We start from the raw sequence: 60,948 nt of genomic DNA, 5'->3' as shown, positions 1-60,948 counted from the left end.
GGGCCCTAACAGTTGGGATTTCGAAACTTATTAGCAGGTTTTATTTAACTCGTTTTTAGTAGTAGTAGTTAGGCCATATATGTGTTCTAATAAGCAAGGGCGTATACACCTTGAGCATAGGTGGGTCACATGACCTAAACGTGGACTAAAGCCCACCACAGGCTTCTTTCTCTAAAACAAATTGTTCTCGCCCAAATCACTGAACAACGGAAAAACTCATCAAATCCTCTTCAACCCTTGTCATTCAACCCTTGTCATTTCGATCAGTCTTCAACCCTCGTAATCTCATTTGAGTCTGGAAATTCGGTTTAGTCAGGTACGCAAAACATGTCTTTTACTGGTTTGAATCTTGATCCTCCTGACGCCCTCAACCCTCGTCATCTCGATCTTGCCCAAATCCCAATCCTCTCGTCATCTCATTGACTCGTTCTTGATCAATTCATTGACCACAAACAGGTAACAATCTCGTTCATTAATTATATGCATAACTTTTGCCTCTTTATACTAAATTAGTTTAGTTTAGTTTTGTAACGTCCCGATTTTTCAAGAAATTTCGGAAATATTAACTCTAAAATACACTGAATTTTACAAACTAGTAGGCCCCTATTTATCCTTATACAAAAATTACAATTTCAAAATAATACTAAAAATCTATGTACATTTATTTAACAAAAGCAACTCCAGAGCAACTCTAGTTTTGACACGAATTTCAAGCAACGTTGGCCCAGACTCCGTTTCAGGGGTCCCACCTGTATCAACTGCTCCACTGTGGAATCCTGCACACTCTGACAAATTAAACGCCGAAGCAAACGATTTGCCAGGATACAAACGTATCATGAGTGATAATTCACAAAGTAGAAATCTTAAAACCCAATACCACAATATGCAGATCAACAATATAACAATTCATAATACACAGAAGGTATAAAATAATAACACATCGTCTTTTTCTTTATTATCCATCATCTTACATGTAATCTAAGGATCATCTCCACGAGATCATTTCCTCCCACATTCACTAACTACAACCGTCTCATGGGTCCACCCTTCCTCTTGCTTATTTTGTACCAGGGTCCTAGGTGAGTGCACCTAAGTTATGTACCGAGCATGTTCTCACTTAAGACCATGACAAGAGGATCGAGTCATCCCATGACGTATTGTACATTAGGGCCGGGCATCCACTATCCCACGCTAACTATAACCGTCTCATGGGACCCATTCTCTTTCCCAAAGAGAAACTTCCCATGACGTATCATACATTAACGTCTCACTAACTATAACCGTCTCATGGGACCCATTCTCTTCCTCGAAGAGAAAATTTTCATGACGTATCATACGTTAGCGTCTCATTAACTATAACAATCTCATAAGACTCATTCTCTTCCTCAAAGAGAAACTTCCCATGACGTATCATACATTAGTGTCACAACATATTTCATCACTGGGCCCCGCAGGTAACCCATTTTAACACAAGGCCCCATAGGTTACTCTTGCCATCACCTTGGCTCAATTCACAATCCACACAGTACTCACACTTTCAACACTTTACCATTTTTCATTTATTTATCACCATCTATATAATTCACTACTCGTAACCACCTCGGAAACCTATTTGTCCAATCTACAACCACAACAAAATATCACACGATTCAACATTTCAACTAAAAGTACTAACATGCTAACAACACATAATCATGCGATAAAATTAATCCTGTCATAGAATTAATCATGCGAGTAACAAAATAATATTCAGTCAAACAATTAATTACAATACATAAAATTAAGTTTATTCCTCTCGTTTAGAAATTTTATAAAGCATTTCTACTATTTAAACATTATCTTTAACTCTTATATTATTCATAGATTTTACAAACTAATTTTTATTGAAAAATATTTATTGCTAAATTTAGTATTTACTAACTATATTAAATATTAATATGAGATTTTCAAAAGAACAAAATTATGCAAGGCTATTCTAGTCAATATTTATTAGAGTTAAAGTTTAACTAATATATAATCTAAAATATTTCTTGCTTACAATCTAAATAAATTTTTACTAGTAAAATATTCTTGTTAATATTTTATAAACATTTATTTACCCTAATAATTTATTAAACACGTAACGTCCACTCAAATACAATTCAACAATACATCATCAATAGTAATTTTGCAATCAAACACTTGTTAAACTATCATAAATTTTCACAGGGTATAACACTAATCATTCCAGCACAATCGGATTGAATTTTAATATAAACAGTACTAAAAATAAATTAACAATTTAATAGTAGGTCATCATCTTCAATAAACTTTAAATCTAAGTCTTAACTCCATTAAAATGCAGATTAAAGTTTCGGGTTTTCGGAAAACTACCTCAAACGCGATTCTAAGTCCGAATAAGTGTTGTACGGTGTTCGTAGATTGCCGTGGTGGTTTTGAAATCTCGAGATAGCGTTTGGCAGCACTGCGACAAGGCCCGCAGCGGCGGTGTGCCCACGAAACTCACTGTGTGTACACACATACGACCACAACTCTCTCTCTCTCTCTAGACTCAACAATAGAATTGGGAGTGAAATAATATACTAGTGTTCAATTTTTGAATTTATGTGGGTATGTATAATGAGAGAGAATAAGGTAGTAAAAAGGTGAGAGGATAAGTGTAGAAGTGGTGGAATGAGGAAGAAGAGTAAATGAGAGGGATATTGATAATGATAAAAGAATAGAGGACAAGTGCCACATTTGGGGGGGGGGGGGGGGGGGGGGTTTCAATTCTAATGTATGTGGACGCATGTATGTACAGAGTGAGAATGTATCTGGACGCGTGTATGTATAGGATGAGGGAGAGAAGTGGAGAGTTAGTTTGAATAGAGTTCTACCTAAGGTTTAGATAGGAAAGATAAGAGATGAATATGAATCCCTGATTCCCTGTATATCTAAAGTTTAAATACATATTTTATACAATAGTGCAAATAATATCAATTGTACACATAATAATATATTTTAATTATTCAATCTAATTAATTATTGAATTAGGAATTAACAATATAAATTTGTATCAAAAAAATTGGGTCAAAAAATCCGGGTCGTTACAAGTTTAATATAGTAGTTTAATTCATTCATTCTCTCGTTCATAAATTAGTTTAATCTAGGCAAAATAGTCTACTGATTAGTTTAATAAGGCTTAAAATTCTTTTTTGTTCTCTTAACAGTTAGTCATGAAGAGATTCAACAAACCTGTAGTTGTAGAGGTGCCTAATTTGCCGATAGAGGTGCCCAATTTGCCAATAGAGGTGCCTAATTTGGAAAAGGATGATGATAATTCTCGACCACCAAAATAAAGACGTATAGAAATTAACTTGGCAAATCTTCCCGCTGATCCTGAACTTCGACTCCAAATTGGTGATTATAATCTTAATGAGCAAGACCAAATTCCCGAATTGGTGTTTTTATATTGCTGCTATCTATCTTTATGATGTTTCTGCTGCTAGTTGCTTTACAAAGTTATTTAATACTGTTTCTAGTGTCTCCTGTATTCTATGGTGTCGGTGAGACAATCTCTTCTCACCATGGATTACCTATGACTCTAGACAAAAAAATTTGCCAATCAAAAAAAGTAATGCTTGAAAGGTGATCCATTTGTATAGAAATCCTGGATCCGCCACAGCTAATAAGTATTATACGTGTCCCATGTTTAGCTTCTTGCTAAACTTGAGAAATCGGGTCTCGGAGGGGCATGCGATTATTCTTAGCATTGTATACTTGATTGGGTCTCGGGTTGGGAATATGATGCCGTCACTCTTTATTCCTATTAATCTTTGTAACAATTTTAGAGATTGATAAAAAAAAATGGATAAATTTCACTTATCTCCCCTGAGGTTTCTGACAATGACAGACACCTCCCCTCACGTTTCAAAAATTGCACTTACCTCCCTTCTGCTTTACTTGTCGGCTGCAGATTCCCCCAGCCGTTAGTCAACTGTCACTAAAGGTGACGGAAAATGGTGAGGTCAGCCAAAAGTGAAGATTCATTTCCCATTTTGCCCTCATCTCTTGTCTTTAGCCTTTTATACCCTCTTTTTCATTCCAAAAAATGCAATAAACATATACCAAAACACCATATGTTGATGATATATGTTCAATGAATATCAACAATAGAAAATACATGTTCAACATTTTGGGCTAGCCAAAAGTGATTTTTTTTTTTTTTTTTTGTCTTTTCTAATTTTTTTAATTTTAATTTTGGGAAAAAAATTATTACTTCTTTTAGTTTCTCTACATAAGAGGAATCTATGAAGTAGAAAAATATGGACCAATTTAAAAATTTTAATTTAATACCAAATAAATAAAATAAACAAGATAAATCAACTTGTTTTAATTATTTTGGGTTTTTTTTCTAAAGTTTGAAAAATATGGTCCATGGTGTTTTCATTTTTTTATTCTACTCATTGAGACGAACCTAAAAATTAGAATGGGTGGTTCTAAGATACATGGTGGTTGTTAAGTATTCTACTCAAAGTTTAAAAAGGTTCACTAATGATGAGAAAAAAACCAAGAAAAATAGGATTTATAGATTTGTAATAAGTGAATGGGTGGTTTTAAGATACGGGGTGGTTGTTTATTATTATTCAACTACTTATTTGATTTTTTAGTTTCAGGCTACACATAAACATGTATAAATCTTTGGCATTTAAGTGAAATTAAGCTTAGTTTGGCATGAACGAACATTTATTTCTTTGTGTTTTAAGGAAAAAAACTTCCTTGTATTCTCAACTTGTATAAATATAAATAAGTCTCCAAAAATAACCCAACATAACTCTTTTAAACCCACCTTAAAAGCTCTGCGTAAGTATGTTAATTTTTTTGAGCCAACGAAAAAACAAAAAGAATATTTGGCATGTCAAATTAATTTTTACTACAAAGACAAAAAAAAACTACTAAACAAGTTTTTTAACTCTATAACTTCTTTTCTTTTCTTTTTTGATTTTTTAGTTGTTAGGGAACTTTTACTATCTTTGGTTCAATTTTATACTTGTCCCTCGAATGATTAAAGAAATTGGTAAAGAATTAGACAAGAATAAATGAAAATAAAAAGTTTCAAAATTTTAATTTTTGAGATCCCATATAGAGTAGAGGTGACTAATCAAATGTTGAGGTGATTAGGTTTATTTTTTTGAGTTATTTATTTAGTCAAATAGACAAAAGTATAAGAAAATTTGAGAAGGGGTAAAAAAGTAAAAGCCCAACTTCTGTTAGGAAAAGTTACCCGACAACTCTGACAGGGGAGGTAAATGCAATTTCAGAAACGTGAGGGGAGGTGTCTGTCATTATCAGAAACCTCAGGGGAGGTAAGTGAAATTTACCCAAAAAAAATTGGTCTTTCAAAAAAACTAAAAGTATTTTACCTGACATTAAATTTTCTAGTCCAGATAATATGTATATTCATTCCCCGCAGTTTACCTTACCAGAGTCTTTCTTTTATATTCTTTGTTGACTGACTTTCATTGCATTTTCCCCGAGTCTTCCTTTTCCTTTTTTTTGCTTTGTTTTGTACTCCAGTACTCACTGGGATTGTCCCCATTCTTTAATGGGCTTAGAGTGACTAATCAGTGTCCCAAAGAAATTGCCAGACGATGCCCCCACACATTTCCCACCGCAATTTTTATCGACTTAACAGACTTTGTGATGGGAACCGCACAAATGTGTGAAGGCCGGAAGAGGAGGGTTGAGATGTCACGTGATAATTCCAATTTTTTCCCTTGATACGAGTATTTGATAAGATAAAAATTCCAACCATTAAAAAATAACAACAACAAGGTCTCTCAAACGCTTCGGAAACTATATGGACCCCCGGTCCCTTTTGAGGTTTGATAGGATCCATGACAATTATCCATGAAAGTATTCATAAAAAGGTTACGGACGGTCCGGATTCATTTGAAGTCTATGACGACTATCCATGAAAGTACCCATAAAAAAGTGACGGACGATCTAGATTCACTTGTCTAACATTTTCGGTCCTTTTTTCCTCCACCGAGTCTACCGACAGTTTCTTCTTTGGGGTTCTTCCTTTCTTCTGTAATGATGAAGTCTTTTATAAACCAATAAAATATAAAAACTTACTTGCAGGATTCTTCTAATGAAATAAACAACGTGAGGAAATAATGAGCGGACAAAATTGGACTCATCAGACAAATCAATTGTAAATAATAATAATAATTCAAGAATAAATTAATCATGCACATATTTCGTCCTCTATCTTCAAATTTTATTCTTAATGCTTGACTGCTGCACAGTTATTCTTTATAAGTTCACATATTTTAGATTTCTTATTAATACTACATGCTAATCAGAAAATTATATCTCACAGCTGGTTAAGTTCACTTATTATTTATATTTATACAACAAAAAGCAAATAAGCTTATCTAGTGACGATGATTTTACTTATTTAATACTCCTACCAATATAATGTTTTCTCTTCATAACCAGCAAATAAGCATTGCCTTTTCTAGATCGTGTTGCTCGTTCTTATTTTGTTTATTGTTTTTTTTACAAGTGAAGTACAGAAAGAAGCAATTGAATAAAAGTACCCCCTACCTACAATTGGTGCCTTTTAAGATTCTTTAAATTATTTGGATTGAATATGTATTGACATATGGGGACAGAACTTATCTGATTCATACTGTAGTTCCATATTTGTGCACCTCATATCATCCTGTCCAACTCGTGTTTATCGGCCGATTTTAAATACATTTGCCTCCAAATATTTAGCATCTCTTTCTTTAAAAATATATCAAGATTATGATTGTAAACGAGTTGAGCCGAGCTTCGTAGTGTTCGAGCTCGAGCCTAACTAATTTACTTAATGAGTCATTTTAATTAAATGAACCGAGCTTATGCAAATGAGCTGAACTCGCGAGTTTTTGAGTGTCAAGCTCGGCTCATTTATTCAAGTTTGAGCTCGACTCGACTTCTCGATTAAAAAATGAGTTGAGTTGAGCTTAGCTTAATCTTAACGAACCGAGCCACAAACTACTCTCCAGCAGCTCAGTCCGTTTCCAATCATGATTCAGGACCCCGCCATGGGGTAATTTTTCCCCCACCCTGGTCACCCACCAAAAATTGAACTTTACATGGCTGCCTTCCACTATATAAACACCACCACATCATACTACTTCAACATCCATCAACACCACAAGTTCACAACAACCAATCACCCCCAACCGATGGAAACTCCTTCGTGGACTACCTACGCAGCCGCATGGCTAGCAACAGCGACCCTCCTCCTCCTCTCCACCACCCTCCGCCGCCGCCGTAAGCTCAACCTCCCGCCGGGCCCCAACCCCTGGCCCATAATCGGCAACCTCAACCTCATCGGATCCCTCCCCCACCGCTCCCTCGACTCCCTCTCCCAAAAATACGGCCCCATCATGCACCTCCGGTTCGGGTCCTTCCCCGTCGTCGTCGGGTCCTCCGTCGACATGGCCAAAATGTTCCTCAAAACCATGGACGTCACCTTCGCTTCGCGGCCGAAAACCGCCGCCGGGAAGTACACAACGTACAATTACTCCGACATCACGTGGTCCCCGTACGGGGCGTACTGGCGCCAAGCGCGGCGGATGTGCCTGATGGAGCTGTTCAGCGCGAAGCGGCTCGAGTCGTATGAGTATATTCGGGTTGAGGAGATGAAGGCTCTGCTTAAAGAGCTGCACGGTTCGGCCGGCGAGCCGGTCATGTTGAAGAATCATTTGTCTACTGTCAGTCTAAACGTCATAAGCCGAATGGTGTTGGGGAAAAGGTACTTTTTCTCTTTTCATATATATATAAATCGGTTCGAAAAAACCTTTTTAACGGTATGGTTGTTGATGAAGTCAATCGCGATTGTTAAAAAGTATTTTGGATGGTCCGAATGTTAATAAAACTTTTTCAGGAAAAAGTTAAACGTTTCTTTGAAAAATTCCATTAAAATCCTAACCATCCAAAACATTTTTAGATGGTCGTGATAAATTTCTCTTCTACAATACATATATTGGATGGCATTTTCTGCCCGGATGTTAGTAAATTGGAATTTTCTTCACAAATTTTTAAAATACTTTTTGCGAAACGGCTTGTTGTGAGCGCGATCGTAGCTGTCTAACACGATTGTAGTCGTCCATCAATGTAAGAAAGCGTCCGACTATCCTTCAACAGTTAAGATACATGGAGGACACTTTAAAAAGACAAAAACCTGGAACGTACTTGCAACAAATTTGGTTCATTGATTCTCGAGATGAATATATGTGATTGAACTGCAGAAGTCGGGTCCTACTTTTCGGACTTTTAGTGGTAACAGCAATTAGACTCAAACTGATAGGCTAATCTCTTTATTTTCCCTGTATTTTATTGACTTCTGGTTGTAAACATAGCTACTAATTAATGATTAGTTGATTCAGAATCCTAAAAGACTGAGGGGCCGTGCTGTGCGGGGCATGCTCCGGTCTCGCTCCAATGATCGGAAACATTTACTTCGTAGAGATTGTTGAGTAAAACAACCACATAAAAAATCAGCTCGATCGGATATAATTAAGTGCCTGATTGAAACATTTTTATTTTAAAAAGAATGGATCTGAAACATTGGATCAAATCCCCTTGATTCCATTATCAGCAAGTTGTACTCTGTTTGAATCAGGCACTTAATTATATCCGATCGAGCTGATATTTTGTATAATTGTTTTACTCGATGAGCTCTACAATGTGAACGTTTCCAATCATCGGGACGAGACCTAAGCGGGCCTCACAAAGCCGGGAAAGCACCGTGCTGTCCCTTGGAGGGCACAACGCGGCCCCTGGTTCCGTTTTTCTTCAAGAAAGACTATAAATTAGGGGCCTTTCAGAAAATTATTTTCAGAGCATTGCAAAACGGAAAAATGAAGTACGATAATTTGGAGAAAAAAGAAGTAATAGGTAATCTATTTCACTATTACTTGAATATTGACATCAGATGCAGGTAAGGGTCGATTCATTATTATGCTTTGTTTGGTTTGTGTTTTGAAATTTTTTTTGAAAAATAGTAGGGGTAATAAGTGGAGAGAAATAGTGAGAGAAATGTTGGAAGTAGGGAGAATCTAAAGGGTATTTTTTGAAATTTTTTTTTTGAAAATGGAAGAGAACAAGGCAATTAATTTCCATTTCAAGAATATGAGACAAGTCGAAATTGTCAAAGTCATCAATGCATAATTTTTATTTTCTAACTTCAATGTTGTTTACAACTTACAAGGTTCTTTTTGAACCAAGAAAATCCTGATCTATACTATATCCTAGCGGAAATCGGAGTGGGCGTCGGGGGAGAACCCTCACCAAATGAAAAGCCCATTACCTACTCTACCAACTCGGCTAGGAGACATCTTCAATGTCGTTTACAAGTGTTAGCACTTCTCCATCCATGTAATGGGAGGCATTAACCCGTATAATGCTACTATGTAAGCTTCCTTGGCCTTCCGGCACTAGCCAGGCATCAGCCCCTGAACCAATTTTACAACAACGCTATAGCTACTAGCCTAGTAACAAGGATTAGAAAGTTGAACATTTCACTTTGGTTTCTCGGGACGTTCCAATGCTAACAATGTTGATCCTCGGTTTTTCCTTTTCTTTATTTGCATCTTCAAATTTCCTGCAAATAATGGGGGGTTTTTTCCTTTCATTTGGGGGAAAAGGTATTTGGACGAGGCGGAGAATTCGATTGTGGAACCGGAGGAGTTCAAGAAGATGTTGGACGAGTTGTTCCTGTTGAACGGCGTCTTCAACATCGGCGATTCAATTCCGTGGATCGATTTCATGGATTTGCAGGGGTATATAAAGAGGATGAAGATCGTGGCCAAGAAATTCGATAGGTTTTTGGAGCATGTGCTTGATGAGCATAATGCAAGGAAGAAGGAAGAAGCAGGGAATTTTGTGGCCAAGGATATGGTGGATGTTCTGTTGCAGCTTGCAGAGGACCCCAATCTTGAGATCAAGCTTGAAAGACATGGGGTCAAGGCTTTCACCCAGGTACATTTTCTTAACTATGATCACAATTCGGATAGGAAATGCATATTCACTAGTAATTAACACCTTCTTATACTATTATCCTTGGTACCGAAATAGATGTCCGAGTTATGATAGATTATCATGACCGATATGGAATAGATCGAGTAATCTGTTTCTTTATCCAAGAAAAAATATTTCTGTCTGCATGGTCCAACCACTGATCCCGATGACTATATCTACATTTGCTTCTTTTCCAAGCACGCACAATGACTTCCATGCCTATTTGATCCTCAGGACTTGCTTGCTGGTGGAACCGAGAGTTCTGCCGTGACCGTGGAATGGGCAATCTCAGAGCTATTGAGGAAGCCTGAGATGTTTGAAAAGGCAAGGGAAGAGCTCGATCGAGTTATAGGGAGGGATAGATGGGTGGATGAAAAGGACGTTTCAAACCTACCTTTCATTGACGCAATTGTCAAAGAGACAATGCGATTGCACCCTGTCGCCCCAATGCTTGTACCCCGACTCGCACGTGAAGATTGCAAGGTAGCCGGCTACGACATCGAGAAAGGGACCCGTGTGCTCGTGAATGTGTGGACTATTGGGCGGGACCCTACTTTGTGGGACCAACCGAACGAATTTTTCCCTGACAGGTTTATCGGGAAGACGATTGATGTCAAAGGGCAGGATTTCGAGCTGCTACCGTTTGGTTCAGGGCGCAGAATGTGCCCCGGTTACATGCTTGGACTGAAGGTGATTCAGTCGAGTTTGGCTAATCTTTTGCATGGATTTACCTGGAATTTGCCTGATGGAATGAAGAAAGAAGATCTGGATATGGAGGAACTTTTCGGGCTTTCGATGCCGAAGAAGTTCCCGCTAGCCGTTGTGGCAAAGCCTCGACTTCCACTTCCTCTGTATACTACTGCTATGTGAGAATGGCCTGTTTTTCAGGGTTCTCTATAATTGTTAGATTGTACGTGAACCGATGTTGTTATCGTGTTTTGTGTTCGGGGTTTTCTTGTCATGATTTGCAAGGCATTTCGAAAGAATAATGAATTATATTGTATGTGTCTCATCCAAATCACATAGTTCTAGCATATGTTGCAATTGTTATACTTTGTGAACAAAGGTTTGTCCGTCCCCTAGAAAACTACTGTTGGGTATTGGGGTTCTTGTGTTGGATTTGAATATCTCTTACCTCTGCTGAAAAAAAAAGGGACCGGCTCCAAATTTAGATCCAGCAACTAATTTTCTGAAGTCAAAAAAAGCATGCCTGAGTTTTTATTGGCACCAAAACAATACATTCTTCTTGAGAGTTCAAGCCTGTATTCTTAAAGAAGAGCCCTCCCTTCACAAATCTAAATCGTTATTAATAGTTCTATACAGAGCAGTGTCAGAGAAAACAGCTTGCGAACAAGATGAGCTTAGTCGATGTCTGTGCCTATGACCTTTTGGCGGCCTGGGGAGACCTTGCGCTTTCTTTTCTCTCTTCATTTCTTTGCCTTTATTCTCATTCTTATTCTTTTCAGCCTTCTTTCCTTCTCCTTTTTCATTTTCACCTTCGGTGAAGACAATGTACACAAAGGGCCCAGCTGGGATGTCATCCATGTCCAAAAGAGGTTCCAAGGTATTGACCACATTACTCATTGTGGGTCTGAACTTTGAGCGGTGGTTCAAGCATTGATATGCCAAGGCTGCAGCCTTCTTTGCCCCTTCTCTTGAGTACTGCCCGTCTAGTCTTGGGTCAATTATTCGGTCAAGCTTCTGAGGATCCCTCAGAAGGGGTTGCGCCCATTCTACTAGCATCTGCTCTCTATTGGGACGGCTCTTGTCCACAACTCGCCTCCCTGTTAGTAATTCCAGCAGAACTACGCCAAAGCTGTATACGTCGCTCAACGTTGTCAAATGACCTGAAATTTAGGATAACAAGTGGGTACACCCCTTAGGGTTCGCATATTTCATTGCAATTCAAATATAAGCTTTTGAAAGATTAAAATTTAGTATCTTGCCCGTCATGATATACTCAGGAGCGGCATAGCCTTGCGTGCCCATGACACGTGCAGTGATATGTGTCTTGTCTCCTTCAGGGCCATCCATTGCTAGACCAAAATCAGACAGCTTGGCAGTGAAATCCTGAGAAAATGATAGTAATCAACAGATCATAATCTTTCCAGTGGGCTGAATAATGAAGTTGCACATTAGGAGTTTAGTGAAGGCGAAGGGAAGTACAGAGTCTAGTAAGATGTTGGAAGATTTAAAATCCCTATATATGACTGGTTTCTCTTCGCCGTGGAGGAAAGCAAGGCCTTTTGCAGCCTCAACCGCAATTTTAATCCTAGTTGACCACGGCAATGGAATAGAATGCCCTGCATTCATTTGAATGAATGTTACAACAATATCTACAATCTTTTTCCATTGATATACAAACATACATGCAAGATTATTAATTAGTGAGATGAGTGCAGGAAGTACTTCTGTACAGTTGGTTTTCTAGGTTGCCTCGCGCCATGTATTCGTAAACAAGAAGCCTGTGCTTGTCCTCGCAGCAATATCCGATTAACTTTACCAGATGGGGATGCTTCAATTGCCCGAGGAAGATGACTTCAGCCTAGAAATGGTGACATATATTCGCACAAATTTTCAGGAAAAAGGAAGAAAAGAATGCGAAGAAAACAGGGTTGTGTTGCATACCAGCCATTCCATGTGGCCTTGAGTGCCATCCAAATCTAGTAACTTGACAGCAACAGGCTGAGCCTCCAAGCCAGGTCTAATGTTGTCATGGATGAACCCTTTATGAACCGGGCCAAACCCGCCTTCACCCAGGTAGTTGCTTGATGAAAAGTTCTGAGTGATCAACTTCAGCTCTTGGAGAGTGAATACATGAAGGTTTGTTCCAATCACAGAATTGGAGATGTCACTGATGGAAAGCGATGAATCGGGGTTGCTCAAATCCGAAAGTGATAGCCTCTTAGACGAATATTGCTCAGAAACTCGGCTTTTCAGCTCACGGGGTGTTTCTTTAGCCTTGAAGCAACTGGGTAAGATGGTTCTCAATGTAGTCTTCAAACCCATGATGTGTGGGTCTGAAAGACAACTTGTAGCTTAAGTTGGTGAGAAGCACGAGTGGAGTTTTGGGTGTTCGGATAATGAGAAAGGAAAGAGAGGATGATGATATGGGAACTATGGTGGTAATTATGCCTCTGGTGTAGATCAGACTTGGGGGAAAGAAATCAGAGAGCAACTCTCAATTTTTAGTTACATGCATATCTATATATTCTTGGGATTTGGTGGATGGAAATCTTGGAAGTTCTAGAAGGATGATATGGCATGGGTTTGGTAATTGAGGTTGACTTGTTCGCGGAGCTGCTGTAAACATCGTTTTTAAGGAGGTGGACGATCTCATCCGTCTGTTTCCGCAATCAACGGTCCAGATTTTAATAAAAATTTTATGGGAAAGAGTTTAACTCTTTTCCGAAAAAGTTTGTTTAAAATCCGAATTTGTTTAAAATTTGGACCATCCAAAAAAAACACTTTGGACGTGTGAGATTCACATCCGTAAAGTCCGTGAAGAAGATATTCTCTTGGAAATTAATTTCTAAGCGACCATTATATAGAGTCTAAAGTCTTGGGTTTCAGTATGGGTTAGAGAGTGAAGTGACACAAGGGATAAGGCCATTGGCCCATGGCTTGACTTCGAAAAGATTAACAACAAAATTTCCTTGTGGTTGGTGTTACTTTATTGGGGTATATACTAGTATTAAATTGGGGACTGATGATTTTTACTTTTCTTATGGTAAGATCAATTTCTCTGTATTTACATAATTTGGGGGGAAATACCTTTATGTATAGTGTACACAAATAGCATTGGGAGACTTGATGAGAAATATAAGTGCGGAGAGCCCATTCAGTTCCGTGGTATCCAGAGGCATATCCCTGTGTTTCATTTTCACGAATTCAAAACTTCCCCATTGTTGTGCTGTGCCACCCCTACGCAAATGCAAAAAGCCATTTCTTTGAACGCGTAAAATCAGAAGCGGCCCATAAGCAACAAACGGGAAAACAAAAGTGATTTAGCGAAGTTGATTATATATAACTTTAGCAATTTCAGCTATTATCCGCTTTGAAACTCAAAAAATAGCAAGAGGAAACTCAGCCTAATTAAGATTAGCCAATTATCCTACTATTTTCTAGAAAGAATTAAATCTTCAAGTTGGGAAAAGAAAATTGACGGTAAAAAGAATTAAAACTCGAACCCATTTCTAGAAAGTCGGAATAAAAATACTACTCCATTACAGTAATAATTAAGATTAGCCAATTATCCTACTATTTTCCGTAAAAAAAAGATCACCCCGTTTGGATATATATATATATACAGTTCTGCTCTTATCGAACGGTTCAAACAAAAATTGCTAGGATGAAGCCCTTTCCGGTCATTTTTTTTGCCGATTTCTAGCGGATACTCTTAAAATCACGTTCTGAGCACATTGAGTGGCTCGGATCATCAAAATTCGATGGGAAAATGGGAGAAATGACAAGGTCCGCATTTTAACTCCCTCATTTGAGATTGACACACACACACACACACACACACACACACATATATATATATATATATATATTTTATTTTTTTTTATTTTATTTTTTTTTGAACAGCACTTTTTGCTCAAATTTGCCTGTCGCACCAAATAACCTCTTCAATTGAATCCTTCCTAGTCGACTTGTATGTTAGAAAAATTCTCACTATTATTAAGACCCAAGTGTTCCATATTTTCTCCCAGTTCTGGACTCAGGTTATCGAGTTGGAACTGGATTCTCTCCTCCATTTGATGGACATGGTCCAGTTCCTATAGTTTTCGGGACTTTCCCGAGCTCATATCGATAATCGGGACCGTTCCCTATGTATACATCGTTGAGAATATCGATAATCCGGACCGTTCCCTTAGTAGACATCGTTGAGAATACTAACCACGCTCCAGAATCATTTGATGCATGTGGATACCTGTACATGTTTAGCGGCAAACTATTGCGCCAATATTTCTGAACTGTAGGGAAATTCAATGGTGGTACAAAGCTCCTAAAGAGCACACAATATAACCTTAAAACACTCAACAATAGTATAATATTTATAACTTTAATTGGGGTGTTGCGTACAAATGACCAATGACCCTGTATATATAAAACGGTCTTACATGTTTTAACAACGGCTCACACTTTTTTTAATTCTCTTTCTTATGGTTATGCGGGCGATGATAGACTTTTAGACTCCTACTATGAACGACACTCCTATTAATTAACGATACGGATGAACCTCAACACACACCAAGATGCGTAATACATGTACCTTGAAATACATCAAACATATAGCTTAGATCTTTATGTACATATGACATAATAACATGAATCTGTGTTAACAAGGAAATTAACATGAGTAATTCTAAATCAACGCCAACCGACACCTATGAGATGAGCGATTTGGATCCCTTTTATTGAAGGTTTGATATGCATCTCGCAATTTAATTTACTGTGTCATTTTTTTAGAACTTCAGAAGCGAATGAAAAAAGAGATTGTGATAGAAATCACAATCAAGGAGTAGATCTGTACATAAATGAAACGTACCAAAACGACGTAGTTTAGGTGCCCTATGTGCGGAAGCACACTATAGGATCCCCGGTTCCCATTCTCATTGTCCTCTATCTGATTCTGGCACCGCCGATTGTCACCGTGGGGTGATTCAACTTCGTCCACAAAATTCAATTTATGTTGGGAAGGATAATGCACTGTCATTTATGAAATTGGCATTGGGTATATCTTTGATTTGCGAGAGATTCTCGCTGCCCGTTTTGAAGAATTAACTTTACCTTCCTACTAGTTCTACAACTCCCCGTGCACGCACGGAGTCTTGTGCTGTTTATCATGCCCATAGTATTTCTTTTCTGTATTCATTTAGGCAATTTAGGCAAGGGTTCTCTGCGGTTCACGCTTGGTGATTTGAATTATTTGAAAACCAAGGCTTATAATCATGGATTGTACAAATACTTCAGAATAAGTCCTAATTCCAGGTTTGTAACATCACCCTGAATACTGGGAAGATGCCAAATTCTGAATTTGTGCACATCCTAGTGCGAATATGAAACCACAAGACTAAATAGTTCAGCTATATGTCTACCAAATTACACAGTGCTCTCAACACGGCCTGTAAATTTTGTTCGCCAGAGCATTCATGAGCATTCCCGCAGTGCATAGTATAGCAAGCGAAGCGAATGAGAATAAAAAGTCACCAATTATCATAAATGATCAAAGGAAATACCAATCATTCATGCAACCATGTAGAAGCCATAGAACTTTATCAGCATAGCAGGAGACAAAATTGTCCCGTAACAAAAACAAATTTACAGAACCAAGATATGCAAAAATAAACAAATAAATACTAAGCCATCTGCTTGATTGTCCTTCATATATGTGTCGGTGCTGCATGTCCTCCATATTTGTGGATTTGATGCTCAGTTTACTTTTTTTTGAGAAAAATCATTTCGTAACATTATTAAAAACTAGATGCAGAAATAAGTAGATTGAGGAAAATAAGTACACAAAACGTGACCTCCATACAATAGTCCGTAAATTTTTTAGGGGACTTGAATGATAGGCTAAGTGACTGAATGGTCGACTCACCTCAGATACCTCTATGCAATCGCATCATAATTCAAAAATCAAGAAGCATAACCAGCTTAACAGTAACTAAATCAACCTCATCACCACACCCAGCCCATGCAATATACATGACTTACTCCTCATTCCACAAGTAGTCTGAACTGAGACAGAATCACAAAAAGTCCGAAGTTATGGACAAGTTTTTACATTTGCAGTAACATGAGCGGCAGCACCATACTAAGAACACAGATTAACAGGAAAGAAAATTACTGTGATTCATAGTTCGTAGTACCTGCACAGCTTTGATCCATGAATCGATGTAGCATGGTTACTGGGATTCTCATGGTGGAGGATAGCATCATCACCAACAACAATCTCAGGGATGCTCCTCTCTCCCTAGCACGTCACCAATAGAATTAACCACCTTTAGTTTTCGCAAACAACAAACTACTTCTTTCATGGTTGGCCGCTGCTCTGGCCACCGATCCACACAACGCATCGCCAGCTTCGTGATTTCTACTCCATCATGAGCATCAAAGAATGGATCACTCTTAAGGCTTTCATCCACAAGTGACACAGACTTGCGCTCTTTGTAATCTCCCAAAAATAAAGGGATTCTCGCTTTTTTGTGAAATGGCCAACACTTTGGCGGGGTTCTTTTACTGTACTCTACCCAGGCCCAGAAATCAACGTTGGCGAACTGTCCCAGACGCTGATGGTCCTTTTTGTCATATACTCTTTTGGCAATAAACCCAAGAAGTACAACTCCATATGCAAAAACATCTGTTTTGTCTGACCAACCACCTGTCCATACATTTCACAGAAATATCTTCAACACCTTGAATACATTATCTAAATTGATCTACAGATACGTAAATTTTTAAATATGAAACCCTTGTGCCATCTCACCGCAACCTATTTATGACAATCTTGTCCCCGTTCCCGAACGCCAAATAAGTATTAATTTTTAAAGAAGGCAATTTCAAGCTCAAAAATGATGGGTTTATTGAAATCTAAAAATATGCAATATGGATCTTGTTTGGAAGATCTCATTGAGATATTTAATATGGTGCAAAAAAATATCGAAAAATTATTTTTCATTTACATTATTTTTGAGTTTGAAAATGTGAAATAAGTAGTTATTTTTTAAGGAGGTGTTCTGGAACGGACTCGCCTGAATATTGTATTCTAGCACAAGTTCCACTTGAAAGGTACAAGTTAACCAGCCAAATGGTGAATGAGAAACTTTACAGGATAACTTCATATACTAGTTTTTATAAGTGGTCAATTAATAATTTTGAAGAATAAAATAGAAAAGCAATTCATTACACAGCAACCCATTCAACAACAATTACAAAATGACTGTTAGCAACTTAGCCGGAACCAGTAACAGCTTTTTGAGGATAATAGCACTAACCAGGTATCTAGAACATAAAGGGGGCAACTCCTACTCATTAGAAGCCACAAATTGGGGATTCCTAAAGAACATATGAAGAGTGATGAAAAAACTCTAAGAATATCGTGATCAAGATAAAAGTGAGGTTTTGACGCTTAAATTTCTTTTAGCCAGCACAAGAGTTATTAGTGTGCTTGAGGGACAAAAACTAGCTGGGTTATAGGGTACGAGGTAAGATGAGGCCCATATATGTGCTTGTTGTACTACAGGATTAGTGCTCTCAAAGGTGAATAAACTTTAAGGAGACAAGTTGAAGAGTTTTGAGCTTTCCTCTATCCTATCTGCCTCTATTACATTGACAAAGAATAACAAGAAGCCACTCATTTTCTCGTTACACAATAGCAGGAAGGCATATGGCCGTCTTCTATGTTCTGTCTTTACTCATAACTGTAATGTTAAGGGGTGTTACAACCATCATGTTAAATGGGTGTTTCAGCTTGCCCACATCCGTAGTATATGCCTCTCCACTCAATGCCGATTGGTTTTAAGCTGGATGCTTTTATATGGTATCATTTTGGTCTCGAAGAATTTTGAGCAAGACTTGGTATTTTGTTATTATTTATTGCCTCTTTGTACCATAAGTGCACCTTAGTTCGTTGTGATACCTACGTAGTGGATTGTTTGTCGTGATACATACCATAAGTGCACCTTAGTTCGTTGTGATACCTTCGTTGTAGATACCTACGTTGTGATAACCCCGACTCGTTCGGGTTGCGGTGGTGGCAGGCATGATCACCACAGCGGTGAGGTTGAGGCCGACGGGTGCTGCTGTTTGGGTGGTTTTGGGTTTGTTTCAAACTTTAGTGGTAGTTTGGGCGTGGCCATTGGGAGTCTTCGTCTTGCTAACAGGGCGTTTTGTACTTAAAAATCGAGAGGTGAAGAAGTAAGTTAAGATTTCGCGAGAAGAAGTTGCTCAATGCATTTCTTTTCCTGTCGTATCGTTCTGATTTCATTTTGTATCCTGATTTTGTCGTGATGAATGAAATTATTTTTGTCTATCAAAAAAACAAAAACAAAAAACTCTACACATACGAGTCGGGGGTCGCAAGCTCAATGAGTGTTAGAGCTTTGTCCAAATTGGTGAATTCTCTCCTCCAAAACTAATATATGAGCCTAGGCGGTCTCTCCACTCATTGCCTAATTGGTTTCGAGTTGGATGCTTTAACAAGGGGAAAAAACAATTTCAAAAGGATTTGGTAGCCAATGAGAAAGCATAACCCAAAGATTTCAAGCACACGAGCATAAGCCATAACGTGCTCAAATGTTACCTTTCTTGGACCTTGATTTCGCTCATCAAGACATTTCACATTCAGAATATATATGTACCAACTCTGAATGTTTTCAAGGGCATTGAGTATTTTAATAAATTTGAAAAGATTAACTAGTGCAAAAACATAATTAGATCGTTTTAGGGAAATACTAGTTGAAGTCCAACGCGTGATGCATGTGAGGATTGTGCAGCTGTGGGTCTTGAAAACTATCAGAGCTGCATATTATATACCACATATGCTCAATGATTTGTGAACAAATTTCCACAAATACAAAAGATCCACAGTTGCTTCAAAAAAGCCACTACCCAACTCATACAAACTAAAAGAGATCTTAAAAGAAGTTGGGACGAACACTGCAAAAAGACTTTTCTATAACTGAAATTCAATAAATACCTCCTAAAAGCCTTTACAAACACACCCTAAGGACAAGCTGCTCCCAAACAATTACAAGTCTACTGACGACCAAACGCTAGGGAAAACCATATTTGGGGAAAATCCATTTACTACTGGCTTCGTGTGCCAAGCTGCATCGTACCATTGCAACACATCACCCACTTCTCTATGACCTCTTTACTCCCAAAACCATGAAAAAAAGAAGAAAGAGATGAAGAAGAAGTTGATCCCCGAACACACCCTTCTGGCTTCTCCTTAAAAGCACCCCACCCAAAACAACAACAAAACCATATCTTTCTCCTCTTCATTTCCAATTCTAATTACCCATTTTTAAACATCATCAACCAAAAAAAAAGGGAAAAGCAAAGAAAGAAAAAAGGGGGAATGTGTTATGGAGGCAAAGCAACCAAGATCTTCTTCTTTAAGGAAAAGGAAAAGTACTCAAATGAACCACGCTTTTGTCAATAATAGATTATTTTGATGTAATGTAACTATTGAGAAACTCCACACACTCGTATTTTTTACCAAGGGGAAAAGTTTTGTCATGACAACACTAACCGAACAAGAACCCAAAATGACTCGACACTATAAGGGGAAAAATTTAACTGGGTATAGGGCTGATGATATTCTGACATGACATGAACACGAGACGACATGACAAGACGCCCATCCCTACCCATTACATAAAAGCTTAAACTTTTGAAACAAGTATGGTAATCTATCAAATAGGTCCTGTTATTTCATCATGTGTAATGACAATAATAAGCTTCCACCAAATTACACTTGCATAATTTACTATTTAATAAGGTCATTCATCTTAACTTCTCTTCGTAGAGAAGTCTCCTAATTTTTGAAGTCATTTACGCCAAATGAAGAAGTGCTAATAGACTAGGACAACTTCAGACCAAAATAAATCATTCAGCAACTTTGACTTTACCCCAAGTGATTTGGATCATTAGCAAATAACCTCCATGACAACCATAGGTAAGCACGTAACTCCCTATGGTATCTGGGGTTAAGTACACCACTAATTCCATTAACAACATATTTTAATTGACCTTAGTTCCCTCGTCTTTTCCCTACTGTCCCTTCTCTAGTACTCTTCGACACTGCAGACCAGCTACATAAATTTCAAAACCTTGTATCAAATTCTCACATGTGAAAGTCAATATCAATCCTTCCTTTTCAAAAAACAATAATAAAAAGAGAAGTCAATATCGATTCTGAACTTAGAGAGAATAGAGGAAAGAAAGCAATTAAAATACGGATGTCGAGGAAGGTGTGTATGGATGTCTATAAGTATATATGTGAATTGTGAGCATACAAGGGTAAATTATGATCACAATGCTGCGTGTTGGGGGCTGGGCGCTACGGTAACAAGTTTAAATGAAGACTTGGGGTTTTTCCAAATAGATGATAGCGCGAACACCGAAAAACCCAGAGATCTCTCCAACATGTAATGTTGTATTTACCTATCCGTTTGGCAGTTTATCATTTATCAATGAATCAGATTGACAGTTACAACGGTTTCGCATAAGCTAGCAACTTGGGTTATGGAGTTATGGCCACAATCTAATACCTCATGCAGAAATCAACATCAAAGTGGTCAAAAAAAAAAAGGCAATAAAAGCCCTAAAAAATATTGACTTTGTTAAAGCATACATTAACCAATGTGGGACAAACTCCAATAGACTTGATATCTTCTGCCTTGGTCAAATTTGAGAATCAACACATCGTAGTTTTTTTTTTAAGTGATAAATAGCTATTGTATAGTTGTGTCCTGAGTTTCAGGTAATCATATTGAGATTTATCTACAAAAAGGGGTCAACTTGAGACAAACCTCCCTCACAGGCATGGGGATCAACATGGCCTACACTCCCCACTTCATTCCTATGGTGAGTTCCACCAAAAACTCCACCAACCAGCATACTGAAGTCAACTAATCTTGGATTGAAATTCTGCATGACATGTAACATTCAGGATAGAAAACAATTCCTCCACGTTCTAATAAGGACATAGTTATTGAAAAGCAAATTAGTAATTTGGGCGTACCTGTTCAACCATTAAATGAGCAGAACTAATGTTGTGAAGCCAGTGTCCCTGGTCATGCAAAAATTCAAGTAGGCGTGCAAACCCAAGTGCTACCTTGATCCGAGCAATCCATTTAAAATCATCTGGGGAAAAAATTAACTAGTTGGTAGTTACCATTCATCATAACACAATATTGGCAGAGTTCTCTCTCTTTTTTGTTTCTCCTCCATGTCTATATGCCCTTTTCAAAATGCTTTTTACCTAAAATCTTAGGTAAAAATCTTTTGATCAAGGGTCTCAGTTCATCAAATGTATAAGTAAAAATGGCATGACAATAATTAATATAAACTACTAAGTAATGATATAAGGTAATTAGATCACCTTTACGAATTAGGTTCCGTAGAGAGTCAATTGCTTGTAACTCATAGACAACACCAAGCTTGCCATTGTCACTACAGAATCCAATCAACTTTGCCACGTTTGGATGACTTTTCACATCTGATTCTGTCAATAGCTTGATTTCATTCTATCACATGAATCAATCATGTTATTATTAGGAAACAAAAACCAGTCTAAATAAAAGCCAACTAAAATCAAGTAAAGAAGTCCATTGAGCCACATACCTGCCATCTAGATAGTTGATGTTCTGCAGTTGTTGGATATGGAGCGGAATCATCAACCCAAATTTTCACAATAACCCCCAGTGTCTCCAAACCTTTCTGGATTTGTCCCCGGTACAGTTTTCCGTATTGGGTATTCCCAACATAGTTTTCTGGGCTGAATCCGTCAGTGAAAGACTCCAAAGATTCATAGGTGTACGCAACCAAATCACGACCTGGTTCCAAATCACTAACCGGTTCCATTCCTTCAAAGAAAGTTAAATCAGGTTAAGGATAAGACAAAACTATCACAAGAACAACATACAACAGATGGAGAGGGGAGGGGGGTTACCTGTATTATCGCTGCCGATCGGTGCTTGATTTCAGATTTTGGTTTGGTGATTGATCGATTAGTATCCTAATATACACCCCCATGCACGCGTACGCGTTCAATGTTGACACCGACACGTAAAGTACATATCTACAAATTCTACCCTATAGTATTAGAATATCACAACATCACCCCAAATCGAACACAGGCAAGTCTAGCAGAAAAACTTTTAGAGCAATGTTAGGTGCAAAGAAAATTGGCAAAGAAAATACTTTTAAAGTGTACATGAACGGCTCAGATGTACTACACAGTGAATCTAACCCGTTCATGTTCACTTTAAGAGTATTTTCTTTGCCAATTTTTTTTGTCTCTAGCACTCTTCAAAATTTTATTAGTAATAAATTAAAAGTAAGTAATTGAACACGTCACGCAGCCAGGCACATATGTATTTTTTGGAAAAATCCAATCAAAAATCGGAAAAGTCATTTTTTTAATTTTTCTGTGATATTTTCAAAAAAGAATTAATGTGTCACAAAACTACAAAAATTTGTCGCAAAATTAATACAAACGCTAATATTTTTTGAATAATGACAAAATAAAAAAGTAAAGTACTAAATTTTTTAAATTAGTAGAAACAAGGCCATAGTCATCTTTCTAAATCCGCTCTTGAAAGAATTTGGAAGGACTATTGAAGTATGAGCATCTCCAATCAAACATCATCTTAACCTTATTTTGACTCTATTTCAGAACATCAAAATACTCCATCCATTTAATTTGTTTGCTCATTATGAGAATTTTCCCATTTTAATGACTAATAGCTTTATTATGGGTTTTTTTCCCTTTTTAATCACAGTATTATGGTTGACAAGTGTTTAATTTTCTACGATACCCTTTCGCTTAGTATTTCCTTCACCTCAAACTAAAAGGGTAAAATTGAAACTTTGGCTTAATTCATCAGTAGTCGCACAATAAACTTGTACTCATTTGTGATTCTTTACAAGGCCATTAGAAAGATTTCAACTTAACAAAAATACAATCGCCGACGGCATCACCAAATTACTCAGTAATGCATATAGAACGACAAAATCAGTAAATGACACTATGTTCTTTACAGCCAGAGACAATTCTGACTTCTCATCTGAAAAAATGGAGACAACAATGACTTCAAAATATAATATGAAAAGGTTAAATCAAATTTGGGTATCATAAGTTTTCCTAGATAATAGGAGTACATGTTTACTTAACTAATACTACAACTTCTTCAGCTGCAAGGTAGCGAAGTTTCTGGGCACGACTCACTATCAACACTTCCGTCGCACAAATCTGCATGTGTTAAAGATCATAACGACAATTAACACATCAAAATTAGGAGGAAATGAACCTAAAATTTGGTCTCAAGAGAACAAGAGGAGAAACTAAGCAACGAAAACCAAGATATACCAGTGATTCCAATTCCTTGGTTTTGATATTCCAATGAGCAGACATTTCATCTCTCAATTTGGCTATTTCTTCATCTTTTACGGTCAAAAGCTTAATCACTTTTCAAAGTTTCTCAGATAAATCTCATCTGGTATTCTCCTTAGTTGGCAATCTTTGCTTGCTCCAGCTTTGGCGTCTATTCACACGAACTTCATTGTCTTTAAGAGAAGTGTTTCTCTCGTCTAATTCCTTAAACAGTGCTACACACAGAGTTGGGCAAATTGAGCTGATGCAGCACTTGCATCTGCAGTTGCTTTGGTGGCTGAAAACTGTGATCCCAGATCATCCAGCTCCTTCAGATGCTGCATTGAATTATTTCAAATGCATTATTAGCAATGATTCTAAGTAAACTAATTGATAATCGAAATGTCTTAAGTACACTAATATATCGTTTTAACCAGATACAGTATCACACAACTCCATGTCACTCGCTAACATTCAAGTGCTTGGCTATTCATAGGCTTAAGGAATTTTTTAGACAAAATTAGATGTGTTAGGATCGAAAAGAGCGAAAGATATAGCTGAAACATACCTCTTGATCTTGCCTGCTGGGACAATACATGGCAACTTAATAAAATGAAGTAACAAGATTATGCTGAATTCAGATCAGATGGAATCATGGAAGAACTAAGAGTGGGGTCATTGACGTGTAACCAAAACACAACACAAGTAAAAGAAAAAGGGAAAATCCCCACACAAGATTGTGCACTACAAGTTCATGTAAACAAACTAAGAGTTTGTATCTTGTATGTGCCAACACTGCTAATTCTTAATTCAGGAACAGGCAGAGTTAGGTTTCAGCTTGAGAAATACAGTACGAATGTTATGCAACCATGGTATGGATCATTACAGCAACACATATTGGAACCAATGGCAGTCATGCATCGAAAGTTAATTAAACGGAAGGGAAGTGCCCCTTGGTTACAATAGTGGGTCTCCATTATCGCTATCCTAACGCATTCCCAGAACTAAAAATACAAGAGTAGTCATACTTTGAGAGGCTCGTCTTGAAAATTCAGAGAAGAAAATTCCGGTTTGTAACAAGCATTATTCGAATTGCAGCCTCATCAATATCTTACTTTGAGGAGGTAAACCTTCTACTACATCTAAAGCCCATACGTGTTCCACAAATTTCTCTCTTTTCTTTCCATCTGGCTTTACTCCAGTGAGTTGTTCCAAGTTTCCAACACTTATTGTCATCTTGAAGTTTCTGTGGTATTTCTCATCAAATCATAAATAAACGGCTCCCCCATGAGAAAGTACTTTTTACTAAAAGATCAAACACACTTCTACAATCTGAGGACGTGACAAAGTTTTAAAGCTTATGATTCTCTGCCTGTATGACACCTAATCAATTATATGCTACTCTGCAAGGGAAACACACTTGTTTTGTAACCTTGAAAAGACTTGCTATGACTGATGTGATAGCAATGCTAGTTGCTAGGCAGAAAAAACCAGAATTGTTTTCTTTTGTTGTCAACGAGAATAAGGTAAATGATTTTCATTGTATAATAGAACTCAAGAATCAGATAAATTTGCTAGCAGTGAACATTAGCATATGCATATAGAAGGCCGAGTACCAGACAGACGAGAGAGAGAGAGAGAGAGAGAGAGAGAGAGAGAGAGGTACTGCATAAAGCCGATCATCATAACAAAAAACAGGGGATGTATAATAAGTATAAACAAACAAGTATGCTCCTTTCTCCTTTACCCTGAAGGAGGGACTGCCTCTCCTTTGCATATTCTGATTTCTGTCCTCTGGTCCATAATCTGTATTCTTGGGACACAAATGGATGGACTTCCTCCCCACTTAAGAAACAAGTTCTACAAACTTGTGGCTTTACAACAGAGGTTTGACAGGGAGATCACCAGAGTAAGGGGTTAAGATTTGATAGACAGGTATCAAAAGACTTGGATAGGGAGCTCCCATTGCGCTCATTTCTATGGCCAGGGAATCACTTTCTTTTGCAGGGAAATCAATATATGACAATCACTTTAGTTTCCTTTACTCGTTTCATTTTTTGCTCTTCCTTGTTGGTACAGTCCATTTACTTGTAGAGCTGTTTATTGTCATTGTGCTTATAGCTTAATTACCAATGCATTTCTTAACCGTCAAAAGTTTAAGCTGGCATCTATCCAATTCAAATCACCACTAAAAGAACTAATTTCAAACATTAACTGTACATTTATTGTTCAGAAAGCATCAAACTGCACTTTAGTGAAAAGAGAGTACTATTGGCTGTTCAAATGCATGTCTTGGACTGGTTTGATCCTTTGAAAACGGAATTCCCAACAACTTTTGTGAGTTAAAAATGAGAACGAAGCAGAAATAATACCCGAAAAATAATTTCCGTCATGACTTCTGCATGAATGTGGTACAATCCATCTCCCACTGGTGATACTGCCCACAAAATGGAGCATATCAATCAAACGACACATTCTGATGAGGGAATGGAAAAAGGGATTCTTAGTATGATAGGGTGGATGAAAGAGTGAAAGAGTCGAACGAGTGAAGAAAAAAGTTGTTCAAGCATGGTTTGAAAACTTAATGAGCTTCAAAACTATTATCAAGCTTGGTTTCTTAATGAGGTGAGCCAATTTGGTTTGAGTTTTAATCAAGCCGATTTCGAGCAACTTAATTTTTTTAATATTAGAAGTCGAATGAACCAAGTAGTGGTAGATGTTTGATCAGTCCGTTTCAAAGGAGGACATCCTCATTTTAGTTAAAATGTGGATCTCCCCATTTTTCCCATTTCCCGATCGAATTTCAATGATCCGAGCCGTTCAATGTGATCAGAACGTGATTTTAAGGGTACCCATGAAAAATCAGCAAAAAAAAAAGACCGGAAAGGGCTTCATCCGAACAGTTTTTTATTGAATGGTTTAATAAAAAAACTGCTCAAAATAAGTCCTTCCCAGTCATTTTTTTTCCCCGATTTTTCACGGGTATCCTTAAAATTACGTTCTAAATACATTGAACGACTCGGATCATTGAAATTTGATCGGGAAAAGGGTTAATCACTTTAAGAGGTCCTCATATATATATATATATATATATAGTATAGTATAGGCAACCAAATGCATGGTAGTAAGGAAGTGAATATATCCATTAATTTCCTTTGTCCTCGCTGCAACAATGGGGGAAAAAAGAATTCCATTAAGCCTCGTGAAGGATTATGTACAAGCAACTTAAAACAAGCTAAAAATTCCATTCGTCTCAAATTTCCCTTCTCTTATTGGGTGTTCTGTAGAAACAAGAAATTGCAAGAAAAGACTACTCGTTTGACAATTCTATAATGTCTACTACGTAATCAAAGACAATGAGTTCGTGAACGAGTCGACTCAGCAAAAGCAGTGAATGCACTTACTTTGACGCACGTACTTAACCTTCTCAAGGCAACCGCGAGGGTTCTGGTATAGTAGTCGTGCACAATGTGGTCTCATCATAGTCAGAGTATCGGCTTCACGACAACAAGCCAGTGGTGGCATCGCCCCGTCCACCGGCGTCGCTGATCAAATCGGAGCACTGAAGTTGGTGGTGGCAGCTGAATCGTCAATGGTGTGGAAAAGAAGGAAAAAAAATTCAAGGTAAAAGAACCGCCTGGTTCGATTTTTGGGTCGCCACTTTTGGACCTCAATTTTCCAATGATTATTATTATTGCTTTTATGTTTTTATCCCTTATCTGCCCTTTCCGAGAAATTTTTCAATGCAGAGTGGACACGGCCACGTGGTGCCCGTGCTCATATCTCAACCATCCAAACATGTTTTGGACGGCTCAAATTTATTTGGATTTGAGGAGCTATTTTGGTAATTTTGTACTAAAAAATTATTCAAACAAATCTAAACCGTCAAAAACACATCTGGATGACCGAGATACGCGTACGGGCACCACGCGATGTGGCCGTGCCCATCCGGCACTGAAAAATTTCTCGCCATTTCCTGACTTTTCACATTTTCCTTTTGGGTCTTCTTTTTTGTGCTTGCTTTTGTCCGGTTCAGTGGGGTTTTTGACGGAAAATTCAATTTGTTCTCACAAAATACTTATTACGTCAGCAGTCCTTCATGCACGAAACCCTTTCTCCTCTTCGTCTGTCACTTTGCTCTTTCTTCATCTCTCTCTCACTCTCTCCCTCTCTTCCCCCTTCTTCTATTCAGGCATTATGGTTAACTTTGAGTGTAAGAATGCTTTGGCTCCTCACAATCAAGTTTTAATTTAGCCTTTGAATGTTTGTATACGTTATATACGCTTCAAATGTTAATTTTGAGATTCATTTTGTGTAATGTCCGTATGCAAAATTATATACTATCTAGTGTCGGAAATTGTCTTTTGTGCTTCTTTGTGATTGAGCTTGAGATTCCGTCGTAGAGCAATGCAGGTGGAGTACTACCCTACTCCGATCAAACAGAGAAAAGTTTCAGCCTTGTTTTCCAATTGATTAGGGTATAAATGAATCATTTTTCACCGGTTCGCTTTATTAGATTATTAATCACAAACATTATTATTTATATTCCCAACACTTCCCCTCACGTGTAGCTAAGCTCTCCATTTTAAACGGGCTAAACACGTGCAAATATTTAATCAATTAGAAAGGCGGTGATATTCGAATACTTGCCTGTTCTGATACTATATTAGGTTGTTAACCACCAATTTATAAAAGGCTTAAGCTATTAGAGGGTGGCAACTATTTTTACTATCAACACGCATTGTCAATGGATATAGGTTCAGTTGAATATACAGAGTAGCATTTACTTGTAATGGAAATGCTAAGGTAGCCAAGCAGGTTATGTACGTCACATGCTTGATATTAGTTCTCAGAATATGGGATTTTGTTTTTTTGTTTTTTGAACAGCCAGAATATGGGATTTTGGTGCTGAATATGGGAGCATGTTATTCTCTATTGCGCTGAATATGCTGAATATGGAATTTGCTTTGCTGAATATGGGATTTTGTTGCTGAAACATGACGGTTATAACACCCCTTAACATTACAGTTATGAGTAAAGAAAGAACATAGAAGATGGCCATATGCCTTCCTGCTATTGTGTAACGAGAAAATGAGCGGCTTCTTGTTATTCTTTGTCAATGTGACAGAGGCAGATAGGAGAGAGGAAAGCTCAAACTCTTCAACTTGTCTCCTTAAAGTTTATCCTGTAGTATAACAAGCATATATATGGGCCTCATCTTACCTCATACCGTATAACCCAGCTAGTTTTTGTCCCCCGAGCACACTAATAACTCTTGTGCTGGCTAAAACAAATTTAAGTGTCAAAACCTCACTCTTATCTTGATCACGATATTCTCGTAGTTTTTCCATCACTCTTCATATCTTCCTTAGGAATCCCCAATTATTGGCTTCTAATGAGTAGGAGTTGTCCCCTTTACGTTCTAGATACCTGGTTAGTGCTATTATATCCTCATAAAGCTGTTACTGAATACCTGGTAAGTGCTATAACCCTCATAAAGCTGTTACTGATTCCGGCTAAGTTGCTAACAGTCATTTTGTAATTGTTTTTGAATGGGTTGCTGTGTAATGAATTTGCTTTTCTATTCTATATATTCTTCAAAATTATTAATCGACCACTTGTGGGATTTTGTTGCTGAATATGGGTTGCTGTGTAATTTAAGGGCCAGAGGGCCAACATTATTATTTATATTCCCAACACTTCTCCTCATGTATAGCTAGGCTCTCCTTTATAAGCGGGCTAAACACATGCAAATATTTAATCAATTAGAAAGGAGGTGATATTCGAACACTTGCCTGCTCTAATACTATATTAGACTGTTAACCACCAATTTATCTAAAGGCTTAAGCTATTAGAGAGCGGCAACCTTTTTTATATACTATCAACACGCTTTCTTCTTCAGCTGCCAATTTCTCAATATCTTGTTTGATGATGCTCAGTGTTTTGCAAAAAAAGAAAGGCTTTGGTGACATTGGCGTCCATTACAATAGATGATCATAATGGTTTTCTTAGAATTGATGACAGGTTTCAAAAAAATGTGGCGTTGTATTCTTCATGTGATTTGACCACATTTTACACCCAGAATGGGACATGGCTTAGATTCATTTGCGCTTTATGTGGTGATTTGGAACTTTGGAACCTTGCTGAACTAAGGCAAAAAGACTAAAAATAATAGGTGTTTACTGTTGGTAGTAGTTATATAATTGGTGTACGAAGTTAGAAAGGTGTAAGCTTTAGTCAATTATGTAATATTAAGTGTGTCTGTAAACTAATACTCCCTCCGTCCCTTTATTATAGTTCAGTATTCCATTTTGGCCTGTCCCTTAATAAGTGTCCATTTGGTAAAGTTAGTGGGTAAAAGTTGATACGTTGTCTATTTTGTCCCTAAAAGTTGATTCCATTTTGAAAAGTTAGTGAGTAAAAAGTGTAATGATGATGAGTAAGTAAAGAAAGTGGAGGAAAAAGTTGATGTGAAAGGTATAATGATGATGTTTTTTTAATAAGTTGGAGTTACGAAGTAGGGCATTTAAAAAGGGACGGAGGGAGTAAGTCATAAAGTAGTTGATGTCAAGTAGACTAAAAATAGTACTCCGTAATTCACAATTATGCATAAGTATTAATCCTATGATGTAATCATAGGCAGTGTTTGTATTCCCTCCTTACGCCTATAAAGGGAGGGCTCCGCTTATTGTAATAACCAAGTCAGTTGAAGTTAATGAAAGTCAGTGTTTGCAATAATATTCCAGTCTCTTGTTCTTATAATTCCAAGCAAATTTCCTATTGAACAAGCCACTAATTATTTCCAACATGGTTAATCCATATTATGTGTACTGAACCACTTCTATTTTTCTTTAAATCCTACGAACATCATATGTTTGATCATTTGTTTCTGTTTGTAAAGAACAACTAATTTTTTTGCAGATCAAGAACTGAGGGACTTCACCAACAGCTTTAACGAGCAAGTTGGTACAGGGGCGCAAGGTCGAGTATTCAAAGGGAGGATTGGGCCAAACGCACGGGGCCTCCAACCTCAAGACATCGCAGTGAAAGTGTCCCGAGAACACGGGACACAGGAAAGGCAGTCTTGGGAGGTTAGTATTTTAGTAGTTGCATTAAACAATCTATTCATGTTTTTTTCCCAATCTTAAATTCAATTCATATTGACAGGATGAGGTGCTTTACTTGGGAATGCCCTCTCATCCGAATGTTGTGCAGCTATTAGGTTCTGCCATTGATGCTAATGGCGCACTATACTTAGTTTATCCGTATTACGCAGGAGGCTCACTCGAAGCCAGAGTAGGAGGTAAGTTAATCATTCTAGATATTAATAACATTGTGGCTAATGTCTACCAAGTTAATCATTCTAGATCAATAACATTGTGGCATGGATTTTATACTTGTTCGGACACTCAATGTCATTAACTAGGGCTGTAAACGAGCCAAGCTTTGTTGAGTTCGAGCTCCGCTTGTTTACTAAACGAGTCAAAAACTTGAGCTTGAGCCCTTAACAAACCGAGCCTTAATGAGCTGAGCTTAGACATTTAGAGCCTCTTTAATTACTATTCCGTAAAAACTATTATTTTAAATGTAGCAAGCACTATCATGAACCTAATCTCCTCTTGGTCGTTGTATCGACGTGTCAGGAAATTGGAACATGGGGACACGAAGGGGGACACGGCTCGAGACACAGTTGGGACACGTTTGGGGACACGACGGGGTGCATCTATAATTTTTTTAATTTTTTGGGGGGTTATGTTATTACTCAAAGTTTTGGGGTAAAACGTAATTAAACATATAAAACAACACATATCAACTCGTTCAAACCCTAGCTCTCTCTCCTCGGTCAACATTAACTCAGAGGCCAAAGCTATCTCACGATCGACAGTAGCGCTCTCTCTCATCTAAGAAGCACGGATACGGATACGTGAATACGTGGTGTGTCCTCCTCCGTGTCCGTGTCTCTTTATTTTATTTTTTAATTCCCGTGTCCCCGTGAAAGTGTCCACGTCCGTGTCCGTACTACATAGAGCAAGCATAACAAGCAATATTATTTGTTATTCTTGCGGTTTATGTTTTCAAATTAAGTACACAAATTAGGATGCGAATGACCTTTCAGTTAAAAGTATTGCATGATCTAATGATAACATATTAAATTGAAGCTTATATTGCATAACAAGGTCTAATGCTCCATGCTTTCTAGGGTTGCTGTTATTTTGCCCACCGCTCTTCTTGTTGAATTGAGCTGGATTAAATTGACTTGAAAATTTTACGTGTCGTCCTTAATATGTATTATTAGCAAGAAACAATGCACTCTTAAAGGTATGCAAGGACATCCCTGTTATCTAGCAAACTATCCCTTGGCAAGAATGAAAATAATAAGTGAAATAATCACTGCCAATGAAATTAATGCAAGTACTATATCGTAAGTTCTCAAGGTACATCAGGTTATCCTTTTCATATGCATGAAGTCTAGGCTGATTTTTCAAAAGGGCCGCTACAAAGCCTGTGCATGTACCCTCAGACTTTTCGTATTGACTATTGTGGTGAGTGCCAATGTAGGGATATGTCCAATGGCATGCCATTTGGAACCCCAAATTAATGTGATAACATGAAACTATGACAGAGCTCGACTGGGAACCATTGTTGAAGGTACTAAGGGGGATAGTTATGGCTTTGGACCACATCCACAACCTGCCTAACCCGGTCATCCACGGCGATCTCAAGCCGGCAAACGTGCTGTTAGACGAGGTAAGTCTTAACATTTCTAGCTTAACTTTAAATGAAACAAGCAGAGGAAATACTTCATTGTTTCATATTTGTTTGGATAATAGAACTGAAAAGTGCATTTTCTTTAAAAAAGGAAAAAAAAAAAAAAGAGTTTAATACAAGACGGATATAAGCGAGACAAAAGCAAGCTTTTTGGCTTAACTTTGTACTACCTCCGTCCCATCTTTGTCCACTTTTAGACTTTAAAGTTTTAGTCAGTCCAAAAACAAAATAAGATGTAAAATTGATGTCCCTTCGATTTTGATATTTCTCTGATGTACAGCAAGGCAACCCCATACTGTGTGACTTTGGCCTCGCTACGCAAACTGGAGCTAATGCAAAGATGACGGTGACTGAATATGCCGACTCAAGCACCAACAGTAAGATTTCAGTTCACTTGCACATTTGTTCTATGAAATTTCTAGCACAAAGTAAAGACACCACCTGCAACTACGACACCACTAACACAACTAACGAAGCAATCACAGTCACCAATCATTGCAAACCCGTTAAATTCATATGGCTGTGTAAAGATTAGTTTAAATCACAGTCCATATGCAAAGATCAGTTTAAATACTGTGGTTATGATTAAAAAAAAAAGTTTAAATACTGTGGTTTTGTAAAGATCATTAAGATGATCAAATTCATAAGAATAAAAGTACAGAAGGCTGAGTCTAGCACAGATTGGGTGTGTCGTACCCACGAGGGATACAAGTGAATGTAGGACAACTGACTTAACGGAAGGAATAGATTTAACAATAACATACTCGAGTAAAAGGACTTCTAGAATATCGGAAGTGCTGGCAAGGAGAAGAGATACTTTACTCCTACGAGAGCGAAAAATAGACAAGCAGATGATTATACTATAGGTAACAGATCTACATAGATTTCCTCGCCTGTTGAGTCTTTAGTTTATTTGTAATTGCTCGTTCAAACGTGCCAAAGAAATTTACCTTTGAAACACCGGTTACCCTACTGTCTTTGGTTGGCAGATGAAGGCCCTACTGCTGACATGTTGAACACCTAAAGTGAAGGAAAATGTCAGAATGCATGTACAGTTACTAATTAACCTTGAATTCCAAATAAACTGAGGTTAAGAGGATTGTATTGATGAGTAAGATCATATAAAGATAATGAGGAATTCATCCGCTATCATTGGCTAGTAGAATTTAACTATGTCTAGTTATTGCCTTGCCATTTTATAGAGTGATGAATTTAACTATGTCTACTGATAATAATTTTTACTTTGTATGAATTTTGAATGTTAATGCTGAATTCCTGTTTTAATTCTGATTGTATTCTACAGATTCTGCATGCCCTGAGAGAGACATACATATGCTTGGGGTATTCATAATGAGTGTCATAACAGCCACAAAGGCTCGAGGTGGAGGAGTTAAGTACAAGTTCAACAGGCACCCTCAACCTGAAAAGATGATCCAAAAAAGGTGGCTGAAAACTGGTTTGAAAAACCCAGAAGCCAAGGAGTTGGCATCCTTGGCTAAGGACTGTGTGCAGAGCTCCCATACAAGTCGCCCAACAACAACTGACGTCGCCAGAGTCTTGGACCACCTCGCAGAGAAGATATCATTGAAGAAAAGTTTTATAGAAAGGCTTAGGGCCTTAGTAGGTTGTACGTGAGAGAGAGAGAGAGACGGGGGGGGGGGATGTTGTTGATTTTGTAGTTAGCAATTTATTAGGCTTTCTGACATTCTACAAAACAATTACTGAGAAGTGCAGGGCATGACTCACCTATTTGTTCCAAGCAGGGGAATCTTTGAATCAATTGCCTATTCTGCCAACAAACGCAAATAACATTTTTTTGATAAGTAATCTAAGGCAAATACCACTTGTATAAGAGTGCACTGTGCACATATCATGTAAACACAGAGTCATAGAGGATTTGCACATGAAAGTTCATTGGTCTACGACTCAAAGGTTGGTATGGGCTTGAGTTATGGTCCGTGAAATTTGGTTTGGATCAATTGACGCAGTCAAGTCCTTCCAGCCTAGTGGGGTCTAGATGGATATACAAACCTGGTCATCCTGCATTCCAAATATGATACACAAGAAGTTAGGTTGTTCTACTACAATAATCGTACATATGACAAGGGTGAGGTTCCAGTTATGAATACAACATGAATCCAATTACTACCAGGGATGGAGGTAAGTGCAATGGTGGCGAGGCCCGGGCCTCCCCCAACCTTGCTAGAATCACACCAGTATAGTATAAAATGTAAAAAAATATTTAAAATGTACTATATCGGCCCTCTAAACTTTGAAGAAATAAACTAAAAGTGGTTACGTAGTGGAAAATAACTACTCCCCTTATTTGTACATGTATGTTTTGCTAATTATTATAAGTAGAAAATAACTACTCCCTCTTATTTGTATATGTATGTTTTGCTAATTATTATAAGTAGAAAGTGGCTATATTTTTCTTGAAAAACATTATTTCTTAGATTGCATGCCTGAATTACAAATGTGAGGAAAACTTAAAAATTCAACAACCATGTGAATATGTGTAATTCTCGATTCTAAGTTTCAGCCTCCCCTCTTTATAAGTCCAAGCTCCGTCTTTGATTAATACTAATCACCAGCAATCCATCCGGGTAAAAGGTGATGCTTTAAAATTAATCTTTACACCGGCCAAATCCGGTTCAGCGAGTGAGATTATGTGAAAAAATAAACAAGAACTCCTGGATTCATACTATGAAGCATGTGTACTATGAAGGTTCTAAAGGTCCTATCAAAAATAGCAATTAGACCGGCAGAATCTCTACCCCAATGCAAACTGCACAAAAACAAAATGACCGTGATATAGTTGTGCCGAACATCATATGACTCACATCTACAAAAGTAAAATCAAGAACATAGCAACTCTTCATTTCATTGGATGGCATAAAATTTGCAATATAAAAATTGCTAGAGTTATACAACCAATGACAAAAAAAAAATCAAAGCATTAGGACGAAAAGAAATCAACAAATCAAAGGACTAGGACTTGCCGTGTATACATATGTATTTTTTGGACGTGCCTGGCGCGTACGGCATGGATACGGCGACTTCCTAGGTGTGTTGGTGCTTCATTGGAGGTAAACAGACTATATTCTTGCTTAGATATATCTAAAATTTGGTAGCAATTTAGCTCAACAAGTTAAACCAAAAGCATTCCCCATCAAAAAAAGAAAAAGAAAAAGAAAAAAGAACAAGTCAATATGGCAATGATCATTTTGATAGTCAATAAAGCAATGATCATTTGGATAAGTCAATATGGCACTCGATTTGAATGGGCCCCAGCTTTCTCATCCACATCTTCAGAAAGTTATGTTCAATGGTGTCCAAAGATTTTTCCATTTTGCATCACTAGATGTATTGCTAATGATGTGAAGCATTAGGAGATTAGGAAAAAAACTGATTCAATTGAAAAATGAAAGTAGGGAACATGCACAAGGCACTCCCGTACTTTTGGGTAATCGGGCCATGTTGTTTTGGTCTAAATAAACTAATAGAGAAATTATTTCGAAAAAAAAAGACACAGTAAATTCCGGTGATAGCACTACAGTAAAAGAAACAAAAGCAAACTAAAAATAATAGAAATAAAACCTCTCAAAGAAATGAATGAAAGACATGTACAAATTAATTACCTCATGATCCCGAAGAGCTTTCTCACGGCCGAGATCTGCACCAGATTAAAAGGAGATACTGAAAGAAAATCAGAAACAGACCTTAGAGCCAAATATTCACTAATTGATCTAATAAGTAGAAAGAGAGAAGAACATAAAACTGAGAAACAACAAAATAGATCTCTAAAGCTGTTGGATAAAACTACTTTAAGAACAAATCAGTTCAATCCTTGTAATTCAATCACACAAACGTAAGAAAGAAGAAAAAGAAACAACTCGAAACCAAAAAACACAGAAGGAAAAAACAGTAAAACATATAGGAGTAACTTATCAATTGAGTGGTAGGGGAGAGCCATCTCAAACTCTATGACCTGACCCTTTGAGCAAAATCCCAATCATTACTTGACAAATCAAACCAAAAGAGCTAGGACTGCAGTTCCTCAATTGCCAGTTCGTCATGTCTAAAGGGCAGGAAAATCATGGGTTAAAACCTTAAATCTTACTCCACGTAAATCAAACTTGAATCACGCCAAAGTGAAGAATATCAGCTCCAGCGATGTAGGGTGTATGCAAAAATCGCAGCTGTATAAACAACTAAAGTCTTACTTACACATAGTAAACAAAACTCAGCTCCTCGAGGATGATCTCAACCACAAATGCAACTTGAATCGGGCAATTTCAAGAAATAGACAAAAGCCATTGACCTTTTTTTCCTGTAACACTGAAAAGCATTATTAAGTGATATTGCTAACTGCTTGGGGGCAATAACAGGAAATTATCCATTCCATTTAAGTAATTTAATAAGGAAAACATGCTTTTGCAACTCTAAATACAAAATGATAACACACACCATCCTCTAAAAATGAATATAATGGAGATACCCATTCCCGAACAATAGAACACGGATCCACAACAATGGCCACAATTGATATAGCTTTACCTGGACTGAGCTCCTGCACATGGCCAAGCCAATATTTAATATAGAGACGGACTATTGATAATAGTTCATAGAAACTTAGAAAGAGAGATCCCTGAGAGCATCTCCAATGCATCCTTCATTCCTCTATTTCTCCATTTGAGAGGATCATTTTTGGAGAAAATATCATTCCAACCCATCCTCTATTTTCTCCTTCATTTGAGAGGATCAAGTTTGGTACTCCAAATATGGAGGATGGAGAAAAAAATGGAGGATGTCCTTCATTTCACTATTCACCCTCACCAAATCCCATTTTGTTCATCAAATTAGTTTTGATATACTAATCCTTTATAAAGTTGGTACCAATCAAAAGATATGTACAATATCTTCAAAATAAGACCCATATTGAGTATTTTTTTAATGAAGTTAGAAAAATGAAAATTTGAGTTTTGGAGGGAAAATGGGGAAGTTTGAGATTTGGGATGAGTTTTTAAAGATATAGAAGTAGAAATAGAGTATTGGGTTGGAGTTAGATTTCCTCCAAAATCACTTTTGCAATAAAATATATTATTTTGATACTCTCAAATGAAGAAATGAAGATAAAAATGGAGTATTGGATTGGAGATGCTCTGATCGTAGCACATCCCTTTAGAATGGGTTTTGAGATCATCTTTTGTTTCCCCGAAAGATTTTTAAAATCATTTTAGACACACACACAACATAATCAAGAACATATTAAATATTCCTTTCAATTAGGATGAGATTGCATAAATATTGCAGTATGATGTTTTGAAATGGGTTTCTCAAATATGACTGGACAAAGACAGTACCGCAGGGGAATCAAATCCAGAAAGCGGGGTCCCATCAAATGAGATGGGTTTCTCAACTTATTGTCTTGATGCAAATGTATTGACTAATCAAAATTAGGATATAACTGCAACTATGATTAAGCCATATACTCCGTGTCTAATTGAATTTTCCTTCCTAATTGAGATCCAGACACAAATTAATCAAAGCAAAAGTTCTCTGTCAACCATCCACACACAAATTGGAAAAACCAAATCAGTAATCAAAACTGAAAAAGTACATTCCAACAATGAAGCTTCTTCTATCCAGTCATATCCAATCTATCAATTTTCTACTACCTTTACTATACTTAGCCAAGGCATTTTCCACTCCATTCCCATTTACAGTACATGTTTGGAATGGAAAAAGAAATTTTCTTTTGCCATAGAAGAACACTACATCTAGTACCCACAAAAAAATCATCAAATAATGATAGTGCGCTTTTGTAAGCCCCTATTTTCATATTTAGTCAACCCTCCCACCATGGTAGTTTTTATCAAAAAACGTACAGCAACCAACAACAACAATAAGCAAAACAATCACTCTAGAATCTCATCCCAATTAAGTTCTTTAGGCTAGGGAATCTATTATAAGAGTTCTTAATTTTTGGGAAACTCAAAAGATCCAAATATCCAAACTTGCAGATTGTACCATGAAGAGAATGAATTGAGTGAAATTACCTTCAGAAGCTCCCGGTAGTGGCTCCGGCAGTCCTTGTGAATCGAACAAATGTTTACAACAGTCTACCCGGGGAAAAAAATCTAAGTAACACACATAAAACAAAAGAGTGATATCAAAACAAACGAGGATCTATGCATTGAAAGAAGAAAACTCTAAAATAAAAGAACGCAAAATAAACTGAAAACAACTAAAATACCCGAAAAACTAGACATAAGTACAAGAACGTGAATACTTCCGTCAACAGCAAGTATCAAAATTCAAAACAAACGAGGATCTATGCTTTGAAAGGAAAAAAACTCTAAAATAAAAGAACGCAGAAAAAACTGAAAACGACTAAAATACCCGAAAAACTTGACATAAGTATTTGCTATTTTTTATGCAATAATCTGTTCCTGCAACATTGAAAAGGACACAGAGGACTTCCCAACCAGAAAGCAAAGTTCCCACTGATGGTATACTTAGTGTATTCGAGTCTTGGGGCTAACGTGAGATCCGGTCAAGGACCTACATGTTTCGGCACATGTCCCAGAAGAGCTTTAACCAAGGTGTGCGACATGGCTTTCAAGTTCTGTTCCAAAGCAATGCGATTTCTGAATAGTTTAGAATTGGCCATTGTCCAAAGAAGGCTCATCCACTACTCCTGCCCTTGTTTGACAAGACCAAAAGAAAACATAATAACTAAAATCATAAGAAAATGAAAGACATAGGTTACTAGTTTTGTGAGGCAATAGTAGGTAAATGTTAAAAGCCATGAGAAGAATATCTTTCTCTGCCTTCCTTTGTGTTTGATTTCTTAGCTTTTTCGATAAGGAGGATGTTTGGCACCTGGCTTTGAGCCAGATTTCTCGGATGCATTTACTTTATTCGTACATTCTTTGTATCTACAGAAGGCCCGAGGTGTTGTTAAGAAAGGCTGCAAGGGCCGACAAAGGGGGGAAATCGAAAGGCACATTTTGGTACCCCTAGGAAGGACAGGGATTCAATGCATAGATCATCAAGCCTTATTTCATATGCCATACTTGTTACTGCTCCCTTCTTGAAACAAAAACTGAACTCCAAAATTTCAGGTTTATAAGAATTCCAAATCATCGATACTTCCTGAATAAACAAGTGATCTATATGGCTCTGAATCATACATGGATTTTCATTCGTCCTTTTTATGTCTACCTATTCATTTGGTTGGAGAAGAAAACAAAAAACTAATTTATTTTTGAAAGAACAAGCTACGGCATTTTCTTTAAATTAGTAAAAGCCATTTTCGTTGTTAAGACTTATTTCTTGCTTTCCCCTTTCTAATTTCCCATAAACCCCATGCCATAAAATCACAATGCTGTCAAAAGAAAAAGAAAATTTCTTTAATTTCTAACATCAACACATTTTTCATGGGCTTCCTATTCCGAGAAAAATCTACACATGTATTGAGAGAAAAAAGTATCAAACGTCAAAATCTTGTAACCCTAGTTTCATACGCACTCACAGGATTAAAAATAATTGTAGCGATAAAAGAACTATTATTCCAAAAATAATCAATAATGCTTATTTGCACAATATGCTTTATTTGCAACGTCAAGATAAATGTTTTACTGCTATTTTGCTTGAACCAAAAAAACAAACTCTTTTATGTTTTGAGACACTAAGGCCCCATTCCGCTTTCTCCCAAAATCTTCTTTTTCAAAAAGAAGGTAATTTCAAATTCAAATATAACGAAAATGAAAAATAATTTTTTAATTTTTTTTGCACCGTTTAAAAGATCTCAATGAGATCTATCAAACAAGATCCATATTGGTAGGAAAATTATTTACGTCAACACATGATTTTTGACCTTGAAATTACCTTCTTTTTCCCAAAACCTTCTTTTTCTAAAAGTGGAACGCCACCAAAGAAGACTTCTTTTCAAATGTGTATGATATTTGTATGCAGAGTTAAATACATAGCACTCCATATTTACCGTACCAGCATCATTAAACAAATGAAATTAGGATTCATCTGAGGCTCATATTTAGGTTCAGCCAGAAACGTAGCTTTACCTTTCTTAATCTTGCACTCAAAACTCACATGACCCACCTCGTGGCCGCAAAAGTTACAAGCAAGATTGTTCATTCCCTCCTACTATTTTTCTAATGAACATAGAGCTTGGGAGCTTCAGGTTCAGCCACAAACGTAGCTTTACCTTTCTTAATCTCGCACTCAAATCTTATATGACCCTCTTGGCCACAAAAGTTACAAGCAAAATTTTCCATAGCTCCATTCTATTTTCTAATGAGCAGAAAGCTTGGGAGCTGGCATGAATTCCGTTTCACAAACAGTGTTATAAACAATTCACCTTTTGACCATGCAACCAAATGCTGTAACTAGTATTCTTGCAGCAATAGTGAGTAAATGTCAACAGACTCGAAACAACTGCAAAAGCAATAAAAGAGTAGTATCATTCTCTTTGTCTTCCACTGATTCTGATTTCTTAGCCTTTTTTTTCAAGAAAGAGGATGCATGGCACCTGGATTCAAGAATTATTCCTCGAATGCACTTAACCCGATTCGTATCTAGAGAAGGCTCGAGGGCTTGTTAAGGAAAGCGGAAGGGCCAACGAAGGAGGAAAAATGCTAGCAATTTTTTGGTTCCCCCGTGAACTAATGTTGTCTAAAGCACAAGGAAAGGATTCATTGCAAAGATCATCAAGCCTTTTTTTTTTTATGCTGTACTTGCTACTGCTTTACATCGAGCAGAATTTAAGGTTTGAATTATTCTTTAATAAGAGAGGGTAAAGGATACTTACCCGGAAAAAAAGAAAAAGAAAAAGAGAGGGTTATGGATGCATATCTTCTTCCTTTTCGTTTTGTGAGAGAAAATGCAGTCAGAAATTATTTTGCAAGATTAAAAACAGCATTGGTGGACTTTTTTTTGTATACTTGTAGATGCCAGTGTTGTTGGTAGACTAATTCCTTGCTTTCCCTTGCTAATTTCCCCTCGATCCCATGTCATACATTTACAATATCGTCAAAAGTAAACTTACGTATTCTCCAAAGTAGGGCTACCTAATTCAACAAACATATATACTTGCATGGAGAGAGAAACGTATCAAATGCTAAAATCCTATAACCTTAATTTCATAAGCTCACAAATGAATCAAAAATAAATCGGATATTAGCAAGAGAATATAAATTGACCTACCAAAATAGTAAGTGAAAATACATCATTCTCAGAATGTTATTACCTCTCAACTCTCACTACTATTACTTTCCTTAGTCTCCTATTAATCAAATGGTAAGTGAATGGTATGATTAAAACTATATTAGCTATGCCCAAACCATTTTTTGGCTTGCTAAAAGTGTCAAAATCTCTTTGAATGTCAACGTTGCTTTTTACTACTGGCGTAATGCTATTTGGGTGAACTACCTAATCTTTACCATCAAATCAAAAGCATTGGCGGTATTCTGACAAAATTAGCACAATTGTACGTCAAAACTTGATAATTGGCACGATAATTTGTCAAGATTTTACAAGACTTTTGGTTAACCGATGGAGCTCATGTTTTGGTGAAATTTGAGCTTTCACAATATAGATTCGGCTTGACCAACGGAGTTGCTTTTAGAGGTTGCCCACAAAAACTTCAAAACTAACAGATGTTAATCGTGACAATCAAAATCCAAAACGAATATTGGGCAAAAATAAAAATGAAGATGGATCTGCAGTCTTTGACTAAATAGCCGATGTGGGAGCGGGCTACGGCTATTCTAAAGGGGATAAAGTAGTTTGATTGTTCCCCACTGATGTTTCTTTCGTTGAGAAAAAAATTGAAACCCAAGAAAATATATAGAACAAAAGAAGCAAGGTTCTTCGTAGGCTGAGGATGAGGAGACGAGGTTGTAGTACCTAGTAACCCGATCGAAGCATGTCCGAAGCAGATCGGATCACCGGATGAATTCAAAGATGTCGGACGGGAAGTCAAATCGATCAGAGCCGAGTTGAAAAGCAGCAAAGTACGTCGAACAGGAATTTTTTTCTAGTTTTCTTACTCCTAAAATGCAGGGAAATTATTTACGAAAACAAACAAACAAAAAAACAAAATTTTTTACAGATACAATTATGTAAGCACCTGATTTTGGGCAGTGACCAGATGGTGAACGGGGAAACAGAGAGTTAATCTGGATCTGGATCTTGATCGGTCGATTTCCCACTCTTTCTCTACTCCCAAAACTTCTTCTATAGTCTCCCCACGGAAGAAAGATCGATTGCCCTCTCTTTCTGGAATCCCCCAAAAATTCAGAAGATCAATCGGAATCCCGTCTTTCTTCAATTCCCAAATTTCCCCAGAGATTGAACTCTCGAATCCCCAAAAGTTTCCCTTTCTACTCTCTCCCTACAGAAAATCAATCAATTCCCAAATTTCCTTCCAATCTCCCCAAAGATCGATTTCTGGAATCCCCCCAAAAAAATTCCCTTTTTACTCTCTCCCCACAGAAAATCGATCAATCCCCTCTCTTTCTTCAATTCCGAAATCAATAAATCCCCTCTCATTCTTCAATTCCCCAATTTCCTCCTACTCTCCACACATATCGATCTATGGAATCCCCAAAAAATTCCCTTTTACTCTCTCCCCACAGAAAATCGATCAATCCCCTCTCTTTCTTCAATTCCCCAATTTCCCCCAAATCTCCCCACAGATCGATCTATGGAATCCCCAAAAATTTCCCTTTTACTCTCTCCCCACAGAAAATCGATCAATCCCCCACTTTTTCTTTCAATTCCCAAATTACCTACTAATCTCCCCAGGACCCCACAGATCTCTCTCTCTCTCTCTCTCTCTCTCTCTCTCTTGCGGGCGGGTTAGGGGATGCGGTTGGCGTGAATACGGTGCTATGAACAGGGGGAAGATACAGGGCCTAAAAGGAAAATAATAAATTCCAATGGGTAAGTGGGCCTAATCTAAAAACACAAATAATCCGAATAGTATATTAACGAGTATTAAAAGTGATCATGTAAAATAAACTCAATCGAATAATTACAAGTACTACTTTGATGAAATATTTCAAAAACAAGTCAAAAGTTGTGGATGAGATGCAGAGTTGCCTTCTCTTTTTTCTTTTTCATCGTAGAGTTTTGCCTTGTTATTGGCGGAACCAGTGGAAAAAATTTTTAGTGCTGGGTGAGCATAGGCCACGTGGTGTCAAGCACGCATTTCGATCATCTAAATATATTTTAAACGGTCCAAATCTATTTGGGTTTAAGAGGATGTTTTGATAATTTTACACTAAAAAATTATCCAAACAGATCTGAACTGTTTAAAACACGTTTGTATGTCCCAGATGGCCCGTGCCCACAAGGCACTGAAAAACTTCTCAAACCAGCGGCCCCGAAGTAGTGAATAATTTACTCCAGAACAGGGAAAGTACACGGAGCCAACACCACCCTTTAGATCTTCTGACTCTGATCTCTCGGTCAAAGTAGGAGTACTTACAAAAGATCAGACCTTTAGTTGATTATTAGTTGATAATGGTTGTGCTTTTTGGAGGGTGGTTTTGACACTTCACTTTTAATTAATTGCACTTTATTTTTAATTTTATTTTTTCACATGATTAACATACAAAGTGGGGTGCCAGTAGCTAAAACTTGAGTGCCAAAATCAATTTTTTTATGGTTTTGAGATAAACAAAGGGGAGTGATTTTGACACTCGCTTTTTTTTTTTAACGAAATTCTCCCTAAACAAATCATATAGGATTGTGTGTGTGTGTGTGTTTTTTTTTTTGTTTTCTGTTTTTGGCTCAAAATTCAAAATGGCTTTTTATTGGCTTTATTTCAATTTTTTCCGTCTTCGTTAATTTTGCGTCAAATTTTAGTGACTTATTGATTCGTCTCATCGAGAGAAATCAAAAAAGTAAAAAGATTTTGATCGAAACTCTTAATTTCATTAAAAAGACAAATATAAATATAAAAAAACTAATTAAATTGAATCCATTATCACCGTTTCATTTCACTCCATTCCTATCTCCCATATCTAAGGGGGCAGTCCAAGTTTAGCAATACTTTGGTCCCGCTGAACAGTAACTTGAAGCGTGGCTTCCGGAGAGTACAATTGCATCATTTACTTGTTTACCGGAACATAATAGTGCACGTGATATTTGTAGTATAACAACTGGTGCGAAAATGACTTACTAACCCTTAACATAAGAATGTGACTAGAAGTTATAACTTGCTGGTTATACTTCTACGGCTCCGTTCCGGAACGTGAAATAAAGACTTATTTTTTAAGAAGGCAATTTCAAGCTAAAAAATGATGAACTTATTAAAATCTAAAAATATGTAATATGGATCTTGTTTGAAAGATCTCATTGAGATCTTTAATACGGTGTAAAAAAATTTAAAAATTTATTTTTCATTTACATTATGTTTGAGTTTAAGAATGTGAAATAAGTACTTATTTTTTAAGAAGGTGTTCTGAAACGGGCTCTAATTCGTACATATCGATAATTTTTTATCATGAATTTATCGGGGTTGTTTGTACAATTTTTTAGACATAAACATTGAGATGACTCAAATCTCTCATGTTGCGGGATCGTTGAGTAGAGATTTATGAAGATTGGACATTGATAGGTACTTAAACAAAAAATAAAAAATAAGAAGAGTATATAGTAACTTTTTGATTTGATACCTATAATAAACATCTGATGTACGTGTCATAGTGTATATTTTAGGGGCTGTTTAATAAAACTGAAAACTAAAACTAAAAGCTGAAAAATTAAGTACTGAAAGTTGAATGCTGAAATTTTTAAGATAAGGCAAAAGCTAACAACCGCCATCAAGCGCCTGATTGTGTGGTGCACGCGCGCGTTATTCACTGTGGTGTATTACCTTTTTCCAATGCAACGTCCTTCACATCTGACACAGTTAATGCTTTTATGCAATTTACAAAAATAACCCTATGTAGAGAACTCTGTGTTCTCTTTTTTGTTTCACCAACTAGTGAAACTTTTTAAGAGCGGCTAATTGCACAGAATTTTTGCGCGGTGATTACGCACATATCATGTAATCATAAATAATTTAAGCTATTCATTAAATTTAGAAACTTTTTCGAAGGCCTCTACAAAAAAATTAGTTCAATCCGATACCTATAGGAGCTCGATAACTTTTCAAGATCCTGAAATTTGAATGAAAAATTAGACAATTGAATCGAGCTCCCTATAGGTATCGGATTAAGCTGATTTTTGCGTAACATAGCAAATTCAAAAAAGTAATTTAAATTTAATGAACGACTCGGATATTGGTGTGAAACCCCGAGTGGCCCCACAACGTGATCTATGTACAAAAGGAACACACTGATGGGACGTGTCATTTTGTTTTCACCCTCCATCCCATTTTGATAGCCCAATGACACTTTCGGACATTCCAAAATACGGACTTCGAGTTGGTGCTGTAAAGTGAGGTGTATAGCACTGTGCTGCGCACCTTCAAGCCGTCGGATCATACATCCGATGGCTCAGATCTCATCTCGGCAATCAATGATCGAGATCTATCCATTGCCAAGATGCGATCCAAAAACCTTTTAAAAAAATATGAAATAGAAGCGATGTAGTTGTTAAATGCAGAAAAAAGAGAGGAAATGAATGGAAGGGGTGTAGTTGTTAAATGCAGCCCGTTCTAGAAGCCTTTTTAAAAAGTATGTACTTATTTTTAATTTTCAAACTTAAAAATAATGGAATTATGAAAATATTTTTTGGATCGTTTAAAAGATCTCATTGAGATCTATTTCAATCAAGATCCATATTACATTTTTTAAAAATTTTTAACAAGCCCATTATTTTTTAGCTTAAAAATTACAAATAAACATTCATTTAAAAATAAGTATTTATATTTGGTTCTGGAACAGGATTAATTTTTCCCACAGCCGTCCGTATGTTTGCTGGGAAAGGATTTATACTTATGACTTATGAGGGATGGTATTGTCATATGTAGAGTTGGGACAATTATGACCATTGCTAAGGTCAGAGAAAGTACCGGCACAGTCAGTACAAAAGTATTAAAAAGTGATTGTGCACGGAATCAAGAGAAGTTTTCCCTTTAGTAATGGACGCTATATTGCGGTGGTTAGCGGGACCGTTTGAAGAAAGCCATCGGCTGAGAGACACTGGATAACTACCTCTTGGTTGCACATGTCAGCGAAGCGCGCGATAATACCCAAGGAAAATGATACACCCATCGCACCTCACCCACCGCATGCTTGCCGGGCCCACTCCGGCCATCGGACAGCCGATCCGAACCGTCCAACAATTCTAAAAAAAATAACCGAGTGGGCCAGCGCGAGAATCAATGACATCCAACATGTGTAAGTGCTCGATCCGAACTTCTATTTTTTAATGGATCGGATCATCTGATTTTTGGAAGTTCGAATCAAGCACTTGCACTCGTTGGATGCCGTTGATTCTCGTGTAGGCCCACTCAGTCTTTTTTTAGAATTTTTGGACTGTTCGGATCGGCCGTCCGGTGGCCGGAGTGGATCCGGCGAGCTTGCGGTGGGCGGTGCTGTGGGTGAGGCGCGGTGGGTGTCTCATTGTACCCAATTGGCATCGAGAAAGCGTGGAACTCCTGTACATGAGCCGGCCAATCCCATCGTTTTTTCTACCAAAGGAAACCGATGTTGGCCACCAACTAGGCGTACCGATGGTCACTTGGGTCTCACTTCGGATCCCGACGGATGATTTATCCAGTTCAATAATTTTAAAATAAAAATCGAGCGGGCACGCAAGAAATTAACTCCATCCAATATATGTAGGTGATCGATTTGATCTTTCTATTTTTCATCCAAACACAACCAATTTTAGGAACCATTTTTCACTCCTTCATATTTAACCAAACACAACCAATTTTAGGAACCATTTTTCACTCCATATTTACTAACCGTTTTGTGTAACATCTTTGATGTTTTGACTCAAAATTTCAAATTGAGGAGAGAAATCCAAAACACTACATTTGGGTGAAAAAATGGGTGTACCATTAGGATGACATACCAAAATAGGGCTTTCATTGTCCAAATTTGAATAGGGAATTGGTCAATTTTTTTCCCCACCAGAAAATGCCCAAAAGGTCTACAAACTCCCAAAATCTGGAGCCTTCTATTGGGAAAAGGCTCGGGGTTATGAGGTAAATGAATCAAATGTACCAAAACGACGTAGTTTAGGTGCTCTGTGTGCGGGAGCACACTTCGACATCCCTTGTTCCCCCCTTCGTATATCTCTCTCACTCTCTCTATCTACAACCTGCGTTTACACTGTACTCTAATTCTAACCATGGAGTGATTTGACTTCGTCCACAAATATTCAATTTATGATGGAAACTGGGAAGTACCTATAGGCACAAGTAATGCACTAGTTCATTTATGAAATTGATTGACATTGGGTATATCTTTAACTTGCGAGAGATACTCTCTGCATGTTTTGAGGAATTACCATTACCTTCCTACTAGTTTTCCAACTCTGTGCACGCACGGAATCAAGTGCTCATTATTGTGCCCATATGTGTATTCATTTGGGCAAGGGTTATGTGGTTCACGCTTGGTGATTTGAATTATTTGAAGACCATGGCTTATGATCATAGATTTGTACTCCTAATTCCAGTTTTTGTAACAGCACCCTGAATAGCTGGGACATGAAATACTGGGAAGATGTCAAATTCTGAATTTGTGCATATCCTAATTGGAATATGAAACCAAACGACTAAATAATTCAGCTATATGTCTACCAATTACGTAGTGCTCTCCATACTGCCTGTAAATTTTGCTTGCCAGAGCATTCTTGCACATTCCCGCAGTGCGTAGTATAGCAAGTGAAGCGAATGAGAATAGAAAGTGCTATCAGCACCAATTACCATACATGATCACAGGAACTACCAATCATTCATCCAACCATGTAGAAGCCATAGCACTTTATCCGCATAGCAGGTGACCAAATCATCCCATTAGAAAAACAATTTACAGAAGCAAGCTACGAAGGAAAAAAGGAAAAAATACTATACCCATCTACTTATATATTTGTTACGGACAAGTTTTTACATTTGCAGTAACATGAGCGGCAACACCATATTAAGAACACAGATTAACAGGAAAGAAAATTACTGTGATTCATAGTTCGTAGTACCTGCACAGCTTTGATCCATGAATCGATGTAGCATAGTTACTGGGATTCTCATGGTGGAGGATAGCATCATCACCAACAACAATCTCAGGGATGCTCCTCTCTCCCTAGCACGTCACCAATAGAATTAACCACCTTTAGTTTTCGCAAACAACAAACTACTTCTTTCATGGTTGGCCGCTGCTCTGGCCTCCGATCCACACAACGCATTGCCAGCTTCGTGATTTCAACTCCATCATGAGCATCAAAGAATGGATCACTCTTAAGGCTTTCATCCACAAGTGACAGAGACTTGCGCTCTTTGTAGAGCCCCAAAATGTAAGACCTTTTCTCTTTTTTGTGAAGTGGCCACCACTTACGTGAGGTTCTTTTCGCGTACGCTATCCAGGCCCAGGCATAAACCACACAAAATGATCCTAGAATCGTACGCTCATTTATGTCATATACTTTTTTCGCGATAACCCCGAGAAGTACAATTCCAAACGCAAAAACATCTGTTTTGTCTGACCAATAACCTGTTCACACATTTCACAGAAATATCTTCAACGCCTTGAATACAATATCTAATTTTTTTTATAAGTAAATACAATATCTAAATTGATCTATAGATACGTAAATTTTTAAATATGGAACTCGTGCCATCTTACTACAACCTATTTATGACCAGGTTCATTTATCTTATTGTTTTTAAATGTCAGCTGCCTGAATATTGTATAATTTGTATTCCAGCACAAGTTCCACTTGAAAGGCCAAATGCTAAATGAGAAAATTTACAGGATGACTTCCTATACTAGTTTTGCTGTATTAGTGGTCGACTAATAATTTTGAAGAATAGAATAGACAAGTAAATTCATCTCAATCAATAACAATTACAAAGTAACTTTGTTAGCAACTTAGCCAGAATCAGCAACAGCTTTACGGGGAAAATAGCACCAACCGGGTATCTAGAATGTAAAGGGGACATAACTCCTACTTATTAGAAGCCACAAAATGGAGCTTCCTAAAGAAGATATGAAGGGTGATGTAAAACTACAAGAATATCATGATCAAGATAAAACTTGGGAGGTTTTGACACTTAAAATTTCTTTTAGCCAGCACTTGAGTTATAAGTGTGCTCGGGGGACAAAAACTTGCTGGGTTATATAGTAATGTACAAGAAATTATGTGGTCCATATATACGCTTGTTGTAATACAGGATGAGTGCTCTCAAAGGTGTGTAAACTTTAAAGAGACAAGTTGAAGAGTTTTGAGCTTTCCTCTCTCCTATCTGCTTCAGTTACACACCCAAAGAATAACAGGAAGGCACTCATGTCCCATCCCCTCCTTTTTTTTGTTACAGAATGGCAGGAAGGCTGGCCCACTTTTCTGTTTCTTACCCAGAATAGGAGGTGTCATGTTCTTCTTGTTGCATCATGTGCAACGACATTATGAACCTACACCAACTTGCACTTGCATAATTTATTATCGGCCATTCATCTTCTAAGCAACTTGAAGTAGAGAAGTCTCCTAATTTTCGAAGTCATTTACGCCAACTGGAGTAAAGTACACCACTTATTCCATTAACAACGGATTTCAATAGACATTAGTTCCCTTGTCTTTTCGCTACTGTTCCTTCTCTAGTTCTCTTCAACAATGCAGACCAACTATTTCAAAACCTTATATCAAATTCTACATCTATCCTGAACTTAGAGAGAATAACCTAAAGCGATTAAAATATATGGGTGTATGGATGTCTATAAGAACATATGTGAATTGTGAGGATACAATGGTCAATTATGATCATGAAGCTGCGTGTTGGGGGCTGGGCACTGCGGTAATAAGTTTATATGAGGACTTGGGGTTTTCCAAATAGATGACGACGCGATCAAAGTGGTCACAATCCAATACCTCATGGGCTATGGCCACAATCCAATACCTCATGGGCTATCAACATCAAAGTGGTCAAAATTAAATGAGTAATAAAAGCCTTAAGAACACTGACCTTTTGTCTTCTATTAAGTATGCAACCCATTTAAACCGTGATTGAGCTAAAAACATACATCATTTACCAACTCCAGAAAAATAGTATTCAATGCCCTCTGCAAAGGCACATGGAACCTTAGAGAGAAGAACATCCAAAGAATTTACAACAATTCAGACGACATTTAATAGAGGCCCTCTTGTCACAAGTATGCAGGATGGTTTTGACTAGAGGAGGGGAGGCAAGTTATCCTAGGAAACTTTTTCAGGTTAAATGAATAAAGTGTTGGCACTACGACAGATATGCCATTTCACAGTTAGAGTTTAGATAACTAAAGAGTAAGTGGAACCAATTGAAAAAGTAATGACAGCAAGAATGACAACCTCGTATAGCACCTTTTAGACCTTACGGCAAGTGTGCAACCCAAATGTCAACACCAACATATAACTCCATAATAAGTTAAAACCTCTAAATGACAAACATCTCAAATTGATTTAAAGATCAGCGATAAGAATAAACAAAAAAGTAGAATTGTATTAACTTCTGAATTTCTTGAATTCACCTCATCTGTAACAAGAAAGCAATTCTACCACATAACATGAAAGTAATTCTACAGTTGAGTTGCTGGAATTTCAACCGTATCATTTTATCACCAACCGTGGTCAACCTATGAAAGAGCCGATCTCAGATGACGACTTGGAAATTTGGACAAAGTATAGAACACACTGATATCAAATTTTTAGTTTCCTCTTCATTTCGAAATTTAGACAAAGTATACTTTTCGTAATCCACTTTTGAGTATTGTAGCGTAACACAAGACCAAAAAGAATTAAGTGATACATAGCCATTGTCTAGTTGTGTCCTGAGTTTCAAACAATCATATTGAGATTTATCTTAAAAAAAAGAACAAATTGACACATACCTCCACCGTGGCTACGGGGATCAACATGGCCAGCACTCCCAACTTCATAATCATGGTGAGTTTCACCAAAAACTCCACCAACAAGCATACTGAAGTCAACTAATCTTGGATTGAGATTCTGCATGACATGTAACATCCATGATAGAAAACAATTCCTCAACATTCTAATAAGGAGATAGTTGTTGAGAAGCAAATAAGTAATTTGGGCGTACCTGTTCAACCATTAAATGAGCAGAACTAATGTTGTGAACCCAGAGTCCCTGGTCATGCAAAAATTCAAGGAAGCGTGCAAACCCAAGTGCTACCTTGATCCGAGCAATCCATTTAAAATCATCTGGTAAACAAATGGCTAGTTAGTAGTTACCATCCATCATAACACAAGACCGGCTGAGTTCTCTTTCTTTTTTGCTTCTCCTCCACGTCTATATGCCCTTTGAAATTATTTTCTGCCGCTGCAATTATCTATCACGACAGAAAAATTCAGTTCTTTTGTTTGTTCCACCACACCCCCCCCCCCCCCCCCCCCCCCCCCCCCCCTCAAATCTTAGCTAAAAAATCTTTTGATCATGTGTCTCAATTCATCAAGATCTAACTAAAAAATGGCATGACGATAATTTGTATTAACCACTAAGTAATGGTATTAGGTAATTAGATCACCTTTACGAATAAGACTCCATAGAGAGTCAACTGGTTGTAACTCATATACAACACCAAGCCTTCCATTTTCCCTGCAGAATCCAATCAACTTTGCCACGTTTGGATGACTTCTCACATCTGATTCTGTCATTAGCTTGATTTCATTCTATCACATGAATCAATCATGTTATTAGGAAATAAAAACCAGTCTAAATAAAACCCAACTAAAATCAAGAAAAGAATTCCATTGAGCCACATACCTGCCATCTAGATAGTTGATGTTCAGCAGTTGTTGCAAATGAAGTGGACTCATCGTCCCAAATTTTCACAATAACCCCCAGTGTCTCCAAACCTTTCTGGATTTGTCCCCGGTACAGTTTTCCATATTGGGTATCCCCTACATAGTTTTCTGGGCTGAATCCCTTAGTGAAAGACTCTAAAGATTCATAGGTGTACGCAACCAAATCACTAACTGGTTCCATTCCTTTGAAGAAAGTTAAATCCTATTCCGAAGTACCAAAAAAAAAGAAAAAGAAGAAGAAAGTTAAATCGGGTTAAGGATAAGACAAAACCATCACAAGAACAACATACATAAGTCTCTTCACATTTTAAGACAACATAATCTAAGTTTTCTCGGGAGGGACTTTGTAGTTTATGCATATGGAGGGACTTTATAGTTTATGCATATCCTTTCCCTCTACATTCCATCCGCCTCTTCACATAAACATTTTATAAAACCATTGTAGAGAGAGAGGGAGTCGGTACCGGTTCTTATCGCCGCCGATCGTTGCTGGAACTGCAGCTTTATTCGATTTTGCTGCAGTGATTGGTTGATCGATTATTTTAGGGCTGAAACGGACGCACTCGTGCATGGGACTATGGGAGCGTGTTCAATATTTACGCGTACATAAATGTACAAATTACCCTCTAATATCATAATATCACGGCAATACCCCCAAAAAACTTTGAAAAAAGTCTTAGATGCCGCCGTGTGTCTGCAAAACATGGTTCCGTTCCTTCCACATCCCATCTTCACACAAGCACACATCTGGGTTTAGGTAAAACCATTGTATTCTTGTGATTGGGGAGGTATATTTTGATTGTTGGGAAACGATTTTCAAAACACAGTAATGACAGGTACAGATTAGAAAAAAAAAAACCCGCAAAATCTTACAAGGCGGAACTAGAATTTTACCTCAACTCCCACGACATGAACGCAGAACTTCTAGCGTATTCCCTTAAGTCTCTACTGCGTTACCGAGAGTAGACTCCAAAATTCTCTTTCTCACAGCTTAATTTTATATGTATTGAAATTATGTTTGAAACTAGAGAACTATATAGGATACGCTAGGAACTTAGGAGAAATAAATTTGGGCTTCCAATGCAAATAAGAAACTTTAATTTGACCAAGATTTCTTTTCTTATTTTACTGATTATAATGGGCGCTGCTATTCGCAGCCCTCTATTTTTTCCCATAGCCCGTTAAAAATTTTCAATTATACTCGACAGTTAGTTACCGAAATTGAGAGTTAGTTACCGAAATTGAGATATATTTTCAGCATCCAATTACCGAAATATAATATTTTTTTCAACAGCTATTTACCGAAAATGTATGTTCGGCAGTTGTTTACCGAAAGTTGAACATATTTTCGATATGTAGTTACCGAAATATAATCTTATTTTCAACAGCAATTTACCGATATATTATTTATGATTTTCAACAATCATTTACCGAAATGTAATGGGCTATGGGAGAAAATAAAGGGCTACGAATAGCAGCGCCCATTATAATTTACCCTACTACAGAATTATAATTGCATTATCGTCCTTATCTCAATTATATTTTGAGCTCCATGTTATTAAATATTTATTAATTTCCCAACGTTAAAATTACTGATAAGTTTACTGATACCTGTTGATTAAAATAAATTTGATTGAACCATCTAAATCGATAAAATATCGCTGCACCGTTGCTGGAACTGCAGCTTTGTTCGATTTCTGATTTTGGTATGGTGATTGATCGATTAGTATTGATTTCTGATTTTGCTTTTTTTGGGGCAATGGCATGATACTATGATATTAAAGGGTATAATTTGTAGATTTGTAATATATTTTAGAACAATGTTGACACGTACATACAAATTTACAAACTTTACCCTCTAATATCACAATATCACGCCATTACCCCCAAAAAAACTTTTAATTAGTCTTGATCCGGCCGCGTGTCCGTATTCGCTTTGGGTCTCGAGAACTAATCCCACGGTCTCCAATGAGTTTTTTTTTTTTTACAATTGTTACCCTCATTTCTCTATTTATTTTTCTTCAATCATTACCCAAAATATCTTCCACAAAATCCAAGCCAAACCGGAGTAATTAATCTATGCCCTGGGATCCAAATTCCTTCTCCACCACACATTGTGGTGGGATCCATACATTTTCAATTGGACCCTACCACAATGTGTGGTTGAGAAGAGACAGGCACACCACTTAGCGGTGCCCAAAGAGCCTACAATGGTTTTTCACCAAACAAAGTCATAGATTTTTTGAGTTATTTTTTATTTTATTTTCAAAATGTTTGAGTTTGTTTTAGATTTTTTTATGGGATGTGGTAACACTGACACATTGCTCGAGCCAACTGATGAAAAGATGGGGAAATTCGACTACCTCTAAAATGTCAAACAAAAAGTCCCAGGCAACAGAATCGTAAGCTGATAGTTGTTTGTAGACTAGAAGTGCCATTCTGAGTTTTCTTGAAATTTCCTGTTTGTTTCTACAGAAAGTAATCGAAGGGAATTTGAGACGAATGGAGTTTTTGGCTTGTTTTAAGCTGTTTATACACTAGCCTTCTTGAGGCTTAATGGAACTTTTGTTACTTGAAAAGCTTGTTCGGCATCTTGTTATATAAACAAATCAAGCTTGAACCTTTTTTTAAGCTTGTCGTAGGCTTTCAAAGCTCGAACAAACTAGTACTCGGTTCACCTCTACTATTAAAAAAATTAAAGCCGCTCGAAATCGGCTCGATTAAAACTCAAACTAGATTGGCTCACCTCATAGAAAGGCCAAGCTTGATTATACTTTTGAAGCTCATTAGGTTTTTAAACCAAGTTTGAATGATTAATTGCTCATTCGTTTGACTGGTTTATCCATCCTACTCATACATGATTTGAGATAGCCTTCTAAAAGAGTCCCTTATTCAATTCGCTCATCAGAGATTCAGGAATCAGAACATCTACTCCTTATTATTGGCAGCGTCGCCCGTGTGAGTTGGACTCAACCACATTCGTGTAGAAGTCATGGCTGAAATGATTTTCCAGGCATTATTTCTGCTTCGTTCTCTTTTAGAACCCCCGAAAGGTGTTGGCAATCAAGGATGAAACTAGAGGGGTCTAGTGGCGGTAGTCACCATGATAAGAATTTTAAAAATACAATTATTATATGTAAAAAAAATAAATTATCCCCAACTTATATAGTCTCGCCACCGCTAGATTTTCCCCCCTTATTTTTTGTCATATACTAGTCCTAAATCTTCTTCTTTTTTCAAGAAAGGAGACCCAAAAAATGAAATAATTAATATTAAGGATGAGGTTTAATTAAAGAAAAAAGAACTCTCCACTTTAACTGTAAAATAACTTAACCTAAAAAATTAAAGTTAGTCTTTTTTCGTACTCCATATGCAAATGTCAAATATCATTTACTATAGTTTTTGTTATGTTATTTTAATTTTTTTTAGAGTCGATAACTATTAATATTGTAATGCATCTTTTTATTTTTTTAGTATGCATTTCGCCAATATTAGAGTAAAATTCTGATTCCGTCCCTGTTGGCAATTCCATGTTCCTAGCATCAAACCAGTCCAAGACATGCATTTGAACAGCCAATGAAACTCTCTTGTCACCAAAAGTACAGTTCGATGCTTTACCAAACAAAATATGTACAGTTAATATTTGAAATACTACTAGCAATTAGTTCATTCAGTGGTGATTTGAATTGGATTAGACACAAGCTGAAATTTTGACGATTAAGAATGCGTTATTAATTAAGCAGCGCAGTGCCAATTAAACAGCTCCACAAGTCAAGGGCCCGTACCTCCAAAGAAGAAACTAAAGTGATTATCATAGATTGATTCCCTGCAAAAGAAAGTGATTCCAAGGATGCCATAGAAATGAGCCGAAACGAGCAGAATGAGAGCTTGCTACCCAAGTCTTTTGATACCTGTCTGTCAAATCTCAGCCCCTTTATTACTTTTTGGTGATCTCCCAGTCTAACCTCTGTTGTCATGCCACAGGTTTGTAGAACTCGATTCTCAAGTGAGAATGAAGTCCATCCATTGTGTCCCAAGAATAAAGATTATGGGCCAGAAATCAGGATATGCAAAAGCGAGGCAGCCCATCCGTTTCTAAATTGTCATTATGCATTCGTTGATTTTTATTTTATTTTTTGATATGATCATTTTTATGCAGGACCTCTAAGTTCTGTGCTCTGTCTCTTCTATCTGGTACTTGGTGTCAAAGTTCAATATGCTATTATGCTCACGTAATCTGATTCTTGAGTTCCATCATACAGCGAAAAATATTTATGATCTTATTCTCGTTGACGATCAAAAAAGAACATTTATGGTTTTTTATTCCTAATCAATAGCGTTGTTGTCATATCAATCATAGCAAGTCGTTTCAAGGTTACAAACAAGGGAGTTTCCCTTGCAGTGTAGCATACAATTGATTGCTACACTTACTACTGGAATATACGGGTAGAATATGGCTGCATATCCTGAGCTCTCGTAAGCTTTTAAACGTTGTCAGGTCCTCAGGTTATACGAATATATTTGATCTTTCTCATGTTTTACTAGAAAGCTGCTTAATATTTCTCACATGGGAGCTGTTTGTTGATGATTTGATGAGAAAAAACTCACAAACTGGCTAAGAGATAAAGATGATGACAAGTGTCAGAACTCTGAAAACTCGGAATAACTCGCTTGAGCAAAGCCAGAAGGAAAGACGAGAGAAATTTGTGCAAGACATATGAACTTTAGTTGAAGATTACCTCCTCAAAGCACTAGATATTCACGACTCACGAGGCTGCAATGCAAATGATGCCTGTTACGTACCACAATTAGATAGCGATAATAGAGAGCCAGTACTATTGTAACCAAGGCCAAAGGGTACTTCCCTTCCATTTGATTAACCTTCCAACTCCGTTTGATTAACCTTCCAGGCGTTCTGCTATTAGTCCCAGACTCCCAATATGTTTTGCTACAATGATCCATGTCCTGGTTGCACAACATTTACCCTACTGTACTTCTCCAGCAGACGCCTAACTCTGCGTGTTCCTGAATTTAATCTTACCAGTGTTCGCACATACAAGATACAACCTCTTAGTTGATCTACATAAACTTGTAATGCAAAATCTTGTGGGAATTTTTCATTTTGATTTTACCTATCTTGTGTTCCACTTACTGGTGAATGACCCATACTCTTAGTCCTTCCATGATTTCGTCTGATCTGAATTCAGCATATTTTGTTACTGCAAATTTTTTTTTTTAAAGTAATGTTTTTACTGCATTCATAAAGTTGCCATGTATTCTCCTTGTGGATAAGCTGAGTCGTAAGGTGATGAATATTCTAATCGTCGAGGTTTCTGTTAATCCTAGTTTTCAGGCTTTCAAATAGTAATTTATATAGTTAAATGGTATGCTGTTCTTTTATTGTCTCAAGGCTCTCTAGAGTGAACCTCAAGGTGTTGGGCTAGTAGTTAAGATCTCGGACTTAGGGATTTGCTCCCTCTTGAGGTTTTCGAAACCTCTCTCTTGCTATTGATTCCTTTGGGGGTCAATCCTTACCAAGCTTTCCTCTGGCTTTAACTGGACCCCCGTAAATGGGTGATGGGATTGGTCCTCACGATTAGTGGAGAGGCATGTAAGTGGGCCCAGAAAACCTTGAGTTATAAAAAAAAAAAAAAAAGCTCTCAAGAGTGGCACTTTTGTGTCCTCCCGGAAAATGGAAGCCACAAATAGGATCTGTGTGTGTGTGTTCTCCCTTCTTTATTTTTCTCCTTTCTCTTAGATGTCTCGGGTCTTGTTTTTCACATCGTCATATGTTCCTATGTCACTTAGAATATGGACAGCTTACCTTTTTCCTACTTCTCAGCCGAAAGCTTGAATAAACAAATGCGACCAACAGGTTAGTATTTGTTTAATCCTAACTTGTTTAACTTGCCATAGAAATTCAAATTGCGCAAGAAGATCAAGCAGAGTTACCCAGTAAATATATACTTTTCCAAAGCCAGCCTCATGTTGTTAACTAGTTGCTATCTCTATCCTTTTCACATCTCTTATTCTTATGTTGTTTATTCAACAAATGACGCAGATGCTCACATCAATGTGCTTGTGGATGTTTAGAGTCAACTGAGACTAGAAGTCTTCTTATATGAAAAAGAAGCATATACAGCAGCACAGTAAAAAACCTAAAACAGGGAAAAATCACATTCTTCTTGAGAGTTTCAAGCCTGTATTCTGATGGAAGAGGCCTCACTTCCCGAAGCGTAATGTATTTGATGAAAAACTTTCGATGTACAGTGTAAATTTTGAATCAATTAGTTCTTCCAGTTGATATCTCCTTTCCCCCAATTCGTTGGGGAATCTAAATCATTCTTAAGAGTTCTGTACAGAGCAGTGTCGGAGTAGACGGCTCGCGATGAGCTTAGTCGATGCCTGTGCCTATGACCTTTTGGCCGCTTGGGGTGGCAATTCGCTTTCTTTTCTCTCTCTGTTTCTTCGCCTTTCTCATTCGTTTCTGCTTCCTTTCCTTTTTCTTTTTCACCTTCAGTAGGAACAATGTACACAAACGGCCCAACTGGGATGTCATCCATGTCCAAGAGAGGTTCCAAGGTCTGGACCACATTACTCATTGTGGGTCTGAACTTCGATTGGTGGCTCAAGCATTGATATGCCAAGGCTGCAGCCTTCTTAGCCCCTTCCCTTGAGTACTGCCCTTCCAACCTTGGGTCAATTAGCCGGTCAAGCTTCCGAGGATCCTTCAAAAGGGGTCGCGCCCATTCTACCAGACTCTGCTCTCTACTGGGACGGCTCTTGTCTAAAACTTGCCTCCCTGTTAATAATTCCAACAAAACTACGCCAAAACTGTATACGTCGCTCAATGTTGTCAAATGACCTGAATCATTAGGTTAAAATGTGAGAAAACCCCTTAGGGATCACATATTTCACGGCTATTCGATGTATGCTAGTACAAAGATTAAAGTAGAGTAACTCGCCAGTCATGATGTACTCAGGGGCAGCGTAGCCCTCTGTGCCCATGACTCGTGTGGTAACATGCGTCTCGTCTCCTTCTGGGCCATCCTTTGCTAGACCAAAATCAGAGAGCTTTGCATTGAAATCCTGAGAAAAGGATCGTAGCCAACATATCATAAGTTCAGAGAGGAAAAAAAAAAAACAGACCATAGGTTCCTCTCTTGGTTGAATAATGATTTCCATGTTGAATAGGTTGTAACACATAAGGATTTCAATGAAGCTGTAGGCAGAGGGAATTACAGAGTCTAGTAAGATGTTGGAAGCTTTAAAATCCCTATATATCACTGGTATCTCTTCACAGTGGAGGAAAGCAAGGCCTTTTGCAGCTCCAACCGCGATTTTAATCCTGGTTAACCACGGCAACGAAATAGAAAACCCTGCATATGTAAAAATGAATATCAAAACAATAATTACAGGCTTTTTTCTAGTATTAGGATATGCAGGTTTGTAAACGAGATAAGGGCAGGAAGTACTTCTGAACAGTTGGTTTTCTAGGTTGCCTCGCGTCATGTATTCGTAGACAAGAAGCCTATGCTCATCCTGGCAGCAATATCCGATTAACTTCACCAGATGGGGATGCCTCAATTGCCCGAGGAAGATGACTTCAGCCTAGAAATCGTGACATTCAGACAATTTTCCAGGAAAAAAAAAGGGAAAATGCAAGGAAAACAGGGTTGTAATGCATACCAGCCATTCCATGTGGCCTTGAGTGCCATCCAAATCTAGTAACTTGACAGCAACGGGCTGAGCCTCCAAGCCAGGTCTAATCTTTTCATGGATGAACCCTTTATGAACCGGGCCAAACCCGCCTTCACCCAGATAGTTGCTTGATGAAAAGTTCTGAGTGATCAGTTTCAGCTCTTGGAGAGTGAACACATGAAGGTTTGTTCCAATCACAGAATTGGAGAAGTCACTGGCGGAAAGCGGCGAACCAGGGTTGCTCAAATCCAAAAGCGACAGCCGCTTCGATGAATGTCGCTTGGAAACGCAGCTTTTCGACTCAG

General features: G+C 37.5%; 5 protein-coding genes across 32 annotated transcripts in view; 1 reads left to right on the top strand and 4 right to left on the bottom strand.

The window, feature by feature from the left end:
- Positions 1 to 7,159: 7,159 nt before the first annotated feature.
- LOC131335811 (trimethyltridecatetraene synthase-like) lies at positions 7,160 to 11,077 on the top strand. The gene is made up of 3 exons (XM_058371325.1): positions 7,160 to 7,792; positions 9,687 to 10,020; positions 10,294 to 11,077. The coding sequence occupies exons 1-3, from the start codon at positions 7,221 to 7,223 to the stop codon at positions 10,927 to 10,929; spliced, it is 1,542 nt and encodes a 513-aa protein (XP_058227308.1). The 5' UTR covers positions 7,160 to 7,220; the 3' UTR covers positions 10,930 to 11,077.
- On the bottom strand, positions 10,741 to 13,394 carry LOC131335812 (serine/threonine-protein kinase RIPK-like). Its single transcript, XM_058371326.1, has 5 exons — positions 12,688 to 13,394; positions 12,469 to 12,604; positions 12,226 to 12,362; positions 12,006 to 12,129; positions 10,741 to 11,906 (listed from the first exon to the last, which is right to left on the bottom strand). Exons 1-5 carry the CDS (start codon positions 13,066 to 13,068, stop codon positions 11,347 to 11,349), a joined length of 1,338 nt encoding a protein of 445 aa, XP_058227309.1. The 5' UTR covers positions 13,069 to 13,394; the 3' UTR covers positions 10,741 to 11,346.
- A 3,189-nt stretch (positions 13,395 to 16,583) lies between these two features.
- Positions 16,584 to 53,478, bottom strand: LOC131335807 (probable serine/threonine-protein kinase PBL16). Its single transcript, XM_058371322.1, has 6 exons — positions 53,407 to 53,478; positions 22,420 to 22,661; positions 22,178 to 22,322; positions 21,818 to 21,939; positions 21,606 to 21,723; positions 16,584 to 17,449 (listed from the first exon to the last, which is right to left on the bottom strand). Exons 2-6 carry the CDS (start codon positions 22,657 to 22,659, stop codon positions 17,022 to 17,024), a joined length of 1,053 nt encoding a protein of 350 aa, XP_058227305.1. The 5' UTR covers positions 22,660 to 22,661; positions 53,407 to 53,478; the 3' UTR covers positions 16,584 to 17,021.
- On the bottom strand, positions 23,759 to 44,085 carry LOC131335809 (uncharacterized). 28 transcript variants are annotated; one of them, XR_009202649.1, is made up of 8 exons: positions 43,095 to 44,085; positions 39,001 to 39,081; positions 37,409 to 37,511; positions 37,169 to 37,279; positions 36,580 to 36,637; positions 34,685 to 34,727; positions 24,167 to 24,507; positions 23,759 to 24,049 (listed from the first exon to the last, which is right to left on the bottom strand). XR_009202649.1 is itself a non-coding variant. In XM_058371323.1 (6 exons), the coding sequence occupies exons 3-6, from the start codon at positions 37,170 to 37,172 to the stop codon at positions 34,151 to 34,153; spliced, it is 426 nt and encodes a 141-aa protein (XP_058227306.1). In that variant the 5' UTR covers positions 37,173 to 37,271; positions 39,001 to 39,081; positions 43,095 to 44,082; the 3' UTR covers positions 34,013 to 34,150. The 28 variants fall into 28 exon arrangements, 1 of the variants encoding a protein (XP_058227306.1); XR_009202650.1 differs by having other exon boundaries at positions 34,685 to 34,722; XR_009202641.1 differs by lacking the exons at positions 23,759 to 24,049; positions 24,167 to 24,507 and adding exons at positions 33,493 to 33,762; positions 33,889 to 33,958 and having other exon boundaries at positions 36,580 to 36,614; positions 43,095 to 44,082.
- Positions 53,479 to 59,030: 5,552 nt separating the features above from the next.
- The window catches only part of LOC131335806 (serine/threonine-protein kinase RIPK-like), a 2,284-nt gene continuing 366 nt past the window's right edge, over positions 59,031 to 60,948 (bottom strand). Inside the window, exons 1-5 of the mRNA XM_058371321.1 lie at positions 60,632 to 60,948; positions 60,418 to 60,553; positions 60,185 to 60,321; positions 59,908 to 60,031; positions 59,031 to 59,807 (exon numbers count right to left, since the gene is read on the bottom strand). The exon at positions 60,632 to 60,948 is cut by the window's right edge and continues 366 nt beyond it. Of these exons, the coding sequence (XP_058227304.1) occupies positions 59,230 to 59,807; positions 59,908 to 60,031; positions 60,185 to 60,321; positions 60,418 to 60,553; positions 60,632 to 60,948 (1,292 nt within the window). The 3' untranslated portion in view covers positions 59,031 to 59,229. The remainder of the gene's footprint in view (positions 59,808 to 59,907; positions 60,032 to 60,184; positions 60,322 to 60,417; positions 60,554 to 60,631) is intronic.

The sequence above is a fragment of the Rhododendron vialii genome, chromosome 8a (assembly GCF_030253575.1).
Source record: "Rhododendron vialii isolate Sample 1 chromosome 8a, ASM3025357v1".
NCBI classification, from domain to species: Eukaryota; Viridiplantae; Streptophyta; class Magnoliopsida; order Ericales; family Ericaceae; genus Rhododendron; species Rhododendron vialii.
Note: the sequence above shows the minus strand (reverse complement) of the source record. Positions and strands in the feature narration are given on the sequence as shown.

Excerpts from the sequence above, each read along its gene's own strand:
- LOC131335811 (XM_058371325.1), top strand. The coding sequence starts at position 7,221 with ATGGAAACTCCTTCGTGGACTACCTACGCAGCCGCATGGCTAGCAACA. Across the intron at positions 7,793-9,686 it reads CGAATGGTGTTGGGGAAAAG|GTATTTGGACGAGGCGGAGA; the intron begins GTACTTTTTCTC and ends TTGGGGGAAAAG. Across the intron at positions 10,021-10,293 it reads GGGTCAAGGCTTTCACCCAG|GACTTGCTTGCTGGTGGAAC; the intron begins GTACATTTTCTT and ends TTTGATCCTCAG.
- LOC131335812 (XM_058371326.1), bottom strand. The coding sequence starts at position 13,068 with ATGGGTTTGAAGACTACATTGAGAACCATCTTACCCAGTTGCTTCAAG. Across the intron at positions 12,605-12,687 it reads AAGGCCACATGGAATGGCTG|GCTGAAGTCATCTTCCTCGG; the intron begins GTATGCAACACA and ends CACCATTTCTAG. Across the intron at positions 12,130-12,225 it reads CCAACATCTTACTAGACTCT|GATTTCACTGCCAAGCTGTC; the intron begins GTACTTCCCTTC and ends TCATTTTCTCAG.
- LOC131335807 (XM_058371322.1), bottom strand. The coding sequence starts at position 22,659 with ATGGAACCGGTTAGTGATTTGGAACCAGGTCGTGATTTGGTTGCGTAC. Across the intron at positions 22,323-22,419 it reads ATCAACTATCTAGATGGCAG|AATGAAATCAAGCTATTGAC; the intron begins GTATGTGGCTCA and ends TTCATGTGATAG. Across the intron at positions 21,724-21,817 it reads CTCATTTAATGGTTGAACAG|AATTTCAATCCAAGATTAGT; the intron begins GTACGCCCAAAT and ends CATGTCATGCAG.
- LOC131335809 (XM_058371323.1), bottom strand. Across the intron at positions 34,728-36,579 it reads AAGCTCTTCGGGATCATGAG|AATAGGCAATTGATTCAAAG; the intron begins GTAATTAATTTG and ends GTTTGTTGGCAG. Across the intron at positions 34,495-34,684 it reads CCCCTGCTTGGAACAAATAG|ACTCTGGCGACGTCAGTTGT; the intron begins GTGAGTCATGCC and ends AGGTGGTCCAAG.